At 36.6% G+C, this 72,089-nt stretch overlaps 1 protein-coding gene across 1 annotated transcript; it reads right to left on the bottom strand.

Annotated features, from left to right (window-relative positions):
* Window positions 1-53,893: 53,893 nt before the first annotated feature.
* On the bottom strand, window positions 53,894-60,103 carry LOC127074694 (cell division control protein 2 homolog 1). The gene is made up of 8 exons (NM_001426840.1): window positions 59,908-60,103; window positions 59,626-59,810; window positions 58,509-58,629; window positions 57,614-57,787; window positions 56,564-56,727; window positions 55,204-55,291; window positions 55,066-55,119; window positions 53,894-54,161 (listed from the first exon to the last, which is right to left on the bottom strand). Exons 1-8 carry the CDS (start codon window positions 59,914-59,916, stop codon window positions 54,072-54,074), a joined length of 885 nt encoding a protein of 294 aa, NP_001413769.1. The 5' UTR covers window positions 59,917-60,103; the 3' UTR covers window positions 53,894-54,071.
* Window positions 60,104-72,089: the final 11,986 nt, after the last annotated feature.

Below are 72,089 nucleotides of genomic sequence, written 5' to 3'. Positions count from 1 at the left end.
CAAACCATTATAGGTCACTTTGGACCAAATGCATTGAAAGGCAAAAAAGTCCAACTTCAAGTGCCCATAACTCCTTCATCAAGACTCCAAATGATGCAAAATTTAAGTCCATTTTTATTTTCTTGAAACGACCTACAACTTTGATGTTGGACGGTTTTCCATTTGAGGCTTGCATCATCAAAACAAAAGGGCTTGAAGTTGGACCAATTTGGCAAAATTCTCAAAGGCATGTTTTGCACTATGAACTTCATGGCCTGTTTTCATAAATTTCCACACTCCAAATGAGTTTTGGTCCAACATAACATTTGTTCCTTATGTCAAGAACTTTCCAACCATTACCCACATGCCCATGTCTCAATTTTTCAAGTGGCATTTTCGAAGAGGTGAAGTTTTAAGCTCAATTATGCATAACATGTTAGAATTCCATGCACAAGCTTATGCATTGCCAACTACACGTACATTTCAAGTTGTTTGGTCATCAGCATGCAAATGCAATTGAGTTTGGGCCTTCTACATGATAATGCAAGCCCATGCAAGGAAAATCCACTTGCCATGCACACGAGGAAACTCACTTGCTCAGCCAATTCCAGCTATAAATAGAGGTGCATACCTCCATCAAATCTCAACCTGAAGGCACCTGATATGCTACACAATTGAATCCCTAGCCATACCTAAAGGAACTAGTTCATTTCTCTCAAAAAAATTCAGATCTGAAATTCAATTGCATTTGGTTGAATTTTCAGATCTAAAGTTCCTAAATCTTCATCGTCCAGTCCATAGAAGTTCTGTTTGGCAAGAGGAAGCAAGGAAGGTAGCTAAAAACTTCACAATCCAAAGGTGTGCCTCAACTGGTTTTTTCTTCGAAACTCCCTACTCCTTGATCTATTTGCTTGGCTATTGTGTTGTCTGAAGTCCTCTCTATAGAGGCATCATTGCTGTATGCTCAATTTTCAAAATCAAGCAAGTTCATGATGAACACCATCAAGTTTCAACCTCTGATTTCTCTCACTATGGAGATCTAGAGTAGAAATAGATGGCACAGGGGTGATGTACATCACCCAGCTTTAATTTGGTACATGGATCGTGAGTTTTGGTTGAGTTTGGAGGACCTGCAACTCTGGCCGGAGCTTGTATGCTCGCCGGAGAAGACGGTGGCGCTGGCCACCGTCCACCATGCCAGATTTAATCTGGACCATTGGATGCATCTCCCACATTTTAATCTCAGCCATGCGTTTAGATTACTTGCTTTAATGCCAGGTGTGACGCGTTTGACTTAGACTCACCATGAGCGCGCATCTCACATCCGTCTGATCAGCCACGTCAATTAATGAGGCTTGATCAGACGCCTGTGGTTTTTCTGATTTTCTTAAATTCCATTTTATTTTCTTTTATTCCATTTATTTTCAAAATTTCATAACTTCTTCATTTTAATTCCAAAAAATATGGGACCAATTGCATTCTTCTCCATTTAAATTCTAGTTTCTAAAAATGATTTTTAATAGTTTTTAATATTCAAAAAAATACAAAAATATTTTCCTAACCTATTTGAATGATGATGGATCTATGAAAAATATTCTCATCAATTTATTAATTGATTTGAGATTTGTTTGAGATTTTAATTGAATTAGGTTATTTTTATTCATTTTTAATTGATTAAAAATAGTTTCTGACTTTTAAAAATGCTGAAATTTTTTGTCAAACTTTGTTTGACCTTGTTGAACTTAGGATAAATCACTTGGACTTTTAAAAGTTGATTTGAAGTGATTTTGAAGTTTGACCTTTCTTTAATATTTTCATTCAAGTTTATTTTGAATATTAAAAATGCCAAAAAATATTTTGTTCATTTCTTGACCTCCAATCTTCATCTCACTTCTGTTTTTGAATTTTTGACCATGATCCTCAATGTCATTGGTCAACACTTGTTGATTGGTACAGTCTTTTTCATCTAATGCACTTTATTCTTTCCATTTCCTTTTCCATTGTTCATCTCCTTCTTCTTCTTCTTTTTTCTTTTTGATCAATGAGTTGAAGGTTGATAAGTTAGCATTGATTAAGGAGACTTAATCTTCCTTGATTCAAATCTAATTCATCTTGATCCATTGATCAAGTGAATGGCTTTGCATTAAGGATAGGTTGTTTCCTAAACCATGCAAAGGACTTAAACCAATACAAGATCAATTCTCTTTTTTCTTTTGGCATGGCAAGTTGTTGGAACTTGGTTCACTAATCAAGACTTCTAAACTTGTGTTGTTACCTACATTATTATTGACCGGCCTCAGATAGTTGTGACTTCTACATAAGTCCAATTACGATTGCTTAACATAGCGCTAAATTTGCCTTATGGCACACTAACTACTAATATTAACTATTAACCATTAACATTTACTTTTTGCACTTTACTTTTATGCAATTTACTATTCTTGTACATATTCATTTGCTTTTTTCCTTTGCTCATTTGAGCACATGTTTATGTTAATGCAATTTGCCTTTTGCTCACTTGAGCACATAATTGTGTATATATTATTGTGCTTGTGCTTTTGTTTTGTTTGTTGTGAACCAAAATGCAAAGAAATGGACAAATGGACTTAGTTTCCAGGACTTTCCCTATGCAAATTGGAGTGAAAGGATCTTTAATGTGAAGATGGATTAGAAGGACCAAACCTCTAAACTCACTCTTGTCCATTCTTGATTTGATTCATAAGACTCTTTGATGTGTGTGTGCTTTTGTGCTAGGGGATCCTATGAGAGATCAAGTTGAAGAACCATTGCCATGTTCATCCAAAGTGAAAGATACAAGATGCATTGAGGATCTCTTAAGAGACTTGTTTGATTGTTGCTTGAGCTTACTATTATTTTGCTTGCATATTCCAAAGGATAGGAGCTACTTGGATCATCAATATGATCTCAAGAGAGGAACTCCATTTGTGGTCTTGTTTCTTATCCCATGTCTCTTGTATGATTAGGACTTTAGCCATTCTTCTTCTCCCCTCCACTCTAACCCTAGCCAAAAAAATTGTGCAAACATTTAACACTTGTTTTCAAAATTAGAAACCTAAGCCTTATGCTTTTGATTTTCAAACTTTCTTTTCATAACACTTATTTTGAATTGAACTTCTAAGCCAACTTTGACCATTTTGGTAAATACTTTTCATTGGTAAATATAACCCATTCAAATGCCTTTTTGTGGTTTCAATGGCCACTTTCTTAATCAAACTTTTCATAACCTTAGCTATTAGGTTTGAGTTATCCTTGAGGTAGATGTAATGCTCACCTATATCCTTAGTGATGGACAATGAGTCTTCCATGCTTATTATAGGGTTAACCCCTCACTAGCATGTCGAAGTTATCCTCACATGGTGGATTTGTGGTTTTAGGTTGAGTTTCCTCCCTTGGATAACAAAAGACCTTAAGGTTTTTGGATCAATCAATCCACTCACCCATTTTGAGATTTTTACCCCGAACTACGAGGTTTTGATCCTAATCTTTTTTTAAAGATGGTACGTAGGCAATGGGTTTATCCATTCAAACACAAAATGTAAATAACTTGTATATTCTCTTCTCATCTCTTCAATCATGTTTGCACAAACAAATTTTCACAAAATACCAACCATACAACAAATGTGAAAAGGGCTCCCTAGGAGTACCTAGGATGTTTTGGGTGCCTAAAACCTTCCCATTGCATAACCAACCCCCTTACCCAGATCTCTGACTTTTTTACTAGTTTTTGATTCGATAAAACTTTTAGGTTTTTGTTCGCTTTCTAACCATTCCTTTGGATAAATAGAAGTGCGGTGGCGACTCGACTTGTATGATTTACCTTAGATTTAGTCAATATCTCTAATGGTAACGAATACCCCGCTACAGAAGACTTATTTTATTATGAGATATCTAAAGATTCTCTTAATATTCAGCTATCATATATTACTGCCCAAGAATGTTTATTTTAGGAACTCTTGTTTCATTTCCAGATGTGCACTTGTTTCTTAAAAAAGGATGTTTAGACATTTTAAGGAAACATTAGATCAGATTTGATTTGATTCTGTAGAAGATTGTGCATAATGGATGTTGAAACATTTAAGGAAACATTTGATTTGATTCTGCAGAAGATTATGCATACGGGATTTCAAAACATTTAAAGAAACATTTGGTTTGATTCTGCAGAAGATTGTGCAGACTAGATATTGAAACATTTATGGAAATATTTGATTTGATTCTGCAGAAGATTGTGCAGACTGGATGTCGAATCATTTAAGGGGACATCAGATTTGATTCTGCATAATGAATGTCAAAATATTTAAGGAGACATCATATTATATTCTGTATAATGGATGTCAAAACATTTAAGGAGACATCAAATTTGATTTGATCAAATATTATTTAGAACATATGCCAAAACATTTAAGGAGATATCAGATTTTATTTGATTTGTTTTGGATATGCTGATTTTTTAGCCCGAAGCCCATGATATTCTGGGGCTATTTAAAGGGTGATTCTAAACCTAAGAAAAGCAAGAAGTTGTGCTAGAAATTGTTATGGTTAGGGTTTAGTTGTCATTGTTATTTGTGAGTCATTCTAGTATCTCTTTAATACTTGAATTGGATTGAATTTATTGAGTTGTAATTGTGAATCACTCATGAGCTTTTAAGCAAGAGTGAATTTTGTTTCATTGAAAGTGTGTCTTTTGTGCTTTGATTATTTTCAGTTGTTATCATTGTTGTATGATTAAAGGGAAGTGAGAGGTGTCTCATATCTAGAAGATTCTTAAATAGAAATTCAAGGTTAGTTATTAGGTGAAAAGTTTGTAAAACCAGAGAACACAAAGGGAATAACAAGTGTGATTAAACGAGTGAGACTCTCCATGGCAATAACAAAAGGGAATGGTGATAAAGGGTCGCCTTGGCGAAGCCCTTTCTCTACTTTAAAACCCTTTGTTGCACTACCATTAATAATATGGACATTGAGATAAAGAACACAGCGGTTTCCATCCAAGCTTTCCATTTAATCCCAAAACCAAACTGATCAAATATAAATCTAAGATAATTCCAACTTAGAAAATCATAAGCTCTTTGAAAATCCAATTTCAAAAGCAAACAATATTTATTCTCTCTCTCTTTGCAAATTCCAAAATTTCACTAACAACCAAAACTCCATCTGAAATGTTTCACCCCAGAACGAAAGTTGATTGCTGCCTGGAAATAAAATTACCCAACACTAATTTTAGTCCGCCCGCTAAGATCTTATAAAAACAGCTAACAAGGAAAATTGGTCTGTAGTTGCTAAGATGTTGAGGATGCAGAACTTTTGGAATGAACACAAGAAATAAAGAAGTTGTCTCCTTGGACAATCTTGCATAAGAATAAAAATATTTAACAAACATGAAAACATCTTCCTTGACAATCTCCCATCAACTTTTTAGGAATCCAAAGTTATAACCTTTCGTCCCGGGACTCTTGTTATTGTCGCAACTCTTCTAAGATTTGTTTCCATATCTCTAACTTTCCATTTTTCTTTTCTCAAATCTCCAACTAAGACTATATTATTTTCAAAATAATTCACAATGGCTCAATATCTTAATCTTAAATATTTTCAATCATCTCATCTAGAATATGTTTATTTGAAATCTAATTAGTCTCCCATATCGGTTGAGTTGTATATCAATATTCTGCGGGTTGCATATTTTAAGTTCATCCCATCTATTGCCGAGAATGTTAAGTATAACGCCTTTTATCTTGGAAATATTAAGCCTGTAAACTTTACTATTGAACCTGAAACACTTGTACCACTGATGACGAGCTGTCAGTGTATGTCATTTAGCAAGAAAATTGACTAAATCTGACAAGAAATAAGCAAGTTGGAGGCAAGAGAGTGAAAAAAGCTTGAAAAAACACTTTTAGGCGAAGAAAAACACTAAGTGAGAATATTGATGAAAATAAGAGAAAAAACACGCTACTTTGCTCTTGGAAAAATCGTGGTCGCGCTGCCCCAAAACTCGCCTGCGTTGAGCTCATCATTACTTAATGCGCTTGCATTGTCATATGGTGCGTCCGTGTCGCATCTTTTCCTGACACATTTTTCAGCAACTTTATAATGAAAAGGAGGGAAAAGAAGAGGGGTTCGATTCAAAAGAGTAAGAAGTGACGTTTATGGGCAATTTGGGAGCTTTTTGGAGGCCATTGAAACTATTAGAGAGCTTTTTCTTCAGTGATTTTTCATGTTCTTCGAATCTACACTTATGTTATTGAATTATTTCAACCTAAGTATCTAGATTCCTCGTAGGTTAGGTTTTAATGATGATGAACCTGTTTCTAGTTGATTGGAACATATGATTGGATGATGTTAATGTAATTAATTTGAATCTTTGTTATTATCAGTTATTGATTGCGTTCATTGTCTATTATTTGTTACGGAATATAATTTGATCTTGATAATAGTGACTACTGATCCTAGGACTATTTATCTGACATACTTTAACTCTTGAATTCGCTAATTGACTAGGGATAGTATAATTAGGTATTATGACTTATGGATTAAGGAGCTTTGTTGCCTAGTCTGATGTTACAATTGGTCTGAGGGGATCAAGGAATTGATGCTTAGGTTAGTGAGTTACATGCCAAGGGATTGGGTGTAGTGGTAGAGTTAATTTTTCGTGTAACTTTGCATTCACTACATGTCTATTAACATGTGTTTCATCAATCAAGTTGAAATAGGGAATTCTGACAATAAACCCTGACCGCTTTTATCATCATTGTTATAAACATGTATCTCTTTCGTTTTCGACCAAAACTATCTGCAACCCCCCCCCCCCCCCTTACTATTTGAGTTACATCACACAATGTACCTTATTTTTAAATTTGCAATCTTTACGGAGACGAATTTATTTTTATTACTTTGATAACAATACTAGTACACTTGCTAGTAAATTGTCCATCAAACACCATCAAGTTTGAAGAAGAACTAATGTGAAAAATAATAAAGACTCCAATGTTAAGAAGAAAAGAAAAATATGATAAGATTCAACAAGGTAATCAAGGATCATGGTGAGGGAGCTTCAGGTATGAAAAAAAGATTTTAGACTTAGATCTTGGGCTTGAACATATTTTATAAAAAATAATAAGCTTATAAACCTAAACTAAGAGTAATTATACGGAACTTTCTAGTATGTTGGTTCACATATAAAAGGTACAAGTAATCCAAGATCCCATTTGCTTAATTAATGTTTAAGAAAATCAAATGAGTTTTTCTTCTTTGCAATAGAATCATACCAGTTGTACCCCAAAATTTTCCCTCCCCCTTTTCTTCACATCTCTCTCTAACTGTTTGACTAGGGCTTTGATTGCATACATTATTAACTCATGCATAAGCATCATTCATCAACATGGATTTCAAGTGTTTGACTTGTAGGGCTTTGGTTTATTTGCACAATAACTGGAAACGTTTGGTTTGGGCTTACCCCAAGACACCAAGGCTTCCAAAACCCTAATCTCAGGTAACCTCAAGTGATGTTAGTGTGTCACACTCAGCATCTGGTACTTGGTTCGTCCGTTTTGCCCCGTTTGATGCTCGAGTATTGGTCATAATCTAAGTCCTTGGTCTCATAACTTCCATTCACTTTCATTCATTCACCGGGTCATTGTCATACCACTATTGCTTGGTCTTTGGGTTCCTATTTCCCGCTTCCATGTGTCAATTATAAATCTCGGGTTTGATTTATGGTCATATTCATGTATTAAGCCGAGTCGTTTTCGTTCAATTGGCCAATTTCTTTCATTTGTATCCCCAAAACATTCATTACAGACAAAAAAATGTGCAAAAAAGGTGTAACATTGCAAAAAACTCATTTTTGGAGGTTTTTGGCCCTATGAGTCGACTCGTGACTCGGCGCAAAACCCCCGGGTTCGAACAGGTCGACCCACCGGTCGACTCAATTCTGGGTAGCTTGAGTGAGTCGACTCACTCACCCTTTGCATCGACTCATGCCCTTTCTTTCTTTGAACCTAGTTCCCTCGGGTCGGAACAGGTCGACCTGTCGGTCGACTCAATTCTGGGAATCATGATTGAGTCGACTCATTCATGCCCTTGCATCGACTCATTGTCAATTTTTCTTTCAATCGTTTCTTCGCGGGTCCATACAGGTCGACTCACCGGTCGACTCAACCCTGGGAAAATCACTATTTGAGTCGACTCATTCCCTGTTCGAGTCGACTCACAGCTTGTTCTGCTGGATTTTGCACCACTGTTATGAGAATGGGACTTTTGGGATGAAACATGATCCCCCATCATTAAGGCTTGAAACCCAAGGCAATTATCATGCATGAACACAGGTAAAATCGTGAGCATCCGACGACACTTCAATGTGTGGTACTTCATCACCCTTCAACCAAATGCATTGTGAACATATCAAACCTGCAGCAAAACAAGTGCAGTAAAATCCACCAACACTTCAATTTTCACAATCATAACCAAAGCCAAAATCACATGACACAACACAACCAATGTTAACCTACAATTATAAGTCATGATAAGCTAATTGCATTCAGACTGTCACCTACAATAACCAGTCACTTCAACATATTTCCACTAAATTAACTAACTCAACTAACCTCCAACTCAGTGAGTTAACTACCTAAACTCACTAAGTTCATCCCAACTAACTCCAAACCTCTTCTAACTAACTCCAAGCCTATGTCTGAACCTCATTAATCTCAAGCCTCATCCCTATAAATTCTCATATTCACCGTCGTTTGAGTCTATTCACCATTCACTACTCTCTAGCTACACTCTTTGCAATCATCATCTTCAATTCTCTGCAACTTCTGAACCCTCTCCATCTCACACTCAAAGCTCAATTTCCCCAAAACTCCATTGAAGCTTCACAATGAAGCTTCAAGAAGAGTGAGCTAAACCTCATCCTACTACAGTTTTTATGAAGAAGATTCAGAAAACAAGAGGAAGATAAAGGCAATACTTCACCTTCTTGTACAAGTGATTTTTCGTCATCATCATCTTCTCTGATCAACACTCGTCAGAGCAATTCTCGACTTCGGAGGTAGGTCTTTCTTTCATTGCATTTCTGGTTGTTATACTGAACATCCCATCATGCTATCACAAACCCATATCATGAGGAGCACTGAATCTTGTTCATGGAGGAGTATTATACATCTGAATTTTTGGGGGTTCTTGAGGATTCGGTCGCATTAGTGGATTTAGGACAGAAATTGGAGAAGTTGGAGAGTGGATCCTTGTTCGGGAGAGGGAAACGAAGATGGAGGTGTCTCTGCTTTTCATTTTCGGTAGTCACCGCCGCCGGAAGCGATTTCCAATCTATTGCCGAGAATGTTGAGTATAACGCCTTTTATCTTGGAAATATTAAGCCTGTAAACTTTACTACTGAACCTGAAACACTTGTACCACTGATGACGAGTTGTCAGTGTATGTCATTTAGCAAGAAAATTGACTAAATCTGACAAGAAATAAGCAAGTTGGAGGCAAAAGAGTGAAAAAAAAGCTTGAAAAAAACACTTTTAGACGAAGAAAAACACTAAGTAAGAATATTGATGAAAATAAGAGAAAAAACACGCTACTTTGATTTTGGAAAAATTGTGGGCGTGCTGCCCCAAAACTCGCATTCGTTGAGTTCATCATTACTCAATGTGCCTGCATTATCATATGGTGCCTCCGCGTTGCATCTTTTCCTGACACACTTTTTGGCAACTTTATAATGAAAAGGAGGGGAAAGAAGAGGGGTTCGATTCAAAAGAGTAAGAAGTGACGTTTATGGGCAATTTGGGAGCTTTTTGGAGGCCATTGAAACTATTGGAGAGCTTTTTCTTCAGTGATTTTTCATGTTCTTCGAATCTACACTTATGTTATTGAATTATTTCAACCTAAGTAGCTAGATTCCTCTTAGGTTAGGTTTTAATGATGATGAACTTATTTCTAGTTGATTGGAACATATGGTCGGATGATGTTAATGTAATTAATTTGAATCTTTGTTATTATTCAGTTATTGATTGCGTTCATTGTCTATTGTTTATTACGGAATACAATTTGATCTTGATAATAGTGACTACTGACCCTAGGACTATTTATCTGACATACTTTAATTCTTGAATTCGCTAATTGACTAGGGATAGTATAATTAGGAATTATGACTTAGGGATTAAGGAGCTTTGTTGCCTAGTCTGATGTTACAATTGGTCTGAGGGGATCAAGGAATTGATGCTTAGGTTAGTGAGTTACATGCCAAGGGATTAAGTGTAGTGGTAGAGTTAATTTGTCATGTAACTTTGTATTCACTACATGTCTATTAACATGTGTTTCATCAATCAAGTTGAAATAGGGAATTCTGACAATAAACCCTGACCGCTTTTATCATCATTGTTATAAACACGTATCTCTTTCGTTTTTGACCAAAACTATCTGCAACCCCGTTCCTTTTTACTATTTGAGTTACATCACACAACGTACCTTATTTTTAAATTTGCAAAGATTGTGGAAGGAGAGGGGTTTTGATAATTATGAGTGTTGTGCAACCTAGATTTTCAATTCATTTTAGGATTACCGTTGGTAGAGATTGTTGGTATATTTTCATATATGACAAACATAAGGTAAGAAGTTTTTTTGATAAGGGATTACAAAGTGTTAGTCTATCTCATGATTGATAGACTTTTGTCTAAATTTTCAATTATCTTTGTTAGACTACACATTTCATTGATCAAGATTTGAAGATTCATAAAAGAGTAATTAAATTTTGTACAATTATAAATAAAAAAAAAATCAGTTAGTAGGAAAGTTGAAAAAGGTTGGGAGGGATAGTTAATAGATAAAGTTTTTACCATTGTCATTGACAATGCTAGTTTTAATGATGTTTATATCCCTTACTTGAAAGGAAAAATGGAGGATTTGAATTCATATTCATTAAAGGTGGAATAATTGCATGTAAGATGTTTTGCACACATTTTAAATATTATGATCAATGATATACTAGAGAAAATGCATTCTTCAATTAGTAAGATGAATAAAGAGTGCAGCTAGATATGTGTGTGCGTCTTTCAGTCGTATAGATAGGTTTAGATATTACATTAAAGAATCTAGAATAATAGGAAATTTATTGTTCAAATTTTTAGGGCTTATCTAGGTTGAACTTCACTTACTTAATGTTGGATAATGCAGTAAAGTTTCAAAAATCTTTTAAAGATAGAGTGAGATGTGTGTTGAGTTTTTTACTATTTAAAACAGGGTTCCCAATAATGAGGATCGAGAGAATGCAAAATACTTTGTCAAATTCGTTAAGAAAAGTTATATCATCGCTAATAAGGTGTCATGTTCATGTTGTAACATCTTATCGGTATTTCCATGAGCATGATTTGATATTGATTACATTTAAGAAATGGATAGGGAGGTGTGACAAAAATTATTTGTCGCATGGATGGATGAAATCATGAAAATTAAATATGATCAATATTGAAGAAATGTTAACTTGTTGACAAATGTATTATTTTGGAACTAAAAATGGAGTGAGGATCATAAGTGAAGGTGGATCTGAACTTCCAACATGATGGAGAGGGGGATGACTTGCAAGGTTATAACTTTTACACTCAAATCAGTATGTGAGGTAAAATAGTGAATTGAAATTGTTTTTGAAACCTGTTACCTGAATTTGGCGCATTACTTATATATAGTATAGAGAGGATAACAAACTCGTTATTTATTAAGAGTAAACTGCCGAGAGTCATTGGATGTGAATGCAGTTGAGATCTTGTATGATGATTGGGATGTGAGTCCTAATGTGATAGGAAGATTCTGAAAGGATTGCAATTCATTGATAGTGGTCGGTCGGGGTCTCTATGGTTGGCCAATAGTAGTTTCCCCTTAAGCATGTATCTCTACATAGCAAGTCAATGGTTTGTTGCTTTAGCCTTGTTTACCGACCACTCTTGTCTTTATGCCTGAAAGAGAAAATGGGGAATGTTACAGTTTCTGGGGGGTTCGTGCCTTTATTGCTCTATATCTCAAATGTCTTTTCGGAAGTACCATCATTATGAACCATGGGAATTGAAACACTTGATTATTATGTGTGGGTGACTTGACACGTTCGATAGGATTTACTCTATTTTGCATTCAAGAGTCAAAGTTCTTTCCCTTTGAGTCATTTTCCCAATTTAGCAATTATCATCCTTCTTGACATTTTGCTTCCCTAAATCTAAAAAACTTAGTGAATTGTGAATAAAAAAACATGTAAGAGTGCTTATAAACCCCAGAAGAATGTTCGATCTTCATGGGTGGATTTTGTCTACTTTTCCACCATTTTAATTTTTGCCAAAAATGGAAGTCTCGTTGGAGTATTTCTTGATGTTAACCCATTATATGATTGTGGTTGCTTAACTCCCTATAAGGATAAGAGGGTATACATTAATTATGTTGATTGTTTCATTCCCTATTATGAATGCACTTTCATGATTCATGGTCTTCGCTTACCATTCACTGCCTTTGAGATATAATTCTTGAAGCATTTTGCAATGGCTTTTTCACAACTCATTCCTACAAGTTAGGCATACATGAAGGTGTATCATTACTAGTGCAAATATATGAAAGGAAAGACTTATGTGACTCGTTTCTTTCATCTCTTTAAATGCTTTTGTAGCCCTGTGACTCAGACGTTGAGGAAAATATTAATTTCTTTGGATCTGACTGTGCGTGGCTTCAGGCCTCTTCTTGAGTTACAACCTATTGAAGATCAGTTCTTATAGTCACCCATATCCACCCGAAAGCTCATGCTACATTTTACGTTGTTATTAATAAAGTAAAGGGAAGATTCTTTGAGTTGTCTCCAAAGTACTAGGCTGAGATTCACTTTCTTATGGGGAACATCGTGTATATGTATAAAGAGAATGACCTCACTGCAGAAGATTTATACCAAAAGAAATGGTTGATGAGCCTCATCAGCGGAGGATTAGGTTACTTTGAGGGAGGAACCCCCACGAATGAGGTAGACCATAAATGCCTGCAATGCCTCATTGACGTTCAATTTCTGATGGAGGCCCGTTCCTGAGAAGATATGAAGGTTAGTTTTGGTAACTTATGGAGATTCCAGACTTCTTTGTATTTAATCTACTAGTTCATGACATATTTGTTTTGATAATAATTGTTTGTAGATTATATGAAGGATGAAGTACATGTTCAGCTTATAAATCAAGGAATATGGTTGGCATGAAGTGACATTGCTCTTACTACTGTTACGAGGTTGCATAGTGTGTCAGGTCTTCATGTTTGTTCGTTGCTGACGGGGTTGGGATCACATTCCTCCAGGGACTTCCAGACTCCTCCTTCAGAAGAGGATTACTCGTATCTGGCCAATTTGGTCGGGCCTACCTTGGAGGAAGAATTGGCAACTCTGGTTAGGTATAATCGGCATGCCTTTACTGCTTTGGTCCTTGGTGGAGTTAGTCCCTGGTAAGCTCTTTGTTATGATTAGCAATGTACTGAGAAGTAGTGGCTGGAAGAGAATGTTCACAATCAGAGGTTCCAATGGGATAAGTACATGTAGGAAATACATATAGCCTCTACTTATTTTATTGAGATAAAGGATGCTTTGGCCCCCCTTAATCTCCCTGGCTCTTTGGCCCGCCAGGTGACTCATCTGGTAAGGACTGTGGCAAGGAAGAACCAAGATCTAGTTGTTGCTCAAATGGGATTGGATTCTTTGTTCCTTGAGAATGCTTTTTTGAATCATAATCTAGTTGAATGTGTGACCACTAGTGTTGGGGAAGTGTCGCAATCTTTTGAGAATGCTTTGCAGCAAATGGAGCATTTTCACTGACCTCTACTTATCTTAAGGGAGCAGGTTCGGATAGATCAAATGCTCGGGGATGGATAGATTGTCTCTCTACTAGAGCAACCATGTTGGCTTCCATTTTTTCTTCTTTTTTTGTACTATATGTATAATATTGTTTGAATGAAAGAATATATGTGTATGTATTTCCTTATTTGAAATGAATGCTTTTTTTAATTACTTAAGGTGTAATTGTGTGATCCCGAGTGCAGAGCTCTGGATCTTGTACGAACTTACAAGGTCTTTCCTTGAAGTTTATTAGACGTCATTGGGGTTGTTCCCGATCAAGGTTTGGTTCCCCTCCCCCACCCCCACCCCCTCGCCCCCACCCCAAGTGAAAACCTGGTCCAAGGTAGACGTGTGGTCAACCTATCGTGGCCCCTGAAGTAACTATTTTCCATAGGGGTGGACTCTTATTTCCTGTGAAGATTTCATTGTTGTAGTCAGATGTGCAAAGCGTCTCCGACAACACCCCTGACTGTGTGGAATTTTTTATTATAGTCGCATATGCAAAGCATCTATGATAGCACCCCTGACTTCCGGTGTGTGTTTTGTGCTATAAGTATCTGATTGTTATAGTCGAACGTGCAAAGCATATTCGGCAGCACCCCATATTTTTTGTATCGGACCTCAATCCTATCAGCCATACCCTGGATTCATAGTCTCTATGCACAAACACAAAGAAATATATGTATTTGAAAATATTATATTTCATTTATAATTGCAAGATTCCCTTATACATAAGGAGAATGATTATATAATCACAACATTTAATACAAATGGATAATGAAACATAATCAGGAAGGCTACTCGCCACTTATTCATCTTGTTTTCCTCTATTGGTCTAGCCACTTCTTGGGGGACAGATGCCCATCCTGCGGAGTTGACTGGTGAGGGGAGCCACATTAATCTCCATGGCCACACATTCTCCTTGGTATTTTGGGAGTACTTGGTAGATTCTTTTTTCTCCTTCAAGATTGGCGTTGATGGTGATAAGCTCTCCTTGGAAATTATGATACTTAAGTTTGAGGTAGACCAAAGATGTTACAATGTCCAACATATTTGCGAAGGGTATTCCTAGAATGAAATTGTTAACTCTTCTACAAGGGACTACGAGGAATTGTGAATTGACTATCTGTATGTCCTTCTCATTGCCTACTAGTATTTCCAATTCAACGTAACCCCATAGACGGGTGGTCGACCCATTGAATGCCTTCAAGTACGGGCCTTCAAACTGAAGTAAGCTTCCTCTTTCGAGGTCCATCTTTTCAAAAAACTATGAATACATTACATCATAGAAGTTGTTATTGTCAATCAAGATTCAGGAAAAGTCGATTTTCTTGATATTCGCAGTAATCATCAAGGGGAAAATTTTAATGGGGATTCCTCATATCTTCTTAGAGTCTTGGAAACCCAACATTTGTAAGAATAAATCTAGTTTCTACAATATATCTCTAAGATTTTGATGATAACAAAGGATGAAACAAAAATGGTATCCTAACAAAATTTATCTAAGTATGCAGGACTCTAATCAAAATAGTCAGATGAATATCCATCAGATACAGATAGAAGTTATGAGATATCACTCAGAAGATACGCAAGCAGAAGCTCTGATTCTGATTAACGGAAACGTAAACTCAACAAGAGACATCAGACACTCTGAAGCGGAAGAACACACTCTATGATCTGAAGCCTTGAACTCTGAAGAAACCAATCAGAAGAAACTCTGATGACAGTCAGCAACAAGCATCTATATGAAGAAACACTTCCTGAATATAGATTCTGATGTTCGAACCCGCTGATTCAGAATACTTAGCTATGAATAATTTCACTTATGGAAAGAATCTAATTCTGGAAGAAATTTATGGTGCCCCAAAACTGCTTTGGAAAGAACACAGAGATTAATGACATTAATCATCCATCATTGCCAAAGATTCTGACACTCAACGGTCTTCTCATCACTCCTATATAAAGGATGGAATGCCTCACTAAGAAAACAACAAGAAACACACGAGAATACAACACTACTATCACATCCATCATTCATTCTCTTCCTCACACAAGTTGCTGCTCTAAAGTCTGAATAATTATTTTGCTTTTACCTTGTGTAATTTCTGCTTACCTAGAAGCACTAAGCATTACTGTAATTCTATTCATTTGTTGAAACTCTCCTCAAGTGACTTGTGAAGTTTGTATACTTGAGTGGGCTAAGAGATATTTATCCTCTTAGACGATCATTTGTGTAATCTTTCAAGATTAGTGGATTAAGTCCTTTTTGAAGGCAAAATCACCTTGGCCGGGTGGACTGGAATAGTTTTGAATTTCAAGCGAACCAATATAAAATTCAGTGTTGATGTTATTTTTTTTTTGCTTGTGTCTCATTTCAAAAAGTCTTTATTTTAGTTAAAAACAATTCAAACCCCCCTTTCTTGTTTTTCTCTACCTTCAATTGGTATCAGAGCTTCGGCTCTGTTACTAATTTTCTAATCAAACACTTAACAGTGTAGAGAGATCCAGTGTGAGAAAAACATTATGGCCAACACCAATGAAAGAGATAGTTATAATGCTAAACCTTCAACCTTTTATGGAGAAAACTTTGATTACTGGAAAGACAGAATCAAAAGTTTCTTTCTGGGTTATAATGTTGATCTATGGGACATAGTTACTATTGGCTACACACCTTCTGTATTTGATGCTGGTATTGCTATTGCCAGAAACAAGATGATAGATGATCAGAAGCGTGACTTCAAGAACCATCACAAATCCAGAACGATATTGATGAATGACATTTCCTGCAATGAGTATGAAAAGATCACCAACATAGAAACGGCTAAAGAAATACTTGACTCTCTAAGGATGACTCATGAAGGAAATTCACAATTCAAAGAGATTAAGGCTCTGGCTCTAATTCAGAAGTATGAAGCCTTCAAGATGGAGGACGATGAAGCTATAGAGGTAATGTTTTTTAGATTTCAAAATTTAATTGCAGGACTCAAGGTTTTGGACAAAGGCTACACAACTGCAGATCATGTCAAAAAGATTGTCAAAAGCCTACCAAAGAAGTGGAGACCCATGGTCACCATATTAAAATTGTCAAAGGATCTGAACAACATCAGCCTTGAAGAACTCATCAGCTCCCTCAGAAATCACGAGATAGAACTTGAGGAAGATGAGCCTCAAAAAAAGAACAAATTTGTAGCCCTGAAATCCAGATCTGAGAGACGTAAACCAGAAAGGAACAAAGCCATCAAAGCTGAAGAAGAAGACAATGACGAATCTGAAAAGGAAGACTTTGACGATGAAGAAGAGTTATCCCTTTTGACCAAAAGAGTAAATCAACTCTGGAGAAAAAGGAATAACAACTTCAGAAGACCAAGACCCAAGGGAGATCGCTCAGAATCAACTTCCAGAAGCAAATCACACAAAGAGGTAACATGCTATGAATGTAAGGAAACATGTCATTACATAAACTAATGCTCAAAGCTTAAGAAAGAAAGATCCATAAGAGAAAGTTTCAAGAAAAACTCCTTTAAAACCAAGAAGGGACTCATGGCCACCTGGGACGACACCGAATGTGATTCCTCTGAATCAGACTCAGAAGAATAGGCAAATGTTGCATTCATGGCTACCACTTCTGGAAACTCATCAGATGGAGAGTCTGGTCCTGAAGAGGTATTTTCTGACCTTTCTCGCTCTGACCTTGAATCATGCCTTTCTGAATCTTTAAACTCATATCAGAAACTTAAACAAAAATTTAAAGCACTAAAAAGGGTCCTTGAAGGAACCATCGAAGAATGTGATAAGCTTGAGATAACAGTTTCGGAATTAAAGAATGAGAATTTAACTCTGACAAAATAAAGAGACTCCATAAATAAACAATGTCTAAAACTTGAAGAAGCTTTATCTCAAGCCCCACAAACTTCCAACACAATGATATATAAATATGAAAAATCTTTTCAAAAGTTTCTGAAAAATGGGATAGAAAGAAGCAGAATGGCTTCCAAGATTTATAGAGTCAGTCAGAATAACCAAAGAGGAATAGGATATGATCCTCGTGAAGATAAATCTTCTACAGATGACAAACCCAAATCCCTATTTTATTATCACTACACACATGCACAAGTACAATGTTTTACTAATGCTAGAAAACCCAAAGTCTTAAGAAACTCTGGGAAAACTAATCACAAAGGACCCAAAAGATTATGGGTACCAAAGGATAAGATTGTTTATGTTGCAGATATCCTATGCAGCAGAGTTAAGACACCAGTCATGGTACCTGGACTCTAGATGCTCGCGACAGATGACGGGAAGAAAGCATATGTTCCAAAGCCTGGAACTTAAAGATGTTGGCTTCGTAGGGTTCGGAGGAAATTGGAAAGGAAGAATCAGAGGCTCCGGAACTATTGGTAATGGATCTCTTCCCTCTATATCTGGTGTTCTTGTTGAATGTAGGTTGGTATGTCGGGTTTTTGTTATCGTCTCCACAGGGATTGTGAGATATCGCCTCCGTTCGACAGTTGTTTTAATTCTTAACTCGCAGTAACAAGGGGGGTTTTGGTTTTAGTCAGGGTATCTTGCATAAAAGTGTAAGAAAGTGCGGTAAAAGTTTTCGTTTTTCTATTTGAGAAATATTGTCAAAGTTAGGGTTCGACGATCACTTTGCATGCATATGTTCGATCAACAAAACTCATAAACCCCTTTAGATGATAAACTATTTCACAAAGTCCTCCCAATGTGTTTATCTCTAACACACATTGTGGGTTTTCCCATTTTGATCCATTGTTTATCTCTAACACTATCTATCAAAATGACAACTTTTTGGTTCAACTTTATGGTGAACAAAATCATTCATTACTATCTCTAGCTAACAAACAAGATTGGATGAAAACCTAGGTAAAGAGTTGGTAAACATCTCTCGATCATAAACCTGTAAGAACAAAAATTGTTCTACAACAGATTCCATGATTTTGATGATAACAAAGGATGAAACCAAAAATGGCACCCTAACGAAAAGTTTCTAAGTGTGCAGGGTTCTAAGGAAAGAAGGAAGAGATCTGATGACATCATCAGATACAGAATCATATCAGATACAAATCAGCAGAATATCAGAAGCATCTGAAGTAGAAACACGCTCAAGAAGTTCTAACTCTGAGCAAAACAGCAGAATATCAGAAGCATCTGAAGAAGAAGTGCACTCTAGAAGTTCTGACTCTGAACAACGGTATATCATTCCAGAAGCTCTCAGCGTCATCTGAAGACATCATCAGAAGCTTCGAATCAACGCAGGAAGATTCCAAGATTCCCAGAGTCACGCAGACTTTGATAATGGATTTCCTAACACAGAAAGAGTAACGTTAACTTCAAATTCAAATGGAAAGGAACTATATTTGGAAAGAAGTTATTCGGGGAGACAAAGTTGTTTTGGCAAGAAACAACAGAAGTTATGGCATTAATTCCTATTCAAGACAAATTATCTGCCATCAATTTCAACGGTTCTTCACTCCTATATAAAGGACAGCAATCAACATTGAGAGGCGCGCAAGCATACACTGAAACATTCTCTCTCTCTCTCTCAATATTTCACAAAGCTTTTGCTTAGAACATGAAACACTTTTGTTCTTACTATTGTAATATTTGCTTATCTTAGAAGCACTCTAGATTACATAGTCTTTTATCTATTGTTTTATTTCCTCAAGTGACTCTGCGCAGTCTGTATACTTGAGAGGACTAAGAGATCCTTCTCTTAGACGTTGGTTGTAAACAATCTTTCAAGATTAGTGGATTAAGTCCTTGTTGAAGGCGAAATCACCTTGGCCGGGTGGACTGGAGTAGCTTTGTGTTATAAGCGAACCAGTATAAATTCCTTGTGTGGTCTTTATTTTGAAAAAGCGCTTATTTTCCAAAACAATTCAAACCCCCCTTTCTTGTTTTTCTCACCTTCAATTGGTATCAGAGCTTCGGCTCTGTTATTGATTTTCTAATCAAACACTTAACAGTGTAGAGAGATCCAGAACGAGAAAAACTATGGCCCACACAAATGAAAGAGACAGTTACAATGCTAAGCCTCCTGTTTTTGATGGAGAGAAATTCGACTACTGGAAAGATAGAATTGAAAGTTTCTTTCTGGGTTATGATGCTGACCTCTGGGACATTGTCACAGATGGATACACACCTCCAGTCTCAGAAAATGGAGTTGAAGTTCCCAGAAGTAAGATGTCAGAAGATCAGAAGCGTGTCTTCAAAAATCACCACAAGGCCAGAACCATACTTCTCAATGCTATATCTTACAACGAGTATGAAAAGATCACCAACAGAGAAACAGCCAAAGACATACTTGACTCTCTGAAGATGACTCATGAAGGAAACTCCCAAGTCAAAGAGACAAAGGCTCTGGCGCTTATCCAGAAATATGAAGCTTTCAAAATGGAAGATGACGAAGCCATAGAGGTAATGTTCTCTAGATTCCAAACTCTTATTGCAGGTCTCAAGGTTCTAGACAAAGGATACACAACTGCAGACCACGTCAAAAAGATAGTCAGAAGTTTGCCAAAGAAGTGGAGACCCATGGTCACTGCTCTGAAGCTGTCAAAGGATCTGAACAATATCAGTCTTGAAGAGCTTATCAGTTCCCTCAGAAGCCATGAGATAGAACTAGAGGAAGATGAGCCTCAGAAAAAGAACAAGTCTGTAGCATTAAAGTCCAGATCTGAAAGACGCAAATCTGACAAAACCAAAGCTTTCCAGGCAGAAACTGAAGATGCTGATGACTCTGAACCAGAAGATTCTGATGATGAAGAAGAATTGTCCCTCCTGACCAGAAGAGTTAAACAACTCTGGAAAAAGAGGAACAACAACTTCAGAAGACCAAGACCCAGAGGGGATCGATCAGAATCAACCTCAAAAGGTAAAACTAACAAAGATATTACTTGTTATGAATGTAAAGAAACAGGTCACGACAGGAATGAATGCCCCAAGCTAAAGAAAGATAATCCCAGAAAAGAAAGTTTCAAGAAAAATACCTTCAGGACAAAGAAAGGACTAATGGATATCTGGGATGATAGTGAATCTAGTTCATCAGAATCTGAATCTGATGAACAGGCCAATGTGGCATTTATGGCTACCACATCCAGAAGCAGCTCAGATGAAGAATCTGAAGAGGTATTTTCTGAACTCTCTCGATCTGATCTAGAATCATGCTTGTCAGAAACTCTTAGCTCATATCAGAAATTAAAACAAAAGTTTAAAAATATAAAAGGTTGTCTTGAAGCAAAATTTGAAGAATGTGGCAAACTTGAGATGACAATTCTAGCACGAGAAGATAAAATCAGATCTTTAACATTAGAAAGAGATGGAGCAAAAATAAAATGTTTAGAATTGGAAGAAGCGTTGTCTCAAGCACCACAAACTTCAAATACAATAATTTATAAATACGAAGAAGCCTTTCAAGAATTTCTGAAAAATGGGATAGGAAGGAGTGCTATGGCATCCATGATTTATGGAGTCAGTCAGAACAATAAAAAGGGAATTGGGTATGATCCTAAGGAAGATAAAACTTCTACTGGTGATCAACTTAAATCTCCATTTTCATATCACTATATGCACACACAAGAACAAAAATTTGAAAATGCTAGAAAACCCAAAGTTATAAGAAACTCTGGGAAAACTAATCAGAAAGGACCCAAGAGACTCTGGGTACCAAAAGATAAGATTGTTTATGTTGCAGATATCCTATGCAGCAAAGTTCAGACACCAGTCATGGTACCTGGACTCTGGATGCTCGCGACACATGAGGGAAGAAAGTCTATGTTCCAAAGCCTGGAACTTAAAGACGTTGGATTCGTAGGCTTCGGAGGAGATCAGAAAGGAAGGATCAGAGGCACCGGAACTATTGGTAATGGTACTCTTCCCTCTATATCTGATGTTCTTTACGTAGAAGGATTAATGCATAACTTGTTATCCATAAGTCAATTAAGTGATAACGGTTATGACGTGATCTTTAATCAAAAAACATGTAAAACCATAAATCAAAACAATGGTTCAGTCCTATTCACAGGCAAGAGGAAAAACAACATTTATAAAATCAATCTTTCTGATTTAAAAGAACAAAATGTTAAATGTCTGATGTCTGTTCACGAAGAGCAATGGGTGTGGCATAGACGCTTGGGCCACATTAGCATGAGGAAACTTTCTCAGCTAAATAAACTTGAGTTAGTCAGAGGCCTACCTAAACTGAAGTTCTCTTCAGATGCTCTATGTGAGGCATGTCAGAAAGGAAAATTTTCAAAAACACCTTTCAAAAAGAAAAATGTTGTTTCTACCTCTAAGCCTCTGGAACTTCTCCACATTGACTTATTTGGTCCTGTGAAAACAGCATCAGTCAATGGAAAGAAGTATGGACTAGTCATCGTTGATGATTACAGTCGTTGGACATGGGTGAAATTCCTAAAGCACAAGAGTGAGTCTCACTCTGTATTCACCAGTTTCTGCTCCAAAGTGCAAAAAGAATTTGACTCTAAGATTATCAGAGTCAGAAGTGATCATGGTGGGGAATTTGAAAATAAATCCTTTGAGGAATTATTTGACTCCAATGGAATATCCCATGATTTCTCCTGCCCTAGAACTCCACAACAAAATGGAGTTGTAGAGAGGAAGAATAGGACACTCCAAGAGATGGCCAGAACTATGATCAATGAAACTAATATGGCAAAGCACTTTTGGGCCGAAGCTGTAAATACAACATGTTACATTCAGAATAGAATCTCCATAAGACCTATTCTGGATAAGACTCCCTATGAACTGTGTAAAGGAAGGAAACCAAACATTTCATATTTTCATCCATTTGGATGTTCTTGCTTTATTTTAAACACTAAAGAACATCTGAACAAGTTTGATTCCAAAGCACAGAAAGGTATTATGTTAGGATACTCAGAACGCTCTAAAGGCTACAGAGTATACAACAGAGAAACCAAAATTGTGGAAGAATCAATTCATGTCAGATTTGACGATAAGCTTGACCCTGAAAAGTCAAAGCTAGTTGAAAATTTTGCAGATTTAGAAATCACTCTTGCAGGATCTGATAAAGCTCCAGAAGCAACTGTCACTCAGAACACTGAGGAAATTAAATCCCCAGAAATCCCAAAGAAAGTTAAAAGTCGTATCAACGTATCTGAAGGTTTGATTCTGGGCAACAAGGACGAACCTGTCAGAACCAGATCTACCTTCAGGACCTCTGAAGATACTCCTCTGGGACTAGTGTCTCTGATCGAGCCTACGTCCTGTGATGAAGCACTTCAAGATAACGACTGGGTTTCAGCCATGCAAGAAGAATTAGATCAATTCACAAAGAATGATGTCTGGGATCTTGTTCCAAAGCCCGGAGGCACTCACGTTATTGGAACCAGATGGGTATTCAGAAACAAGCTGAATGAGAAAGGAGAAGTCGTCAGAAACAAAGCTCGACTGGTAGCTCAAGGTTACAGTCAACAAGAAGGTATTGACTACAATGAAACCTTTGCTCCAGTCGCAAGGTTAGAATCTATTCGTCTTCTTGTATCTTTTGCTATAAACCACTCTATCAAATTATATCAAATGGATGTCAAGAGTGCATTCCTTAATGGTTATATATCAGAAGAAGTGTATGTCAACCAACCTCCAGGTTTTGAAAATCCAAATTTTCCAGAACATGTTTTTAAACTTAAAAAATCTTTATATGGACTTAAACAAGCTCCCAGAGCTTGGTATGAACGTTTAAGCAATTTTCTTCTGGAACACAATTTCATCAGAGGAAAAGTTGACTCCACACTCTTCTGTAAGAACCTTAACAATGATCTCAAGATATGCCAGATATACGTTGATGATATTATTTTTGGTTCAGCTAACGCATCTGTTTGTCAAGAATTCTCTGAGTTAATGCAGGCAGAATTTGAAATGAGCTTAATGCAAGAACTAAAGTTCTTTCTGGGAATTCAAATTAATCAAACTTCAGAAGTTACATACGTTCATCAAAGCAAATACATTAAAGATGTTCTGAAGAAATTTGACATGGCTGAATGCAACTCTGCAAAGACTCCCATGCATCCAACATGCATTCTGGAAAAGGAAGAAGTCAGTAAAAAGGTTTGTCAGAAGCTCTATCGTGGTATGATAGGCTCTCTTCTCTATCTGACTGCTACTCGACCTGATATTCTCTTCAGTGTCTGTCTTTGTGCCAGATTCCAATCAGATCCTAGAGAAACTCACTTAACAGCAGTTAAGAGAATTCTCAAATATCTGAAAGGAACTCCTAACCTGGGCCTGATGTATGAGAAAACATCAGAGTATAGACTTTCGGGTTACTGTGATGCAGATTATGTAGGAGATAGACTGGAACGAAAAAGCACATCTGGAAATTGCCAGCTCCTAGGAAACAATCTGATATCCTGGGCCAGCAAGAGACAGTCAACTATCGCTCTATCTACTGCAGAAGCAGAATACATCTCAGCATCACTGTGCACAACTCAGATGCTCTGGATGAAGAATCAGTTAGAAGATCTGCAAATCTTCGAGAGTAACATTCCTATCTTCTGTGATAATACTGCTGCCATTTGTTTAAGTAAGAATCTCATTCTACACTCCAGAGCTAAGCACATTGAAATAAAACATCATTTTATCAGAGACTATGTTCAGAAAGGGATAGTAACATTGAAGTTCATTGATACAGATCATCAATGGGCAGATATCTTTACTAAGCCCTTGGCTGAAGATAGATTTCTTTTTATCTTAGAAAATCTGAACATTCAAAATTGCCCTGAATAAATTGTGCCTCTGAGAATGTAAAATGAGACTCTGACGTAAACAAATGTACCTCTGCCTCTGACTCTGATACTTCTACCAAGTTAAGAAGATATCTGAGTTAGAAATCTCCAGGAATCAATCATTTGGTATTCCTGAAGATCAGATACATCAAACCACGTGGAGCACTTAGCGTCTAACCCTAGAACTTCTAGACAGCTGTCCAGAAGAAAATCAAAGGGCAAACGCTTAAGATCTCCTCGAGCAGTGTGCATACTGTTGGGATTAGACATTCATTAATGAGCCTTAATCATTTCTCCCCCAAGCGTGCTAACTTGATGTTTGTGCTAACGCTGAATTGTGTGTCGTTTTGCATGTGTTTTTGTTTAGGGTATTTAAACACTCCTCTCACATTTCACACACTTATCACTCTCACTCACTCTCAAACTTCTCTGAAGCAATTCTGCAAGCAGTTCATCTTCAACTCATCTTCATCAACTATGGATGCTCAACAACAACAAGTTTTCAACTTTTCACAACAAATGGAATCCAGCACTACTGCTCAAAGTTCAAGCATTCCCACTCCAACAGTTACAGGCGTATCCATTACTCCAGTGTACAAGGAACCCCATGTTCTTGATCGTGAGCCTCATATCAACCTGGCAACTCCCTTTGAGGGACTGGAAGTTTTATGTGAATCACTGGTAGACTTCAACAACATGAAGAGAAATGGAGTTGATCTTACTGAAGAACTCCGTCAACAAGGTTGGGAAAACTACTTCCAAAGGCTCTATGGCCCTGTTTACCCAAATCTCATCAAGGAATTCTGGAGATTTGCTGACGCTGATGATCATTTCATCGTCTCCTACGTATTGGGGGTCAAGATAGTGATCACTGAAAAATCAATTGCTTCATTACTGAATATGGAGAAAACTGGAGGAAGAAGGATCTATGACATCAACCCTAGATCAAGGTACATTGCCCAGGTAATCAATCCCACCATCTTCAAACTCAACACTGAAGGCAATCCATCAAAGAACAAAGAACTTCATCAAAACCTCAGAGTATGGCTCAAGATCATTCTGGGAACCATTCATCACCGCCCAGCATCGAACTCCTCTGACTACATCAATACATATTAGAAGTGTATTCTGTATTGCATTCACAAGGGTTTGAAGCTCTGCCTCCCAGCACTACTCTTCAGGTATCTCAGAGACTCTGTACGGGAGACCAGAAACAACATGAAACCCAGAACCTACATCCCTCTGGGAAGACTTCTGTCTGATGTTCTAATCGAAAATGGGCTTGTAGATCATCTGGAGAAGAACAAGCTTATGGAGGATCTGGCGATAGATACTGGAAAGCCTCTTAACTCCAGAAATCTGAAAAGCATGGGAATTCTGAAGGAGATTCGAGTCAAACCTACGCTGGACACCTCCTGGGACGCTTTAAAAGATCAGAGGAAGCTACCACATGGTCTTGCAAGGTTTTTCAAGAATGAACCCAAAGAAGCAATCCTTCACTATATGCAGCGTCTGAAGGATGAAGGAGTTGACATCTCTGACTTCAGACTGGAAGATTGTCTAGATTCAGAAGAAGACTTTGTCAAATTCAAAAGAGGTCCCTCTGAAAAGAAGTCTTCAAAGGCAAAGAAAGCAAGGCTAGGAGAAACTTCTGAAACAAGATCTCCAGCGCCTCTGCAAGTATCTACTGGTAAGTCTGCTCCCTCTATTCCCTCTGAACCTCCTATGGCTTCCTCTAATCCTCTCCCAGCACCTATATACACCACCTCTGAAACCCCACCTTCTACAACCAAAACCTCACAACCTATACATAAATTTAATCCTGCCCATACATCACTACCTCTATCCGAAGTTGAAGAACTCAATCAAACCACCTCTTCATCTTCAAACCCAGAATCACCCCCTACCTTATCCTCTCCTCTGACCCAGAACCTTCTGACCCCGCTTCTCCCACTTTAGTCCACCTTTACTCTCTAAACCAAAACTCACAACAACCACAACAACCTCCACCTGAACCTGAAGTCACTTCACCACCCCCAGAACAAACAACCAACGACCCTTCTGAAGCTCAACCCTCTGACATCACCCTCCAAAACACTTCCACTGAACCTGAACCTCTAACATTAAACTTAAACCCTCCAAACTCTCCACCCCAAACATCTGAACCCGAACCTGAACATTCCATGCCTACCCTTGAGGAAGCCATAATGTTGTTCGCAGGGGCTTCAGTACAGAAGGTCAAGTCTCTGACCATTAACTCTGGTATCAGTGATGATCCTGACTCTATAAGGACACACTGGAACAGAGTCATTGGCTGGATGACTTCTGAAGCTTTCAAACTGAAGCACATCTCTGAGCAAGTCAGAAACGACTTCATCAGAGATGCTGAGGCAAGACTACAGGAAAGACTTGCCAGAGAAGCTGAAGAAGAAGCAAGAAAACAAGAAGAAGAAAGAGCTCGACAAGCAGAAATCCAAAGGGCAAAGGAAGCTGAAGCCAAAGCTCTGGTCGATGCTGCTGTTGAAGCTGAAGCACAAGCTGCTGCTGAAGCTGAAGCGAAGGCCGCTGTTGAAGCACAGAATGCTCTGACTCAGGGGGAGTCCTCCACTGTTGTCCCTATGGTTCTCCAGACACTTGAAGAACTTAAGAAAGACCAGAAGGAACTCCGTGCCAGAATGGATAAACAGGATACCGTCAACGACAATATTCAGAACATGCTGGCTCAACTGCTTCAGAGGATGCCTCCTCCTCCCAACCCTTAGGCACTTAGGATCTTTTGCTTGTTGCTTTTCTTACCTTGTTTCTGATGTTTATTTGTTTTTTTCTTGCTTTTGTCTCTGTTGCTCTTCTATCTAAATATAATTTCTGTTTTGACTATTTCTGTTTAAGTCTTTTTGATTCTGACAAAAAGGGGGAGAAATCGAATATAGCTCTGATGAAATATATTGCCTAAAACCTTAAGCACTCTGCAACATACTATCTCTTAAAAATAAATTCATCTAACACTGGACTTAAGAAATTGCAGAAGGTATCAAGAAATCTCATTGCTTGGAAGCTCTGGTAAGAACTTCTGAACTCCCTAGCTCATCTCAGAGGAAGCCTCTGATCTGATATTTTTTTGTTTCATCTGCTATTTAAGTGTGTTTTGTCATCATCAAAAAGGGGGAGATTGTAAGAACAAAAATTGTTCTACAACAGATTCCATGGTTTTGATGATAACAAAGGATGAAACCAAAAATGGCACCCTAACGAAAAGTTTCTAAGTGTGCAGGGTTCTAAGGAAAGAAGGAAGAGATCTGATGACGTCATCAGATACAGAATCATATCAGATACAAATCAGCAGAATATCAGAAGCATCTGAAGTAGAAACACGCTCAAGAAGTTCTAACTCTGAGCAAAACAGCAGAATATCAGAAGCATCTGAAGAAGAAGTGCACTCTAGAAGTTCTGACTCTGAACAACGGTATATCATTCCAGAAGCTCTCAGCGTCATCTGAAGACATCATCAGAAGCTCCGAATCAACGCAGGAAGATTCCAAGATTCCCAGAGTCACGCAGACTTTGATAATGGATTTCCTAACACAGAAAGAGTAACGTTAACTTCAAATTCAAATGGAAAGGAACTATATTTGGAAAGAAGTTATTCGGGGAGACAAAGTTGTTTTGGAAAGAAACAACAGAAGTTATGGCATTAATTCCTATTCAAGACAAATTATCTGCCATCAATTTCAACGGTTCTTCACTCCTATATAAAGGACAGCAATCAACATTGAGAGGCGCGCAAGCATACACTGAAACATTCTCTCTCTCTCTCTCTCAATATTTCACAAAGCTTTTGCTTAGAACGTGAAACACTTTTGTTCTTACTATTGTAATATTTGCTTATCTTAGAAGCACTCTAGATTACATAGTCTTTTATCTATTGTTTTATTTCCTCAAGTGACTCTGCGCAGTCTGTATACTTGAGAGGACTAAGAGATCCTTTTCTTAGACGTTGGTTGTAAACAATCTTTCAAGATTAGTGGATTAAATCCTTGTTGAAGGCGAAATCACCTTGGTCGGGTGGACTGGAGTAGCTTTGTGTTATAAGTGAACCAGTATAAATTCCTTGTGTGGTCTTTATTTTGAAAAAGCGCTTATTTTCCAAAACAATTCAAACCCCCCTTTCTTGTTTTTCTCACCTTCAAAACCAACACAAAGAGTTATCAATAAAACAAAGTTTTCACCATATATTCATCATTAAAGAGTTTACAAATGAAGATCATCTCATATACACACAAAGCTTATGATCATCTACATCTAACCTTGACAAAATGAAGGACTTAGCTACTCATTTTCATGGTAGCTTGTACAATAAGTTTCGGTTGAAGGTTGATCAACATCCAAGTCGAAGAATCGAGATTGGATGGGAATCCACCTTCTTTTTGTAGAATAATGTTAAGAGATGAAGAAAAATGAAGAAAAAGTGTTTCTAGGTTACAAAAAGTGATCCCAAGACAATCTGAAAAATATCTAAGTTTCCAAAAAGTACATCTCCAAAAAGTGGCCCTTGCTACTTATAGTACTGTTGTCTGAGCTGTCATGCTCGCTAGGCGAGCAGAATGGTTCGCCTAGCGAGCCCCAAAATAGGCCACCAGAAGTGTCTGCGCCCAGAAAATATCTAAGTCCGGATTTCACATGTTCGTTAGGCGAAGCCCACGCTTCCACCTTCGCTCCAGCGAGTTTAGGTGGTTTTGCTACTGGAATTGTTCGCTGGGAGCTCGCTAGTGGCTCGCCTAGCGAGCAAGTGCTGGCTATGCTTTTGCCCAAGTCTGGGAGTGTTCGCTACCTCCTTCACTGGGTGCTCGCCTAGCGAGTTTGCTGACTTTGCTAGTGTAAAATTCTGGGGATGTTCACTGGAAGCTCGTTGGGTGCTCGCCTAGCGAGCACTTCGCCACAGCACTCGCCTAGCGAGCATGCTGATGAATGCTTCCTTTTCTTGGTCTCTTTGCCAACTTGCTTGTGCCTTCATTTTCTATTATTTCATGCCTAATTCCTGCACAATAACACACAAATTAAAGGTACCAAGATCGTTTATCATTGTATTGCAATTCATCTAAAGCAAAGGCGGTTTCGAACACTCTAGCAACAAAAAGGAGTGAAAGATGCCCACATTTGATAGCTCAAATAAGCACTTTTGGGCATCTAACAGTTCTCTACGTAGAAGGATTAATGCATAACTTGTTATCAATAAGCCAATTAAGTGATAACGGTTATGATATAATCTTCAATCAAAAAACATGTAAAGCAATTAATCAGAATAATGGAACAGTTCTTTTCACTGGCAAGAGGAAAAACAAAATTTACAAAATAAATCTTTCAGATCTAAAAGATCAAAATGTAAAATGTTTAATGTATGTACACGGAGAGCAATGGGTATGGCATAGACGCTTATGCCACATTAGCATGAGAAAAATCTCTCAGCTAAATAAACTTGAGTTAGTCAGAGGTCTACCTAAGCTGAAGTTTTCTTCAGATGCTCTGTATGAGGCATGTGAGAAAGGAAAATTTTCAAAAACTTATTTTAAAAAGAAAAATGTTATCTCCACCTCTAAGCCTCTGGAACTTCTTCACATTGACCTTTTTGGGCCTGTTAAGACAGCATCAGTCAATGGAAAGAAGTATGGACTGGTCATTGTTGATGATTTTAGTCGTTGGACATGGGTAAAATTTCTAAAGCACAAAAGTGAGACTCACTCTGTATTCACTAGTTTCTGTTCTAAAATGCAAAACGAATTTGACTCTAAAATCATCAGAGTCAGAAGTGATCATGATGGCGAATTAGAAAATAAATTCTTTGAAGAACTGTTTGATTCTAATGGAATATCCCATGATTTCTCCTTCCCTAGAACTCCACAACAAAATGGAGTTGTAGAGAGGAAGAATATGACACTCCAAGAAATGGCCAGAACCATGATCAATGAAACAAATGTGGCTAAGCACTTTTGGGCTGAAGCAGTAAATACAGTGTGTTATATTCAGAATAGAATCTCTGTGAGACCTATTCTGGAGGAGACTCCCTATGAACTGTGTAAGGGAAGAAAATCCAACATTTATTATTTCCATCCTTTTGGATGCTCATGTTTTATTCTTAATACTAAAGAACATCTGAACAAGTTTGATTCAAAAACACAAAAAGGCATTATGTTAGGATACTCTGAGCATTCTAAAGGCTACAGAGTATACAATACAGAAACCAAAATTGTGGAAGAATCAATACATGTTAGATTTGATGATAAGCTTGACCCTGAAAAGTCAAAGCTATTTGAGAAACTTGCAGATTTGGAGGTAACTCTTGCAGGTTCTGACGAAAAGACTAAAGCATCAGAAGAAGCTGAGAAACTCAGTCCATAAACAACTAAAATCTCAACTATCCAGAAAAGATCAAGAAATCATCCAAACATCTCTGAAGATTTGACTCTGGGAAACAAGGATGAACCTGTCAGAACAAGGTCAACATTCAAAGTATCTGAAGAAACTCCTCTAGGGTTAGTATCTTTGATTGAGCCTACTTCCTGTGATGAGGCACTTCAAGACAATGACTGGGTTCTAGCAATGAAAGAAGAACCGGATCAATTCTCAAAGAATGACGTTTGGGATCTTGTCCCAAAGCTTAAAGGAACTCATATCATTGGAACAAGATGGGTATTCAGAAACAAATTGAACGAAAAGGGAGAAGTAGTCGAAAACAAAGCACGACTGGTGGCACAAGGTTACAGTCAACAAGAAGGCATTGACTATAATGAAACCTTTGCTCCAGTCGCCAGGTTAGAATCCATTCGTTTACTTGTTCCATTTGTTGTAAATCACTCCATCAAATTATATCATATGGATGTCAAGAGCGCATTTCTTAATGGTTATATATCAGAAGAAGTGTATGTTCATCAACCCCCAGATTTTGAAAGCTCTAAATGTCCAGAACATGTTTTTAAACTGAAAAAATCACTGTATGGTCTAAAACAAGCTCCTAGAGCTTTGTATGAATGACTAAGCAACTTTCTTCTGGAACATGACTTGATTAGAGGAAACGTTGATTTTACACTCTTCTGTAAAAACATTAGAAATGATCTCATGATATGTCAGATATATGTTGATGATATAATTTTTGGTATAGTTAACCCCTATGTATGTTAAGAATTTTCTGAGCTAATGCAGGGAAAATTTGAAATGAGTTTGATGCAAGAACTAAAGTTCTTTCTGGGAATTCAAATCAATCAAGCTTTAGAAGCTACTTATGTATATCAAAGTAAATACATAAAAGACATTCTGAAGAAATTCGAAATGGCAGAATGCAAACCTGCAAAGACACCCATGCATCTTACATGCATTCTGGAGAAAGAAAAGGTTAGTCAAAAGGTTTGTCAGAAGCTCTATCATGGTATGATAGGCTCTCTCCTCTATCTGACGGCTACTCGTCCTGACATTCTTTGTAGTGTATATCTTTGTTCCAGATTCCAATCAGATCCAAGGGAATCTCATTTAACAATTGTTAAAAGAATCCTAAGGTATCTGAAAGGAACTCCTAACCTAGGCCTGATGTATGAGAAAACATCAGAGTATAGGCTTTCTAGATATTGTGATGCAAATTATGCAGGGGACAGAATGGAACGTAAAAGCACATATGGGAATTGTCAGTTCTTGGGCTAGCAAAAGACAGTCAACCATCGCTCTGTCTACTGCAGAAGCAGAATATATATCAGCTTCACTATGCACTACTCAGATGCTCTGGATGAAAAATCAACTAGAAGACCTTCATATTTTTGAGAGTAACGTTCCTATCTTCTGTGATAATATTGCTGCCATTTGTTTAAGTAAGAACCCTATCTTGCAATCCAGAGTTAAGCACATAGAAATAAAACATCACTTTATCAGAGACTATGTTCAAAAAGGGGTAATATCCTTAAAATTTATTGATACAGACCATCAATGGGTTGATACTTTTACTAAACCCCTCACTGAAGATAGATTCTCATTTATTCTGAAACATTTGAAAATTGAAAATTACCCAGAATAAACCAAATGTGCTTATCTGAAATAGCGAAATAAGGCTGTGAAATAACATCTGGTATCTGGGTCTGACTCTGATACTTCTACCAGTTACGAGTCATCTAAATCAGAAATCCTCAGGAACCAATCCCTTGATATTCCTGAAGATCAGATAGATCAACATGTGGGGTACCTTGCGTCTGACCTTGGATCTTCTAGACAGTTGTCTAGCAGAAATCAAGAGACAGACCTTTGAGATCTCCTCGAGAAGTGTGCTGATTTGGGGATTAGACTTATATCATGGGTTGTAATCATGTCTCCCCTAAGCATGTCAACTTGGTTAATGTGCCATCATTAATTTTCTAACTCCTTAACTGCTTCTAACGATGTCGTTTTGCATGCTCTCTATGTGTATTTATATTCTTCACAATTCACACTTTCACACTTTTACACTCACTGCCTACACAAACCCCATTCCTCTCTCAAGTTCATCAAATTTCATCATCTTCATCAAAGTTCTTCAAGTTCTTCATCTTATTCATCAAGTTCATCATGGACCCTCAACAACAATCCGTCTACAACTGCTCTCAGCAAATGGAAGCAACGGAACAAACTCCAATCTCTTCTCAACAAACAACTGCTACAACCGGTGTTGTCTCTACCCCAATCTACAAAGAACCACATATTCTGGACCGTGAACCTCATATTCACCTTGCCACTCCTTTTGACAAACTTGAAGTCCTGCATGAATCGCTGGTAGAATTTGACAACATGAAGCGCAATGGAATAGACCTCACTGAGGAACTGAGAATGCAAGGGTGGGAAACCTATTTCCAAAGACTCTATGGTCTCGTCTACACTTATCTAGTAAAGGAGTTATGGCGCTTCATAGACGTAGATGACCACTACATAGTCTCACATGTTCTGGGGGTCAAGATGGTCATCACTGAGAAGTCCATTGCCTCCCTTCTGAATATGGAGAAGACAGGAGGAAGAAGGATCTATAACATCAATCCTAGGCCAAAGTACATATCCCAGGAAATTACCTCAGCCATCTTTCAACAGAACATTGAAGGAAACTCCTCCAAAAACAAGGAACTTCACCAGAACCTCCGAGTCTGGCTGAAGATCATTCTGGGTACCATCCATCACCGCCCAGCCTCCAACTCTTATGACTACATCAACACGGATCAGAAGTGCATACTCTACTGCCTTCATAAAGGTCTAAAACTGAACTTGCCAGCGCTGCTCTTCAAATACCTCAGAGACTCTATCAAGGATACCAGAAATAACATGACGCCTAAAACCTACATCCCTCTAGAAAGACTTATCTCTGAAGTTCTGATCGAGAGTGGGTTGGTGGATCACCTGATCCATCACAATCTGATGGAGGATGTCACAGTTGACATTGGAAGACCTCTGAACGCTCGTAATCTGAAGAGCATGGGGGTGATTGAGCAAGTCAGGGTGAAACCCTCATTAGATACCTCCTGGGAAGCACTCAAGGATCAGAGGAAAATTCCAAATGGACTCTACCTCTTCTCCAAGATCGATCCTCCAGAGGTTGTGGCACGTTATTTGAAGGATCTCACAAGCCAATGAGTTGACATCTCAGAGTTCTCGGTGGATTGGCTGCCTGAGCATCCACCAAACTTCATGAAGAGGATGCAAGAGCCTCCTGAGAAGTCAAAGAAGGCCAAGAAGGAAAAACTGGGAGAAACTTATGCATTAATACCTCCAGTCCCTCTGATTGATTCACCAAGTAAGTCTCTGCCTCCTCCTTCTCGCTTTGTCAATTTAAAGCAACTTGCTTCTTCTCTTCCCCAAACCACTCTGATATATACTCAATCCGAAACCCCACCTTCTACCACTAAATCCTCTGATACTCCAACCTCTAACCCATAGTCACCTTCCTTTCAAAAATTCAACCTCTCCACTACAACCCTACCAGTTTCTATAGCTAAAATGCTTAATGAACCTATCTCACCAATCTCCTCAACACCTTTATCTCCACCCTACTACGTCTTATCATCAGACTCAGAACCTTTTGACCCTCAATCCCCCACACTAGCTCAGCTTCAGACACGTGCTCTTGCCTCTTAACCACAACCTGAACCAAAACTAACACTCCACCACCTGAACAACCAATTCCACCATCATCTGAACAACCACAAACACCACCATATGAACAACCACAAAATCCACCACCTGAACAACCAACACCACCACCCTCTGATACCCCCACCATACCATCCTCTAAAGACATCATCTTCCCTACCCCTCAGACTGCCACTGACACCACCCAAACACCGCCATCATCCCCATCCTCATCCCTAACTCTGAACCAGATTATACCTTCCCCACCTTAGAAGAAGTAATCGCTTTATTTGATGAGTCTTTAGTGGAGAAGATCAAGTCTCTATTTGTAAACTCCAGTATCAGTGATGATCCCTACGAAGTAAGGATTCACTGGAACAGAGTGATCAGATGGATGACCTCTGAAGCCTTCAAACTGAAAGGCCTCTCTGAAAAAGTCCGCAACAACTTCGTCAGAGATGCTGGAGTAAGGCTACAGGCTTTCCTGGTCAGAGAGGCTGAGGAAAAGGACAGAAGAGAAGCAGAAGAGAAAGCTCGCCTGGAAGAGGAGCAACGACTTAGAGAAGCTGAAGAGAATGTTACTGATGAAGTTGCTGCTGCTGCGACTACTGCTGAAGCTGGGGCAAAAGCAAAAGCTGAAGCTGAAGAAGCAACACGCATTGTTGCGGAAGAAGCTGCAAAGGCTAGCGATGATGCTCTGACTCAGGGGGAGCAATCTAACTCTGGCTTCGCCCCTCTGGTCCTGAAGATTCTGGAAGAACTGCAGAAGGATCAATAGATTGTGCAAGCAAGGTTGGATCAACAGGACTCCATCAACAACAACATTCAGAACTTGCTGACTCAATTGCTCCAAAGGATGCCTCCGACTCTAAACCCTTAGGCACTTAGGCTTCTTTTGTTGTTTTCTTTTTATGTTTTCCTTATGTTTTGTGCTCTCCTCTGCATTACTGCTTACCTGTACCTTTGTTTCTTATATATATATTTGAACACTGTTTCTTGCAATTATTTATCTCTTTTAGAGTTTGACAAAAAGGGGGAGAACTAATATAGCTCTGATGAAAATATATATAAGCCTCATGCTACACTGCGCACATTAATATCTTAATGACTTATGAGAACTAAAAGTTATGCAGGATAACAACTAAGGTACAAACTAGCTGTCACACAAGGAAATTCTGGTAAGAACTTCTGAGAAATCTGATGATCCATCTCAGGGGGAGTCATCCTTCATCTGAATCTAAGTTATTACTTTGATTATACCATTGTTTCATCGTCACTCTAGATTTTTTTGTCATCATCAAAAAGGGGGAGATTGTAAGAACAAATCTAGTTTCTACAATATATCTCTAAGATTTTGATTATAACAAAGGATGAAACAAAAATGGTACCCTAACAAAATTTATCTAAGTGTATAGGACTCTAATCAAAATAGTCAGATAAACATCCATCATATACAGATAAAATTTCTGAGATATCACTCAGAAGATACGCAAGCAGAAGCTCTGATTCTGATTAACGGAAGCGTAAACTCAACAAGAGACATCGGACACTCTGAAGCAAAAGAACACACTCTATGATCTGAAGCCTTGAGCTCTGAAGAAACCAATCAGAAGAAACTCTGATGACAGTCAGCAATAAGCATCTATCTGAAGAAACACTTACTGAATAGAGACTCTGATGTTCGAACCCGCTGATTCAGAATACTTAGCTATGAAGAATTTCACTTATGGAAAGAATCTAATTCAGGAAGAAATTTATGGCGCCCCAAAACTGCGTTGGAAAGAACAAGAGATTAATGACATTAATCATCCATCATTGCCAAAGATTCTGACACTCAACCGTCTTCTCATCACTTCTATATAAAGGATGGAACGCCTCACTAAGAAAACAACAAGAAACACACGAGAATACAACACTACTATCACATCCATCATTCATTCTCTTTCTCACACGAGCTGCTGCTCTAAAGTCTGAACAATTCTTTTGCTTTTACCTTGTGTAATTTCTGCTTACCTAGAAGCACTAAGCATTACTGTAATTCTATTCATTTGTTGAAACTTTCCTCAAGTGACTTGTGAAGTCTGTATACTTAAGAGGGATAAGAGATCTTTATCCTCTTAGACGATCGTTTGTGTAATCTTTCAAGATTAGTGGATTAAGTCTTTTTTGAAGGCGAGATCACCTTGGCCAGGTGGTCTGGAGTAGCTTTAAATTTCAAGCGAACCAATATAAAATTCAGTGTTGATATTATTTGTTTTTGCTTGTGTCTCATTTCAAAAAGTCTTTATTTTAGTTAAAAACAATTCAAACTCCCCTTTCTTGTTTTTCTCTACCTTCAACATTAACCCATTTAGAGGTCTTCACCGAGGTACCTCCGTCCTTTTTGTGGGCTTCCATCACCTTGATTATCTTCCTCTTCATAGTCCCCTTGGAGGTGATATTTGCATGAGGTGATTCTCCAATGATGGCAGTGATGAATAGGCACTTCCCTTTTGATGACAGTCTGTCATTGCATGAATGTAGTCGAAGAATCGGATCAAAAATAAGTGAAAGATGAGTTAAATGAAGAAGAAAGACCAAAGAATGAGGAAAAAATAGCTAAGTGTGAAGATTGTGGACTAAGTGAAAAGTTAGGTGAAAGGGGGAGCAAAAAAAAGTGCAGCTTTAGGAAAAATCACACGCACCATCGTGCAGCATTGCACATGCGATACGGCCATAAAAGATGCATCGTGCGCGATGCAAGTCATCATGTGTGCAATAGTCCCTTTTTGGGCTTTTTTTGATGCGGTTGATCCATTCTGAGCTCTTTTTAAGGGGAATTTTTGCACTTTGATGAGGGTTACAAAAATTGGAGAGCATCAAAGGATATTTTTAGGGCATTTGAAGCCATTTGAGGACATTACTTCAAGGAAATTCATATGTTATTTTCATTTATCAATTGTGGTATTGTAATTTGAATTATGAGTAGCTAAGCTCATCTATGCTAGGTTATGTGTGATGGACCTTTTTTAATATTATTGAGTAATATGTTGATTTGACTTTGTATGAAGTTTTTGATATATAATGTCATTCAATTGGTTATTGTTCTTAATGATTTTTATGTGAGATACTCTTTTAAATTGATTGTGGGCATATAGGGAATGTTGACCATTAGTCTATCTGTTGGACCTAGGGCAATTGTTGTACTTATGTTGGTTGAATAGGAATATGAGATCTCGAGTAGTGGCATAGGAAATTAACATTTTGTTCATCGTCTAACTCTTCTTACGCTAGTGGACTAGGGATAAAAAGCTCTGAGTAGTGGTTGTGAGTTATTTTGTGAGGGATCGGTTATAAGGGTTTTGTTAATTCATCGTGGGGTTATAGTGATAAGATCATTCATACAAGGCATCAAACACCAATAATAGAGAATTAGGGGATTCTAAACACAACCTGACTGTTTTCGTAATTATGTTTAAAACTCTTATTTACTTTTCACATTGCAACTCAAAACCCCCCCATAATTTAGTATTTTCTACGCATTGCATAATATTGTCTTGTTAAATAGAAGTCCATGTGGATTCGATCTTTTTTATTACTGCGACATTATTGGCACACTTGCCGAGAAGTCATCAATTTTTAGCATCGTTATTGGGGATTATTGATGATTTTAACAAGGCGGCGCTTGTGCAACGTTTAATTTTGTTTTTTTACTTTTATTTTTGGTTTCAATTGTAAATACTTCTTTGTAATTAGTTTTTTTTTCTTTCTAATTTTTTCTCTTTTTAGTTTTATTTTTGTTACTAAGGTATTCTTCTTTTTGTTTTGTATGCAAGGTCAAGACAATCATGCAAGAGGACATTTATGCTACCTTGGCAAAGTTTGAAGCTTATTCAAAGAAACTTGCAGCGAAAACTTTAATTCAACAAAATGCGACAAATTATTCAGAGCCATATCCTTACACTGATCATTCGTGGGAGGAGGATTCATCATCTCAGCTTGAAGAAACCTTGACTCAGTTTATAAAGATGACTCAACTTAATTTTGAGAAAATCAGAAGTCATCAAACTAATTTCCGGAAAATCAACAGGTTGCAAGAACCCTTGCAAAGGGATGTGGAAGCATCCTTCGAGAACTTAGTTATGAAACTTGGTCTAGTATCTAGCCAATTAGCATTAAAACTGAGCTCTAGTGGGGAGTTCGATGGGAAAATTTTAGATAGTCCCAGAGATAAGGAATATGAAAGAGAATTCAAACAGGAATGTGAGGTCGTCAATGAATGAGGAATTGAAAAAGAGAAATAAGAAGGAAAGTGCATATTATCTAATAAAGAAATAGAAGCAAGAATAGAAGAAGCGGATGTGAAAATTATATGTGGGAAAAGAACAAGAATGCAATATGAAAATTATATGGTTTTTGATGAAGCTTCAATTTCAATAATCAGTTTAGATGTAGATGTCCAACTACAAGATCTTCAACAAAAGAATAGTCATACACCTAGCAACAAGACTGATAAAAGAGGAGAAATAGATGAAGTATTGAATGAGATTTATGCCTTGTTCGATACTATCAAACTGAAGAGAATATGGAAGAAAAACCTTTAATTCTTGAGAGTGATGGAATTCCTACCAAACAAAAGGAAGAAGAAGGATGATGTGTTTTTCTTGTCATATATGCCACTCTAACACAAAAATTGAAAGGCCAGGCTTAGGACCTTAAAGAAGCACTGGATGGGAGGCAACCCATCGGTTTTAACCCGTTTTTTTGTTTTGCGGAATTTTCTTTATTTTTACTCAAGACCTTCTAAAAGAGGAATTAGCTACTCGAGCATAACCCTTACATGATGATCCATGATTTCTTTAATGAACAAGTTTGTAGTTGTATTTTTTTTCAGATTTGCAAGTTTAACACTTTAGCATTGAACAGATGATCCAAAATAAACTTGATCATCACAATAGAAACTAGCAACTTGAAGGTAAAGGATGAGAAAAGAATCAACGGACTTATACTCAGCATACAGATACCAAATCTAGTAAGATTTGAGCCAAATAAATTCCATTATTTACTTTTCTTTCTTTATGAGTGTATCCATGCATTATTACTTTATCTAGTTTGATCTATTTCTGATTAAGTTCATCTGGTTTGACTGACACACACTAAGGCAGTTTTTTTTATAACTTTGAGAATTTTTAAACCACCATGTAGTAATAAGTATATCCATTGCTAATTACTTTGAGATTTATCCTTTCTTTTTGTGACGTAGCCTAAAATTCTTAGCCATATGACTTGAAAGATCTTTTTTTTCACCCTCTCTTTAGAGTTAGGTAGAAGTATAGTTCCTCAAGTGTATAAAAAATATTAAGTTTGGGGTTGCTCTTGGAAGTGAACTAAGTTTTAAGTTTGGGGTTGGGGTACTAGAGAGTATTGGCCAAAATTTCAAATTTTCAAAAGTTATGAGGAAAAACAGAAGCGGAAAAAGACACTTCAAAAAAAAAAAGGAGAAAAGAAAAATAATGAAAGTAGAAGAAGGACCAAAAATCTCTAGTACCAACAAAAGGAATAAAGAGGTATGATGATAGAAGGAGAACTAGGCACCTAACTCTAAAGGTTTAAACCTACTTTTCCAAAATATCATACCCAAACATAAGCCAAGTTACAACCTAAAAAGACATATAATGTGTGCGTTGTGATTTTTGTGATGAACTATATTAGAACATGATCAAGCTAAGCATAATTAATTTGGCATGTTGATTGAGAGATAACCATATCCATTAAGTGAGTCAAAGTGATTTGAGAGACAAGTTGAGTACTCATCAATGTTGAGGATGTTTTTCGAATTCGTCGGATAGAAGTTGGAAGCTAGAATGATGGTCAGGTAAAAGAAATATTTAATATTTTAATGTTTAATTATTATTGTGATGATTTTTTTCTATTGAAATATGCAATTGTAGGTGAGTTACTTGAGGACAAGCAACGATTCAAGTTTGAGGTTGTGATGACAGTCTGTCATTGCATGAATTTAGTTGAAGAATTGGATCAAAACAAGTGAAAGATTATCTAAAATGAATAAGAAAGACCAAAGGATGAGGAAAAATAGTTAAGTGTGAAGATTATGGACTTAGTGAAAAGTTTGGTGAAAAAGGAGCAAAAAAGTACAACTTCGGGAAAAATCACATGCACCATCGTGCGCGTGATAGGGCCATAAAAGCTACATCACACGCATGATTAAAGTCATCACGCGCGCGATGGTCCCTTTTTTGGGCTTTTTTTGACGCGTCTGATACATTATGAGCTCCTTTTAAGGGGAAATTTTACACTTTGATAAGGGTTACAAAAATTGGAGAGCAAAGCACGATTTGGAGAGGATCAAAGGAGATTTTTAGGGAATTTGAAGCCATTCGAGGCCATTACTTCAAGGGAATTCATATGCTACTTTCATCTATCAATTATGGTATTGTAATTTGAATTATGAGTAGCTAAGCTCCTCTAGGTTAGGTTGTGTGGGATGAACCTTTTTCAATACTGTTGGGTAATATGTTGATTTGACTTTGTATGAACCTTTTGATCTATAATTCCATTCAATTGCTTATTGTTATTAATGATTTTTATGTGAGATACTCTTTTAAATTGATTGTGGACACATAGGAAATACTGACCATTAGTCTATGTGTTAGGCCTATAGTAATTATTTTACTTACACTTGTTGAATAGGAATAAGAGACCCTGAGAAGTGGCATAGGGAAACTAATGTTTTGTGCATCGCCAGACCTAGCTTATGCTAGCGGACTAGGGATAGAAACCTATGAGTAGTGGTTAATGAGTTATTTCGTGAGGGATCAGTTGTTAATTCACCGTGGGTATATAGTGATAAGATCATTCATACAAGGCATTAAACATCAACAATAGAGAATTAGGGGATTTTAAACACAACCAGATCGCTTTTATAATTATGTTTAAAACTCTTATTTACTTTTCGTATTGCAACTCGACCCCCCCCCCTAGTTTAGTATTTTCTACGCATTGCACAATATTATCTTGTTAAATAGCATTCCCTGTGGATTCGATCTTTTTTATTACTGTGACATTATCGGTACACTTGTCGAGAAGTCATCACCTTTGTTGACCTCTTTTCTCTCACCGTTGATCCCAGCATCTGCAGTCTTCGAGTGAAATTTACCTTTAGGCGATTCTTCCCTAACTCATTTTCCCTCTTTCACGTACTCGATTAATAGGCCCCTCTTGATCAATCCTTCAATGGCATCCTTCAGCTCGATGCAGACATCGATGTTATGGTCGTGACCTTTATGAAAATGGAAGTAATTTGACTTATCTATCTGAGATGTCTCTCTGATGGGATAAGGTGGTCAATTATACCTTTACGAAACTATGTGATAGAGCAGTCCTGATAGATGTTCTCTCGAGAAACAGATAGAAGAATGAACTTGTTGTATCGGCCCTGCATACTTTGATCAGACTCGTCCTTCTTCTAGTGGGACTCATTTCCTTTTGGGCGGCTGGTGTTAGTCTAGGAAGATGCGGGGTTGTCGAAACGTGTATTTACTTTCTCTTCCAGTATCATATAAGACTCAACTATTCTCAGCATCTCTTGAGTGGTTCTTACATTTTTCCTTCTTATCTGCGGCCTGAAGGTGTGGTCCCTCAAAATGCAATTTCGAAGATCCAGCACTTAAGGCCTTCTTCCCCCCCACCCCCCCTTGACTTCAAAGGTAACTTACATAAATTGTTCGATGTAAGACCGTAGGCTTTCCTTCTTCCCTTGGATAATTCTTCTCAAAGTGGCTTCATTCACCTGTCGTCGCTTCTGGGCACTAAAATGCATGGAGAACCACTCACAGAAATCGGTTGATGACTTAATGCTCCCATCGGGTAGACCATTGAACCATAATATGGCCATTCCGACCAGAGTCATGGAAAACAATTACGTTTGGATGATTCTTCAACATTGAAGTAGTTCAACCGCTCATTGGCGAGTTGTACGTGCTCGTCTAGATCTCCATTTCCATCATACTCCTCAAGCTTAGGCTACTTCTCTGTGGATTTTGGCATCTTGATTTCCAAAATCCTGGTGCACAATGGATGCCTCTATTGAATCCTCGACTGCCGATTTTCTTCATCGTGTAGGGAGGAGCATGACTTCCTCGATCTCCCTCGGTGCTTTAGGGAGGACTAGGATTCTTCTTGCTCCTCTGATTATGCTTAGATTGAGGAGATTAGTCTATTTTTTTCGTGGTCGTCTCTGGATCGGTAGTGTGAGCTCTCTGAGATATGGTCTCTTGAATGATCTTGCCTCAATGAGGCGCGTTGTGGATGCTTTCTTCAAGGCAAATTAAACTTTCTTCTATTACTTGTGAATGTTGCTACTTGAGGATGGTATACATGTTGATCATCATCTCGTTAGTGCCTTGGAGTCCAAGGCTAGCTCGCAATAACTGGAAGCCAGATAAGGCCTCAGGTTGTGAGATCGAAGGTGGAATCAGAGGAGCGATCAAAAGGGCTTAAATAGATCCAAATATCTAAGGAATATGGATCAGATCTGGATGTAACAGAACTTCTTCTCCATGATTCGCAATGTTTCGCTGAGAAGGCATAGATGATTGACTAATATCTACTTGAGTTGCGAAAACGGCGCTAGCTTCTTGCGCAACGTCAAAGCGAGTGGCTTTAGATCCATCCATTGCTGGAAAGCGTGGGAGTCATAGATCTAGAAATTCAGGAAAACAGAGTTGAAGCAATGCTAAATTAGATAAAATGGAACGGATCTTCGCGTTCGATTTTGAAGGCTCTTGGTTTGGTGACCTGAGAAGGTTACAAACAGATGAACTGAAGAGCCGTCATGGAATTGTGAAGAACGAGGGAATTAGAAGTTGATTCTCACATATTGTGTCATTGTTCCATTCTAGAATCATAAATGGAGTGAGGATAGGAAGTGATGGTGGATAAGAGCTTCTGGTGCAGTGGAGAGGGGACTAACCTGTAAGATTCTCACTCCAACGCTCAAGTTATTATGTGAAGAAGAAAAAAATTTAAATTGTTTTTGAACCTTGTTACCTGAATTTGATGTTATATATATATATATATATATATATATATATATATATATATATATATATATATATATATATATATATATATATTAGAGAGAATAATAAATTCACTATTTGTTAGGAGTAACATGCAGCGTTGAATGTTAATGTATTTGAAAACTTTTATAAACATTAAAATGAGGATCTTCATATGCTGTAAATTTTTTGAAAGAGATACAATTTATTTAGAGTAGTCGGTCGCGGTCGCTATGATCGGCCTAGATCAATATATATTTTGTTGTGGTACTTGATCTTAAACACAAATTCTGATTTGTTAATTGGGCGTTCAATAAATCTTATGCAAAGAAAGTTGATGGTTTTTTGTGTGATAAGATAATGATACTTTAAAGATATGTTTGATAAAAATAAGTTTTTCCGTAGTCAAAGTTAATCTGAAAAATTCCACCCAATTATATCAAGATAAGAAAGTTGTAGAATGTTTTGGAGAATAAATTGGATTTAGAATTTGAGGACATAAATCTTAGTGGAATGTGAATGTAAATGAAGTGGATATGTATTTTATGGAGGGTCTGGAGAAGAAAAGTGGTGGAAGGTGAACTGATAGCTCATTTTCAAGCCTTTTTCGTTAGTTATATTTATGTGATTTCTTTAAATTTAATCATAGTTTTATATTTGTTTAAATAAATTATTATTTTATTTAATAATAAGATTATACTGTTATTTTATAGATTAACTAAATTTTTTGTGTAATTTTGTTTTATTTAACACAATTATGAGCTTTTGTGAAAATGTTACACATAGTATATGGTGCGGTATTTGATCATTATCTAAAATTTCGTAAGTTTAATTGAAGTGAAATCATATATTTTACTCATGAGTAAGACAATTAAGACAATGTAAGACAATGTCTTAAATTCCATTCCATACGTTGTATGTGCATGTGGGTTATGTTAGTCCATTTCATCCCCAAGCTAGTTTAAGTTTAGAATTTGTTAAATTTTGAAATTATATTTATTGAAAAATAATTCTATTCCAACAAACTCAAATTTAACTTTGCTAAAAGCAATTTGCTTTCCAATAAAATCATATTGAATTTGCACGTCAAGAATTATTTTGAAAATGATTTGTTAATAGTACCAAGAATAATTTAGAATGTTTGACACATTTGAATAAGGGTAGGAGGTAAATTATTCTCTCCTTTAAAAAGGATGGAATGGATATACCTTTGGAGCACGAGTTTCTATCCCTCAAGTACCTGAGGGTCCCCATGGGAAAATGACAATTCATAAGGGAATTTTTTTTTTAAATATCCAGAATTTTAAAAAAAATTTCAAAATTAACCCATTTTTCAAAAAAATTACACAAATGGGCAAAATTTGCCCTAATTGTGTACATAGGCGCCACCCTAGTTGGCGCCTACCCTTAATGGGTAGGGCAAGTCGCCACTAGGGGTGGCGCCTATGCCCAATCCCTTTTTTTTTTTTTTTTTTTTTTTTTTTTTTTTTAAATGTTTTATTAATTTTTTTTTTTAGTTTTTTTTTTTTTAAATATTAGATATTTGATAAATATATTTTTTTTATAAATTATATTAATTTATATTAACACTTATATATAAATAAAATTATTACAAGATATATATATATATATTAATTTATATATATATTAATTTATATATATATATATATTAATTTAATTTATAAACAATTAATATTATACACATTTAATTAATATATATAAATATTTATTTACAAGATATATATATATATATATATATATATATATATATATATATATATATATATATATATATATATATATATATATATTAATTTATATATATATTAATTTAATTTATAAGTAAATAATATTATTTATAAATTTTTGGGAGAATTAGGGTTAGGTAGACTGGTGTACAACCCAGATCTTTTCCTATAAATAAAGTGTTATTTCCTTGCATTTTCTTCAACACTGTTTCCTACCACCTTCTGTATCAAGTTGAGTTCATGGCATCCCCAAGACCGTCGTCATGGCAGCGAACATCATCAAGGCGCCCGGATCCTGAACCAGTAATCTTAAAAAGGGATGGGCATGTTATTTTCTCGCCTTTGAAACCCCCAATGGAGATGAAATTTTGGAACATCCGTTCGTTGGACCAACTAAAAAGGTCCTTGATGTCTTGGTTAGAGGGAGATTACCAACCTGGTGAAGTCATCAGAAGGATTCAGAGGCTTAGAACAAGGTTCTCATTTGAAACTGGAGAAACGATACGCTGGTGGGTTGAAGTTGAAAGCGACATTGATTGCATCCAAATGATGCATGGATCAGACGACATAGTGTTAACTGTTGTAATTTCTTAGATTTTAATGGTTGTTTGTCATGTTGTTGTTGTATTTGTTATTGTTCTAGTACTTGTTCTTGTTTTAGTACTTGTTTTTGTTCCAGTATTTGTTTTTGTTTTAGTAATTGGTGTTGTAATGTTAGATGTTTGTGTTTGTTGTTCAAGTGTCATCTTCTATTTGGAATAAAAAGTAAACTTTAATTTAAAATGATTTTGGTACACAGATTTATGAAAGTGAAAACTAAGTTGTGGAACTAGATCCACGATATGGACATTTGTTCTTATTATGCCCTAGTTGTCTACATATGCTACACTTCCTCTGCATTTTCTCTGCGACGTCCATTTCAGTTCTAATGCGCCTGCTATTTGGGCGACCACTTTTATTCCGCCGCATCGATTCGTTGTGCCAAACAATTTCCCCGTCATACTCTGGCCAATACGCCTCCAATGCTACCACCGGAAAGGGATTGTCGTATACATTGAGCAATGTTGCAACTTTGTAGATTGGAGACACTAGCGATAATGCATCGAAGTGGCTGTGTGAACACGCTGCAATGACATGGGAACAAGGCATACGATACGCCTGAAATTGACCACAGTCGCACCAACGGTCTGGTATTAGGACCCTATACTCTTGTCTGGGCAGCCCTTGGTTGTGGTCAATTGTTTCCTTGACACTGAAAGTGTGGCCATGGCGGTCGAACTCCGTAACCCGATGGCTGCTGGCTTTGGCGGATTCCTGCCTCATAAACTTCATGCAGGCTTCACTATAAACCTGACTCGTCTGCAACACTTCATTCCAGCGCCTGCCCCTTGTTACGAACAACGTTGCCATCCGAAAATAGGTCGCACTCACCAATGCGGTTACCGGGAGGTTACGTATGCCCTTAAACACGCCGTTCATTGATTCCACAAGATTTGTTGTCATGTGGCCCCACCTCACCCCATCGTCGTACGATCTAGTCCACTTCGCTCTGTCGATATTATCAATCCACCTCCCTGCATCAGAATTTGCCAACACTATTTCCCGGCGATAGTATTGGAATCCAGGCTGGTTTAATGCGTACCCCGCGTTTATCAAATGTTGCTTCAAAAAGTTATCCTTGAACTCCCGCATAAAATTTTGTGCAATATGCCTGATGCAGTAGACATGGGTAGACGGGGGGTCATGCCAGCCATTTGCTGGATTATTGTATGCACTGTCTATTGAGGCGTGCCTGTCAGAAATAACGCAGATGCCAGCTTGTGGAGTCACGTGCGTTCGAAGATTCTTAAGGAAGAAACTCCAACCAGCTGCCGTTTCTCCTTCCACCAATGCAAAGGCTATTGGGAAAATATTTGAATTGCCATCTTGTGCGACCGCCATCAGTAACGATCCTTTGTATTTCCCATACAGCCAAGTTCCATCGACTTGAACAAGTGGTTTGCAGAATGTGAACCCGATGATGCATGGACGGAATGCCCAGAAAAGTCTATGGAAAATTCCATTACCTTCTAGACGAGTTCCGTCAGGGGATTGTGCAGGCAAGGTCTCCATTATAGTAACCGTCCCAGGTGAATACAATCGTAGTGCAGCCAGGTAGCGTGGTAGTTGTTTGTATGATTCCTCCCAGTTACCGTACACCAGTTCAATTGCCTTGGTTTTTGCTAACCAAGCCTTTCTGTATGACGGTGTATATTTGAAAACAGCCACACAATGGGAGATAATTGTTTTGACCTTCAGTGACGGGTCAGCCTCAACTAGAGGTAATATGGAATGGCAGATCATGTCATGGCTAAGTTTGCGATGATCCTGTGCCATGTTGGTGTTGACGCAAATGTGAGCTTGAGATATTGACCCTATCACCCACGCGTTATGCTTCTTCTTGTACGATGCCATCAACCTATATCCACACTCCGGATTTTTGCATTCAATAACGTATCTTTCCGGATTTGATTTGATAACATCGTAGTCAACACAATTTTTCAAGTGCCAGTTCTTTATTGCTAACAGACACTCTTCCTTGGTCCGAAATTGGTCACCCTTCTTTAAGTCCTCATCAGACCTCATATATGGGTTGTAGAACATATCTGATGAGGGCTCATCCTCGCCCAAGTTAAGTGTTGTGAAGTGCGCAGGAGGTGAGTAGCGTTGCGCTATAGGTATTTGAGGTTGGTCTTCGTCTTCAGAATGACGGTTCACCAAGTCATCAACCACGTCTTCAGCATCATCAACCACATCGTCTTCAACGTGGTGCTCAGCATCTTGTTCGTCATCAATCACAGGATCAATAACCTGTGATTGAATATTCTGAGTTGGTTGAGGTTGTTCCAACACAATGTACAACACTATGTAGTCGTAACCAGAGTACTCATGGTTACGAAGCATGTATTGTGTCTCCATGTCATTTTGAATCAATGACTTATAAAACTTGACAGAGTTGTTTTCTGAAAAAAAAGGTTGTTGATAAAAAATTTGGGACACGGGTTGTCTTAGTTTGGACTCAATCTTCCTTTTCAGATAAGAGAAGTCAGCTCCTCTATTTAGACAAAACCGAGTGCATTCGGTGTTTCTAAATAGGAAGCCAGACTTATCACATTCATAAGTCTCACCGTTGACGTGAGCTTTGACTTTGTATTGTGAAGAAGATGACATGTTTTGTGAAGACATTGTGAAGGTTTTGTGAAGGTTTTGTGAAGGTTTTGTGAAGGTTTTGTGAGGGTTTTGTGAAGGTTTTGTGAAGATATTTTCAAGGTTTTGTGAAGATTGCTGTGAAGATATTGTGAATACCTTTGCGAAAATGTGTGTGAATATTTATACTGCAAGAATCTTACTGAAGATTGCTGTGAAGATATGTGTGTGAAGATTGCTGTGAAGATATTGTGAATACCTCAGAGATTCCCACGCATGCCTTACACGTGTCACACCCTTGAATGCAACACTCCCACCTAGTCTGTACTAATGCATTCCAACCTATCCACCTAGCCTGAACATAGTCTCAGAGATTCCCATGCATGCCTGTTCCCCATCAAGTCTTCACCACCAAGTCTCAGAGATTCCCACGCATGCCTTACACGTGTCACACCCTTGAATGCAACACTCCCACCTAGTCTGTACTAATGCATTCCAACCTATCCACCTAGCCTGAACATAGTCTCAGAGATTCCCATGCATGCCTGTTCCCCATCAAGTCTTCACCACCAAGTCTCAGAGATTCCCACGCATGCCTTACACGTGTCACACCCTTGAATGCAACACTCCCACCTAGTCTGTACTAATGCATTCCAACCTATCCACCTAGCCTGAACATAGTCTCAGAGATTCCCATGCATGCCTGTTCCCCATCAAGTCTTCACCACCAAGTCTCAGAGATTCCCACGCATGCCTTACACGTGTCACACCCTTGAATGCAACACTCCCACCTAGTCTGTACTAATGCATTCCAACCTATCCCATGCAGGTGTTTTGGACTTTTTCTACTTTTATAACACATATACGCCAATTAGTATGGCGTAACTAAATGAAGTATTCAATTTAAGCATGCCAACACTGCCACGTAGTCTGCACCTATTCTGCAAGATTCCCACGCATGCCTCACACTTGTCACGTTTCTGCGTCATCAGATTCCACCAAGTCTTCCCCAAGACAAGACAACTCCCACCTAGTCTGCACCTAAGCATGCCAACACTGCCACGTAGTCTGCACCTATTCTGCAAGATTCCCACGCATGCCTCACACTTGTCACGTTTCTGCATCATCAGATTCCACCAAGTCTTCCCCAAGACAAGACAACTCCCACCTAGTCTGCACCTATGCATGCCAACACTGCCACGTAGTCTGCACCTATTCTGCAAGATTCCCACGCATGCCTCACACTTGTCACGTTTCTGCATCATCAGATTCCACCAATGCATGCCAACACTACCACGCATGCCTTACACTTGTCACATTTTTGCATATTCAGTTTACTTGAAAAAGAGTATAAATAGAGGGTCATTCTTGCAAGTTTTCATCTACCACTAACACTTTTATTCAGAGAACTCAGGCGAAACTTCTCATCCACCAAGCTTCTTCCTACATTGCAGTCATGTCGCTTCTTACCATGGGCCAAGAACACAGAGGAACTAGGGCAAACATTGCCTCATTCGTAAGTTTTTCTTGAACATTGCCTCTTTCGTATGTTTGTAGTTAGTTTTTTAAAAGTCCAATATAATAATTTTTTATATTGTTTGTTTTTAAAGGATCCCAAGAAATTTCGTCAACGTTCACACCCAATGCCTTATCCAGACCCATGGTGCGTACCTTACATAGAGCGTGCGGGTTTCGGTCATGTAATGCATGTCGTAAATGCCACCATTGATGCCAAATTCATTTTGGCTCTGTGTGAACGTTGGAGACCTGAGACACACACCTTTCACCTACCAACTGGTGAATGTACCGTCACATTAGAGGACGTGTACATGCTTTTAGGTCTTAGAATAGATGGTAAGCCTGTCACCGGAAATGTTCAACAGCCTAACCAAATATGTGTTGAAATGTTGGGGGTAGATCTGGTCGAGGGTGAGGGGTCTGCCAAAGCAAGGGGTCAGGGTATTAAATTATCTAGCCTACAATTGTACCACGACTCCATAACTTTGACTGAGGAATCCTCCGAACAAGAAAAAGTCATAAAAACCCGGGTTTACATTATGCTATTGTTTGGGAACTTGCTATTTCCCGAAGGGACGGGAAATAGCATAAATTTTATGTACTTGAGTTTGCTCGGGGACATTGATAGAATAAGCACATATAGTTGGGGTTCTGCAGTATTAGCATTCCTATATAGCTCTTTGTGTAAAAATGCACAAAATGAGAACTGTACATTTTCTGGATGTTCTTTTTTGCTTCAAACATGGGGGTGGTGGAGATTGCCGAGGCTAGCCCCAGAAAATCCTAATGACTACTCCTTCCCCTACGCAACTAGGTAAATTTATGATCTTATTTCATTTTGTATATTTATTCTATAAATATTTGTAACTAATATTATTTATCTTTTTTTGTTTAGGTTCATTACAACCGGACTGGATTACAGTCTTACCCCCAAAAATAAAATTATATTTTATCGTCAACTGTTGGATCGTCTCCGAGCACAGGATGTATTACCACTAAATCACTCAACTTCTAACTGATTTATTAATGTCATGCATTATCGATAAATAACATATTTACTTTTTTCTTTGCAGTTTATTTGGAGGCCATATTTGGGATTGGAACATCAACCAAACCCCGAAGATGCAGCTGTTTGGACAGCAAAAACGGCCATAATGCGGTTCACCACTGTGGAGATGCACCAAACTGACCGTGTCAAGCTTCAATTCGGAATGCATCAAGACATCCCAGGCCCCCCAATGTCCATGGAACCTTGGCATCTAAAAAAAGTCAGCCACCAGTGGTATGCCCAAAATTGGAAGGAATTTGCTAAGGAGTTTCGAAAAATGTGGAAAGACCGTGCCCACTATGTTCTACAATTTCCGGTGGCGCCCAACGAAATGAAGCCGACAAGGGAATATGTGGAATGGTATAGAGCAAATACCAATCCAGAAATGATTGTGTCTGACCCGTTCTATTTGGACGATCCCCGGATGCAACAACCATATTTCCAACAACAACAACCACCACAGTATTCCCAACAACAACAACCACCACCTTATTACCAACAACAACCACCACAACCATTTTACCAACAACAACCACCACCACCTTATTACCAACAACAACCACCACCACCATATTACCAACAACAACAACCACAACACATGTCCACCCCCCAACCAAATCAACAATACATACCACAAACTCAATCCCAATACCATGAAGACTACCAAAACAAACTCAACATTCCCACCACCATCAACAGTCCCAACACCTACCACAATATCAATCCCCCTACTTCCACCAATCCCAACAATTCCAACACGGCAATTTCCCAAGCTCTTCCAGTCCTCCACCTAGCCCCGACACGGGTATACAAGAGGACTACCAACAGGACTACTACACACCACAACAAACATTGCACTTTGGCCAACCCGATTCAACCCTAAACTACCAAAGACCACAATTCGAGGGCGCACCCAGCAGTAGTCAGTTTGTCCCACCGAGACAAAGCTTCGAGGGCGCAGAGGGGACCCGTCTTTCCTACAGCACTGAAGGGACTTCGACCGAACCACAACGGCAAGCGGCAAGGGGGCGCGTTAGGGCAAGGGGTGGTAATAGGGAAGCACCACCACCACGTGAACCGTCTAGGCGAGTAACTAGACCTCCCCCGTGCGGATCGTACAAGGGACCGCATCATATGTGATTAATCATATCTTTGTAATATTTGCCTTGTTTATTATTTAAATAAAAATATTTTCTGTTTATTATCTTTATATCTTTATCTTTATCTTTAAAAATATTGTCTATCATATCTTTATACATATATAAATTAATTTTTTTTCCAAAAATTTACAAATAATATTAATTACTTATAAATTATATTAATATATATATATATATATAAATTAATATATATATATAAATTAATATATATATATATATATATATATATAAATAAAAAAATTTAGACAAAATATATGTGTGAACATAAATTAATATACTTAATAAAAAACATAAATTTATAAATAAAAAAAAATTAAAAAAAAAAAAAAAACATTAAAAAAAACATTAAAAAAAAAAAAAAAAAAATGGATTTGGGCATAGGCGCCACCCCTAGTGGCGACTTGCCCTCCCCATTAAGGGTAGGCGCCAACTAGGGTGGCGCCTAAGGGTAAAAAATGGCCAATTTTGGCCATTTGTGTAATTATTTTGAAAAATTGGATATTTTTGAAATTTTTTTGAAATTTTTGGATATTTAAAAAAAAAATTCTTCATAAGGAGTATTATTTTTTCTATTCCAAAAGGTAAGTATCAACATACTGAAAATTGGATTTTAATCTTTTATATATTATTTTATATAATAGAGATATATCTCTAAATACACCATACTCCATCTAGAACTATTCTATTCACCATTGATAATATTCAGTTGATAACTAATATAAAGATGCATCTATAAAATCACCATTGTAGTATGTTTTCAATGGATTAAAGCGCCCTTATCTTAAGTTGATTGAGCCACACTTCTGAAAATGGATATTCAAAAATAAATAAAATAATATCCTTTCATATTTTTGTTCATGATCAAACACTATTATTCCATCAAAACACTTTAAACAAAACTTTCTTTCATTCTCAATCAACTTTTATTATTTTAATATTTTATCACATCAAAAGGAATTAAAGAAACTGCAGTTCATGATTAAAAAAAATATGTTTTTTCTTTCACATTAGTTGCATTAAACTAGTTTTTACTGTGTAAAATAAATAATGAGTCTGAAAATACATATCCAGATTAATTTTAATATAGACTCGGAGATTCATCTTCAAAAATATTTTTAGACAACATAGAATAACTCACTAAAAGCTCATATGATTTTGGGGATGTGTAATTTAGATGCGTCCAGGGATATATTTTTAAAATAATGTTTACCATGGTAAACTAACACCGTGACTGTAAAAAGTAACCTATCGGCCTCCAATGCAAATATGATTTTGAAATTTACTTTCCCATTGAAATAATAATTGTGCATTGGAAAAAGTTTACATCTTGAAATGTATAGGTTCTGCATGAAGCATGATCATAAATCAAGCAAATTGAACAGTTACCTGTATATTAGTATTCAGAATTGGAAAAAAAAAAGGTAAATATGCAAAATTATCATATCACACTGAGTTGAATCTGAAATATTTTAGGACAAAAAATTAAAATCTGACAGTATCCCAAGTCGTTGAAAATAACAAAAATAGCACACGCATTTCATGCAAAATCAAAATTCATAAATTCTGCACATATTGCTATAAACACCTTTACCATTAAGATGTGGCATTAGGGTACAAATTTAATGTCTTTGAAGTATTCATGTTCCACGGCGCTCCTTGCAGTGATTCTTTTGCTGGGGTCCAAGCAAAGCATGCTCTGAAATACAATAGATGAACATATACAATACGGTCAGCGCCATAGAAAAATAATAGAAATTCCTGACAAACTAAAATGCTTCAGTATCTAAAATCCAAAATGCAAACAATTCATGCAAATTGAGAAGGGAAAAAAAACTGATAGATGATTAAAAGTTAATACATGGGGATCTATTTCATTAGATAAATGAAATAGTGGAATACTCCACCAAACGGAGGATGCCTAAACAAGCTTGAAACCCAGAGGAGGGAACAAACAAATGTTCAAAAAAGACATAAGGCATTTAAGGACCGAACTAGCATTTCTGTTTAAGATTAATAACCAAAGAAATTTTCCCTCTGATTTCAATTGCTTTAACCTTACTAAAAGAATGATGGAAAACACTCAGCATTGAAACATTCTAACACAAGTGTTTTGTGCAAATGAAAATATAAATAAAAATTGCCATGTTTACGACCAAAAAAATAAACAAGAAAATTTAATGGCTGGAAATCTCGAGCACTGCCCATTATTTTTATTAAGAAATTATGTCATTTGTTATGATCCAGACACCTAATAGTAAGAATCCCATAGTTCCCCATAAATGATAATCTTTAACATCATTAAGTATCGTGTTTTCGAAGCTAGGATCAGAAACATAAAGAATGACTACCATCTAATTTTTATCTTTATATATTTGCTTCTAAATATATTTCTCTGGTTTTTTGATTTTTCAGCAAACTAGAAAGTGCTGTCTGATGATTAAAAACAAAATAAAATAAACTAGCTTTTGTTCTATCCCAATAATGCAGACTCAGACTGAGGGGCCTAAGAGACTGAAGTCGGGCGCAATGAGATATAAATTATTGCACTAATTGTTAATAATGGCAAAGAAAAAGAATATTGTATCACATGTTGCACTTACAGAAAGAAGATCAAGACCAGCTGGCTCAAGATTTGGAACCACGGCCGCTAGGTCCTGCAAAGTATGAGATAAGGTTGAATTATTATAGTAATAAAGATTACATCAATTCAAATGAAGGACAAACAGCAATTTGTTTACCTTAGCTGGCCACCTGGGAAATGTTGATTTAAAATCAGGCAATGAAGTTACTCCTGGCCATGTATCTTCGTTTGGTGTACCCAAGATTCTTCATATATAAAGAACAATACGTAAATATATAACTATGCAAATTTGATTATTTATTATATACATCCCTGTTAGAAAGTAAGGAATGTTTTCCTATGGTCCCATTCTTCAAATCTACTAACAGATGTTTATGTCAACTAGAATTTACAAATTCATGGCATGCTCCAGAAATTGTTAAATTAAAAAATCACCATTAAGAACTCCTTTGCTATCCATTTCAGCCAGTAAATAAGAGAGGCTAAACTAAAAAGTAGGGAAAATAGCAAAAGGAAGGAAATGCTATCTCAGAATTCAAATCTCACTGAAAAACACTTCCCTCACAACCATAACATCCTGAAACCAAAAAAATAAAAATAAAAAGTCTTGCTTTCTTCATTACCTCCCCAAAAGAAATTTATAAATGAACTGATTATAAAATTTAATAGAATTGCTGGTTTTCTACAAGTTCAAATACAATAATCATAGTGATTACAATCAAGACAAAGTTGTTCATATTTTTCTTTTAAAGCTGACCATGTTTATCATTTGAAACAAGATGTTTAGATTTCGTTTATTTTTCTTTTCTTTTTTTAAAGCTAATAATGTTTATCATCATTTGAATCAAAATGCGAGCACATCTGAAAGTCCAGTTACAATCAAGATAGTTGTTCATATTTCATTTCTTTTTCTTTTTCTTAAAGCTAATCATGTTTATCATTTAAAACATGATGCTTGCACATCTCAAAGTCCAGCCATAGTCACAATGAAAAGACACAGAAACTTAAACAAAAACAAAGCTAACCAATTTTGTAGTTAAATGTAGACTATAATGATTGATTGCAAAGGATGGCAAGAAATGTTGAAGAAATAACTATGAATGAAAGCTCGGCTTGAAGATTTCAAGAGTCAATGACAATTTTAGTTTGTGCAGGAACCATGCCATGACTACAATTTATACTAAAACTAGCACAACGGTCAAATTCTAAAGGGGACGAACATCCACCTCAGTAACTACTACACAAACCTTTTCCCACTAAGTCAGGTCAACTACATTGATCACGCAATACCATCATGGCATATTGTAAATCATATCGTACAATAAACCATTCATATTTTTTCATCATTTGCCTTGTCAAACTCAAGAGTCCACATAAACTCGTGAAATCTTTATAGACTTTACTTAATACAAAAATAATTAATTGATCACTATAAATGTTAATAAAAGATGCATTATCTGATGATAGATGATTAAATGATCTACCAAGTATAAACTTATGGAAATAAAGATATTCACCTGAATATTTTAAATAATTCGTCAATCTCGGAATCCCCGGGGAATAGAGGTCGTCGGTTTGACATCTCTGCAAATATACACCCCACTGACCAAACATCGACTGGGGTAGAATAATGACGAGATCCAAGCAATATTTCTGGAGCTCGGTACCATAGTGTAACTACCTACAAACAATCATCAATGACAGTGAAGCAGTATTAAATATGTTTACCATATTTAATAACACCTTTACGCAAGACTTTACATGTACTCCTAATACGCTCTTAGTTAATTTAATTGTTTCTATTCAAAATGATTATACATATGTTTTCTAGGTTAACCAAAGTTTGGGAAAGGGGAGGCTTCCCCGTGCCAAGGTTGAGACTTGTTAGAAGACTTAGTGAGGGCTTACAGTAGTACATACCCATGACCCTAGCAATAAAGGATCAAGGTGGCAGCCACCATTCTCATGGTACCCAGGGCACAACTCGAAATGGCAGAAACCAAGGGGGAAACACAGAGAAAGAGAGATGGATTCAACTGATGATATTAACCCGACACAAGAAAGTTTGAAAGTTGAAACCCCATTTCCTTGTTTGAAACCCCATTTCCACTCAAGTCTTTCCTCATCCATCTCCAGAGAAATGGCAACATCCCATCTCTAGAGACTTCGATTCTTTCTATTCTAACCTCTTGTTGTCCTCTATTTTTTACCTTTCATTTTCTCTTATTTTACATCTGAGTCCATCCTTTTTTTCTTCTTTTTTTCCTTTTTCTTATTCCATCCCTTTATCTACCCTAATTATCTATTCGATTTATTTGTGATTCTTGTTTCTTTTTGTTCTCTTATTCTGCCCTCTTATTTTCATGTGCTCACGTTTATCTCAGCCATTTTCTTCTCTTATACACTGTCCTCTTGGTTCAAGCAGTGATACTCTTTTGGTCATCTGACTACTCTCTAATAATAGCAAGAGGAGGACTATATTTTTCATTCATGTTTACACTCCTTTTTTTTTAGTTTGTTGATACTTGAATGAACGACTAGAAGCAAATATAAGGAAGCACACAAACCTCGTGTGTAAATGTTCTGACAGGAATGCCAAATGCCCTGGCCAATCCAAAATCTGCAAGCTTTAGAGAATTAGTACGGCGATCTATCAACAAATTTTGTGGTTTCAAGTCTCGGTGAAGAACTCTATGTGAATGACAGTAAGCAATTCCACAGAGCATTTGATAAAGGAACATCTGCAAACGGATCATTAAAGAATTCAAAATCCAAATTAACTGGCCAAGTTCACAAAAATTAGCAGCTCTACTTTTTAATCATATTGTATATCAATTATGAATGTGAAGAGGAAATACTTAAACAAGAAGTTAAGATACAAACAATGGGAAGGGAGGGACAGGATTGGCAGGTAAAAGCACATACATAACTAGATACACTTGGATAGTACATTAATGTAATGAGGCTGTTGAGCAAGCAATATGAAAGAGAACCATAACCATGGAAATAAGCAAGGGCTGCACTGATTTGAGTACAGTGTCTATATATAGCCATAAGCCATGCTACATCAACTTGAACGAACACAACAGAGCTCTATTTTATCATATCTACATGAAATAGTATTTGAACAACTTGATTTATAAACACAAGGGAGATCCAACCAAAATGCTATTGGTCAAACATAATCAAATAAACTTATAACCAAGAAACTGTAATCTATTAACCTCTGCAACTGTTATATATCTGCGATTTAACAAGCTAAACTGTAATCTACTAACCTCTGCAACTGTTATATATCTGCAATTCATCAATCACTCTTTTAGAATAAGAAAACCAGAAAATTTATTGCCAAATCAGATTCTTGACCACTCTTTTAGTATTAACTTGAGTAACAAAAGCATGAGTGACATCTTAAAAGAAACAAAGAGAGGGAGAGATAAAAAATTCACAGAAGCCACTCACTTTTACTTGTCGAGGATCTTTTACAAACTCGGGAGATGAATCCATATGCTTCTTCAGATCTAAGTCCAGATACTCGAAAACCAGATACAATCGCTTCTCACTGTGCACAACATCCTGCAACCTGTCATCCACACAAACAACCACCAAGCATATCTTGAGAAGGAAATGGCTACAGATTAAGATTAAGATTTAACAAAGTATCATAGTTGAAAGAAAATGATTCATTGAAAAAAAAACTACACAACACCACATAAGTATGCCTTCCGGAAAGCTTTTATAACAGATAAAGCTATACTCATGTCTCATAGTACATTAAATATAGGAATTTAGTAAGTTCAAGAGTAATACTCAATAATGAAATTGTTCACACAATTGATAATGCATCCTACAATCACCCCCAACTACATGAACAATAAAGAGCATAAAGCCATCCAACAAGTACTTAAGAAAGCTTTACCAATCGCTCGACCAGTTTGCCAAACATGAACATTCACTAAATGGAATCAAATTATCAAAAACAGTTGTTAGTTGATCCACACGTCCAACCCCACCAAGCCAGATAAGGATTGATTGCCAATATCAAACATCAACACAGGCACACAGAAAACAAACACATAACAACAAACAACACTAACCACACAACGGCAATAGCATTTTCAAGACCTAGAAAAACATAGAGAATATAATAAAAACTTCAAACAGAGCATAAAATCTACAAGAAACAATCCTCAAGACCTTATGAAGAACCATATCAAGCCACCTCCTGTCAATCATTGTTATGAAGCACGGACACTAGAAACACAACACCGACATTAACACGTCAAAACCGGTAATAATTAAAAAAAATGAATAAATTAATCATAATCACAAGTTTCATGTCGGTTTCGGACACTAACACTTACATGCATTTTTTCAGAGATTTCAGTGCTACAAAGCACTATAATGATAAGCATCAATACTTTTCCAGATCCAACTTAACATTAAACATCAAACTTAAAATTCTAAAAAAACAAAAACACCAATTAACAAAATAAAAAACCTCTTTAACTTTCCGAATCACATCATAAAATTAACTTAACATAGAAATAAACAGAAAGAGAGTTGTACTAATTTATACCTAACGATGTTCCTATGCTGCATTTCCTTAAGAAGAGAAATCTCACGAATAGCAGTACTAGGAACTCCTTCATCCTCCTGTTCAAGTCGAATTTTCTTCAAAGCTATAGTCTCATTGGTAACACGGTCACGAGCCTTATAAACCACACCGTAAGTTCCTTCACCAATTTTCTCAACCTTTTCATACTGTAAAATCGAAATTCACAAAAATCAAAATCAGGGAGAGTGTTGAAGCAAAAAGAAGTGAAAATCGAAACCTAAAAATCAGATGCATTGAATTTACTTGGTCCATAGCAAGCAAAAAGGAGTGAATCAAAAGCTATGCGATTGTGCTCTAGGTTGAAATTGAGTGAAGAAATTGAAGATCTGAGAAGAAAGTAAAACTCTCGCTCTTGTTTGTTCAGAGTCTTCTCAGTCTCTCTCACTTTTCTTCACGCTCTCTATTTGTTTCTTTTCTGTTTCTTTTCGTTTAATTTTCCCTCTATTTTTGTTTCATTTTTATTAATTTCTTTCTCTTTTTTAGTTTTATTTTTATTTTTTATTCTACTGAGAAGGATACCCATGTCAACAATGACAAGTCAGTTATTACCGCCAATGAATGTGATTTTTTCGGGGAGAAACTCGTGATGATACTTTAATGACCAATCGAAGATTAGGGTAAAAACAATCAACGGTTGTGGTTCATTTGATTCTAGCTATTTTCTTAAATAGAATTTTATTTATGGTTCGACACTTCTACTTCTAGGTGTTGTGTTGAGCTTGTGGGTAGGTTGGTTTCATATTGAATAATGAATCCAACTAACTCCAATATAGTTTTTGATTTGATTTTATAACTAATTTGTTAAATTTAAATCATAAATTACATATTATCTAAAGATAAATTTTTAAAGAAATGAGTTCATCAACGAATTTAGGTGTGACATATGTGGATTGTAGTGTTCTCATGCACACATAACTTAATAATTTCGCCTCTATAAAAATATTTTTAAGGATAAAAATTTATTAAATAAAGGTTTGAGTTTTTCCTCAATCTGTAATTTCTTTTCTTAGCTAATTTAGAATCTAATAGTCATATGTTTTGTTCTTGCTTGTCCTTTTAAAATGTGGTATGGGTTTAAAGGCATTATTAATCTAAACTTTAATTTATCTAACACGTCGTTGATGAAGTGTGCGTCGAAAGTTGATTTTTCTGTCATCAATAATCAATATCTTTAATTAGGGTCGGTCATCTGAGTGTGTAAGATGAGCCATTGTATAAGGCCTTAAATATTTGGGGACCTCGATAAAAAATCGGGTTCAATTAATTTATATATAATTTAGTTAAAGTATATACATATTTGCGAATTGAATAATTGATTTACATGATAGTTTAACGGATAGGTCTACATTTTGCAATATAAGGATTTTGAAATTTTGATTTTTATAATTTTAATTCTTTTATTCACAAAAAATATTATTATGAAGACTCGAACACACAATCATTGTGATAAAAAGTATTACTTTTCCGCTTCACTAAGAAGTAATTAATGTTTAAATGTTAAATTGCTCAATGTTTATTTATTAATGACCGATTCTTTTTTATAATTTTTATTATCATTTATTATTATAGGCCTTATTTTTAAAATAGTAATAGGGTCATTAAAATGTTTGGGTCGGCCTTATCTTTAATGTGGTTTGACACTTTAGAAATCAAGCAAGGTTTAACAATTAAAAAATAGGCTACAAACATGGTCATGGCAAATGTTTAACTCACTAGGAGTTCTACCAATTCGACCTATGTTGGCTCCATAATGGAATCCACCATTTTAAAGTCCTTCAAAATTCATATGACATTTTCCAAAAGTTTCGGAAATTTTGAAGTTTTGTGGTCTCCTTCTTGATTTGGTTGAATTTAATGTAATACGAATTATGTTGCCCTTAGCATCCCCGACCATGCAGAGTGTGAATGTATTTTTCAAAATCATGATGCAATTATCCTTGGTTGCTTTGTTTGAAAATATTGGCATCTCAGTTTCCCTCCATGTTAAGTTATTTGTCATAATAATTGCCATTGAAACTACATATCACATAAAATGGTTCCATCATTGGGTTGAAACGAATTCGAAATTACCCATTTTTGCCTTCTAATAGTCCAGCATTGTTCTTTGGTGACTAAGAAACAGATGGAACAATTATAATTTCCTCTATAAATCTATATCTTTTGTCATCTCGCATATTTATCGAGAAGGTCATTGTTACCTGAATAGTCACATTAGCATTGGTTTAGGGATTGAATCTCATTGTTGGTGGAATGATGTTCGTCCTATCATTTAGAAAGATTTTGTTAGAAATAGGTTAGGTTTAGTGATAACTTATTTACTGTGAGATATTTAATCTTTTTTTGCTTTAATTATTTAGTGAAGTTATGTTTAATTAGAGTTACCTATTTATATTTTTACATATTTAACTCATTTAGTACTGAGCACACTAAGTATTATTTCTTGTAGTTTTGATGTGTTTATTGATGTGCCAGAGTAACTTTGGTGAAAAATTTTGTCACGCTATAGATCTAAAGACCAATACTCAGCAGACTTAGAGTCAGAAAATACTAGTATAAGGTTTGAATAATAATGACAGGGCTGACGTGCCATAATTGAGACAAAAAATGTTAGGGTTGAGTTGTAAAGTTAAAAGGATAAGGATGAACTCTAGAAGACAAAGTTCTAAAAGGTTGGTTTTGCACGCTACCGCATGTCACCCAACAGTATTGAATACCTAATTTGAAATGTGTTGTCTCCCTCGTAAGTTGTGTACTATCATAGTACTAGTACTAGGAAACAATGGAAAATGTCATCTTTCTTAAATTGAAATTCGTCGAATAATCAAGAGACCCAAGACTCAAGTTTGGAGACAACACCAAAGTTGAGAAGTGTCTATAAAATGATTTATGTAGAAATGAGAAAATGGTTCAGAAATTTAGACAAAAAGAGTTAGTAACAAAGAAAAAAGGAAGAATCAGAGTCTGATGTGCCTCTCGTCCCATCACTTATGAATGAATATTGTACAATCAGGTGTGACACACAATGTCTTTTGTTGGTTGAAGATTGCAAGTGGTTGAAGTGTCACTCTTATGTTTAATATTTTTTTCTTTATTATTTAAAAATGTTGAACCTATGAACCTATTTTGTTGTATTTATTTTGCTTATCATGAGTTAAAACTCCTTGTGTTGGTCAATGAGAAAGTAATATTTTGTGTGTGGTGATATGAAGTTAGTGACTAATTTGTCATATGCTTGGCTCCTATATATTTATCTCTTTGACCGATCATCTTAGAAATAGATAATAACTTATTAGTGTTGAAGAATCTTTTAGTAAATGAAAATCATGACAAATATGAATTAAAAAACAAGTAAGAATACTTGATCACTTTAACTACTTTAAGGATAAAAAGCTAGAGCCATATGAGAAAGCAGGACTTATAAAAAATGTATAAATGTTAAATTCTTTTCGTTTAATTTTCCCTTAATTTTTGTTTCATTTTTATTAATTTTTTTTCTATTTTTTTCTATTTTTTAGTTTTTTTTAATTGTTTTATTCTACTGAATAAAGTCAGTTGTTGTGATATCCCATATTTTCTTAAATGCTTAATTAGTTGTCAGTTGAGACCAACTGAGTTCCTATATACTCTATCTATTATCAGTTGTAACAATTTAAGCTCATGTGTGCTATAAGTGTTATCAATTGGGACCAATAGAGTAACCAATGAACTCTAAAGAGATTGATTATTAATAAAAGGGACAGACCAATATTAATAAGTACAAGAGAGAACATTTTTGATAACATTAATAATTGGTCAATTGGTACTGGAAGATAAAATATCAATTGGAATATTTTATTACTACTTGATATTATATATATTATATATGTATTTTGTGTGGTGGGGATTGAAAAGAAGAAGAAGAGGATAATAAGAAGTAGAAAGAGTAGGTAGGAGACATAGAGATATTAGAAAGAAAGAAAGAAAGGGGAAGAGTAGAGAAAAGGAGAAGGGAAAAAGGAAGAAGAAAAGAGAAAGAGGAAGGAAGCCACCACCACCACCATCATCATGTCATCTTCATCATCATCACCACTTTCTACTCATGATTTTCACTATCTTCATTTGTTAGAGGTGAGTTCTTAGATAGATCTAGCCTCTGGGGGGAAATAATTTATGCTTTGGGAGTTAGGATTTGTGTGAATCCATGATGTATTTATTGTGTTCATACTTCCCTTGGTGCCTTGTTGTTATTGTTGTATGTTGTTTGTGATATTTCATGTTGCCATATGAATAGATGTTATGTTATGATGGATTAAGGTGTTGTTTCTGGTGCCTTGTAGTTATTGTTGTATGTTGTTTGTGATCTTTCATGTTTCCATATGAATAGATGTTATGTTATGATGGATTAAGGTGTTGTTTCTTGTATTCATGATGCTCATGTTGGTTGGGTTGTTGGAATGAATTTTTGAAGAAAATTGAAGAACCAATTGGTTTACTAAAATTTTATGAGAAATCTCCCATTTAATCGATTGATTCATTTGATCAATCAATTGACATGAAATAATTCTTTGATAAATTAAAATATGCCACCAATGAGGTTCAAACCCAAGACCTCCTTGGTATGGAACATGTCTTACCACTAGGCTAAGCTCTTATTGTTGAATATTTGTGCAAGGAACAAATGTTAATCTATATTCTTGATTAAGTTAGAGCGTTAAATTATTTGAGTGTTGTAACTCCGTTTTGGACGCGGACGGATGCGTTAGAAAGATAATGTAAAAGACTATTATTATTATACCATGTTATAGTATATTATGTGCTTTACAAATGCTATGAATTATATTATGATGAGAGTTAAACATTGTTGTTGTGTTGAATGTGAAATAACATGTTTTAAAACCTTATGAAGATGAGTGAGGAAACCTAGGAGAATAAATTGATTGATAATTTAGAAAGATAATCCAGGTTATGGAATGAGTATACGGTGATGCTTGGACGCAACAGTACCTAGGTGTGTATCATGGACAAGTATTCACTTGATAAATGAATCAATATGCTTTGTATGGAGCATGTGTGATTTTATATAATAAGAATGGATCATGTTATGATGCCATGAGAATTGATATGATATCATGAGATTTGTTGGATATTTTGGTGAGGAACTTTGGTTCCAAGAGTCCTATTTTGGTAAGGAGCGTTGCTCCAAAAGTCCTATTTGTTGTTGTGAATTAATCACGTATTCGAAATAGTTTTGGTGGTGCACATACCACTTCAAAGGCTTAGGTAAAGCGGTAAGTGGGGATGTGGCACCAATGATTCGTGCCTCAATTGGGTTTGAGCCCCAACCACGGAGGACGTGGGGGAAAGGTGGACATGTAAGTAGGTTAGAGTCTCATACGGTGAAAGATACCCTAAGTGGGTTAGAGTCCCATACGGGTGACAGTCGCTTAAAATGAGTTTGGAAGTCATAAAGGACGCGATATCCACCGCGAAAGTCAAATCATACGAGCATGCATGAACCAGGTCTGGCTTAGACGTAAGTCCGCATGGGGATTGATGTTTCGTGCATCCGAATAGTGATTCGTTGAGTGGATGCACTCAAGTGACATGTTTCCATACATTGCGAATATCCCTTAGATACTTAAGTCTTAGTTATCTTGTATGCATGATACATAAGTAACGAGAGATGAAGACTCGGGTTAGGATTTGATTAGAAAACCCTGTAAAGCCGAGTGGACCCATAGGATAGGAGAACTCACTGAGATTATTATCGCATCCTATTATTGTTGTTGTTTTTCAGGTATTCCTTGCAGTTTAAATTCAAGAGAAGTTATCTACTGATGTTTCAAGGGATGATGATTATCATGATCTTCCGTTGTGGAGTTTTGTGCAATTGAGATATTGTACATAGTTCTTAGATTTTTATTTTTAGGCCCCATTATATAACATGTCCCATTGATGTTTCTAGTTTTGCCATGTATTTATAATGATGTCATTAGGAACTTATGTTGTGTCAGTACCAATTAATCACACTTGTATGATATTATTCTAGATATATATCATACGGTTTGTTACAGTTGGTATCAGAGTAGGTCGATTCTCGACCTAGCCTTGAAACATCATAAGTAAATTTATTCTTGCCTCATGTGTGTGTTAACCAACATGATTCTTAATATCATTGTATGTAGTATTGGGCCTGATCAACCTAATGTTATGTGCGTGGTAGGTAGGATCATGGTTGAGCGACCACGAGGACTCCGAAGTATGGGTGGAACTCGTGCTTTGTGGGTAGGCTCAATCCAAGAGTTAGAAAGTAAGGAGAACCGGATAGCCTAGTTGAAGTTCCAGAGGAGTTATGATTCAGGTATTATGGAATTGAAGAGTAGTGTATCGTTCAAGCAATTTTGCAGTGTTAACGAAGTTGAGAAGTTGAGGAATTCTATCGGGAGAGTTTGTCAGAATTTTGAGGAATAAGTGAATTTGCTAGTGGAATAAGATATACCCACTGATATGGAATAAGTATTATAAGTAATTTCGTATGGTGAAGGAGAAAGGATGGTTATGTTGCATGTATGTCATAAGGTTTGGAAGTGAGGTAGTGTATCAGTGTTTTAGTTTCTAAGGCCACAAAAAGATTTTGGAAGAACGAGAGTACTTCGTGGAGTACATATTTGGAATGATACCTTGCAAGTGGTTGAGGACATGAGAGATAAGGATGTTTAGTTTTGTTGGGAGCCTAAGGTAGTGGTGAAGTCTAAAGAGAGGCTCGACGATATGGCTGCCTATTCCAAGTGAAACAGGTATATACCAAATGGAAGCTAGAAGATAAATCAAGTATATTTAGTCTTAGAAGGGAGATCATATTTGGGATAGCTCGTCAGAGGTTCAGTGTTTGTAAAAGACCATTATGGAATGTTGAGTTACCGAGGATCAGTTGAAAGGGATTTGTGTCAAAGAGAGAATAAGCATTATATAGCAACAAAAATTCTAGTATGATGAGTTGAAGGAGTTTTGTGTTGAGGAAAAGAATAAGTAATTTGGATTTAAGGAATTCTAGTATAATGGTTATGTAACTGGGGTTGAGAAAATTAGCATTGGAAGAGGATTGAACGCAGAGTGTGGAAGCAGTATGAATGTTACAACACAATTGTTGTAATGGGGTACATTTTAGATAAAGGCACAATGGGGTCATCAAGATTCATTAAGGCTAAGTTATGGGTGTGTAGTTTATGATTGTTCGCATCGAAGATTTCTAGAGTATGTATGGGAGTGGGGGAAGTCATACCTTGGTATTAAGAGAAGTATATGATAGCGGCATTATGATCACAAGTGTGGGTAATGGATTCCTTGTCTCGAGATGGATGCGAAGTAATACACATTTTATTGAGTAATGAGTCTTGTATTCTGAGAGGTTGAGTTGATGATAGACAACGAAAGACAAGCCAAGCTGGAGCATAGGGACTAAGAGTAGGATGTGAAATATGTTATGTTGTAAGAGCTTATAGGGAGACAATGAGGATTGTATGTGGCAAGTCATCTAGACAAGTAACCTCAGTATTATGAAGTGTGTAGTAGGTATTGGGTTAGAAGAAAAATTCCAGTCATAAGTGTGTGACAATGATAAGGTTCATCTTAAGTGCATTTTATTTGAATTGCAAGAGTAATAGTGGCTTAGTGGAAGTCTGGTTATTATTTATCTTCTTGAGGAGTGTTTGGTTGGTTGATCATGGAGTATAAACATTCACACCGTGTTGGAGCTAAGGGTGTCTTAAATCATGGAGTTACAAGTCACCACAAGTCAGATTGGTAGTTTTGAAATTGGGATTTCATAAGGTGTAGTGCGTAGTTAGTCATCTATATAGATATCATAGAAGTCATATGTTTGGGGAACCAACCTAGTGAGCCATATTCAATGTGAGTAACTCTTGGGAGTATCACTACTACGGATAATGAGAACCATAAGGAGTGACGTTGGAAGAGACTTACTAAGTGATGATCTGGAAGAGATTAGTTCAGTATATTGTATGCGTTAGTAAGGTGTAAATTGGTTAGTCAAAATATGAAATTCAATAAATTCTTGGATTCATGACTTCGGATGAGGACCCCCAAGAGAGTAGTATTTTTGTATACAATGGTACTCTACCCTATTGGAAGGATTCATGAGTTATACTTCCGAAGAGGAACGAGGATCAGATATTCCTGAAGTTAATCATGTAACTCAAGTTGTATATTAGTAAGAGTGTGAGCTAAGATTATTGAAGATGGATCAGGATGTTAATATGAAGGGTTCTACATAAGAAGTACAATGTTATTCCCGAAGGTGCGAAGCATTGTGTGACTCTGAGGCTAGTATGGAAACTCACAGTTACAGTCTAGTTGCTTAAGGTTTCTTGGAATTGGCGTCTCATTAATGACTTGAAGTTCCTTAATGATGTTATTTTATTATTGGTTGAGGTCCTGCGTCGGCAGAAACCTTGCATGAATCGTGACCCTATAAGAGGATTTGATATGGAATATAGTAACAAGAATTGGATACTGTCAAACTAATTTGGATAAGTTCATTTGAGCACAAGATAAATCCGAATGTCATACACCTTTATGGTTGTAGTCGCGTGGCTCTTGTATATATACATCTTATGGAGGATGTTGGTCATATCTTAAACTTTTGTGTGTCAGCAAGAAATATATTCTACTAATGGATATCAGTGAGGTCCTAGTACTGTTTTGGGTGGTGGGCACTCTGGAGGATAGGCGTGATCTTCTATGTAGCCTGTTAGCTAACCAGTGGTGCTTAGGAATCTTAGGTGTTCCACTATTGGAATCAAAGTCTCACAATGGAAGGCGATGGAAGAAAGGGCTCAATCAAGATTATGAGGATCGAAAAGATAGTTACTCATAAGAATGGGAGTAAGATAATCTCGTGCTAATGGTGCTATATTATTATAGTAGTATGGGAGAAGTGAAACAAGAGGAGTAGAGGCTTGCAACCTACAATATCAGATCAAGTGAAGTTGATGAGATTATCGTTAGATGGATTACAAGTTTGTCACATTTGTTAAAGGAATAATAAGAGAAGAGTAGTAAATATTGTGTGTGGTCAAGGAATCAATAAATTTTCTTATGAAGAATTAATGAGTATTGATTACCCAAGTCAATATAAGATGTCGTAATTATGTTTTGTGTAACTTAGTGCAAGGAAGGGAAGTCGTGGCTTCCGGGAGGAAAGTGACCAACTGATGTAGAGCGGTATATCAGATGAATTAAATGGGAGCAAGTTTAAACATTAATCCAATATCAGAATGAGAATAAGGTTAAGACCATGAAGTATTGAGAGTTCACACATGAAAGAAGTTTGCCAAGGAGGATAAGTTGGAAGAATGAGTATGTCAGAGGTTTGAAATCGAAGAGAAGTCAAGTGTTGGTCTAAGACGTTAATTGAAAGAATTGTTTGTTTGTTGAGTGAAGGAAATTCAGTTCATTCAAGGTTTCTACCGACATAGGACCTCAACCAATAATAAAATAACATCATTAAGGAGCTTCAAGTCATTAACGATACGCTATAAGAGAATTTGATATGGACTATAGTAATAATAACTGGATACTATCAAACTAATTTGGATAAGTTCATTTGAGCACAGGATAAATATGAATGTCATACACCCTTATGGTTGTAGTCGCATGGCTCCTGTATATATACATCTTATGGAGGATGTTGTTCATATCTTAAACCTTTGTGTGTCAGCAAGAAATTTATTCTACTAATGGATATCAGTGAGGTCCTAGTATTGTTTTGGGTGGTGGGCACTCTGGAGGATAGACGTGATCTCCTATGTAGCCTGTTAGATAACTAGTGGTGCTTAGGAATCCCAGGTGTTCCACTATTGGAATCAGAGTCTCACAATTGAAGGTGATGGAAGAAAGGGCTCAATCAAGATTATGAGGATCGGGAAGATAGTTACTCATAAGAATGGGAGTAAAACAATCTCGTGCTAATGGTGCTATCTTATTGGAGTAGTACGAGAGAAGTGAAACAGTATGAGTAAAGGCTTGTAACCTACAATATCAGATCAAGTGAAGTTAATGAGATTATCGTTAGATGGATTACAAGTTTGTCACATTTGTTGAAGGAATAATAAGAGACGAGTAGTATATATTGTGTGTGGTCAAGGAATCAATAAATGTTTTTATGAAGAATTAATGAGTATTGATTACCCAAATTAATATAAGATGTCGTAATTATGTTTTGTGTAACATAGTGCAAGGAAGGGAAGTCGCGGCTTCCGGAAGGAAAGTGACCAACTGATGTAGAGCGGTATATCAGATGAATTAAGTGGGAGCAAGTTTAAATGTTAATCCAATATCAGAATGAGAATAAGGTTAAGACCATGAAGTATTGAGAGTTCACACAAGAAAGAAGTTTGCCAAGGAGGATAAGTTGGAAGAATGAGTATGTCAGAGGTTTGAAATCGAAGAGAAGTCAAGGGTTGGTCTAAGACGTTAATGCAAGAATTGTTTGTTTGTTGAGTGGAGGAAATTAAGGGGAGAATGTAATATCCCATATTCCCTTAAATGCTCATTTAGTTGTCAGTTGAGACCAATTGAGTTCCTATGTACTCTATCTATTATCAGTTATAACAATTTAAGCTCATGTGTGCTCTAAGTGTTATCAATTGGGACTAATAGAGTAACCAGTGAACTCCGAAGAGATAATTATTAATAAAAGGGACATATCAATATTAATAAGTACAAGAGAATACATTTTTGATAACATTAATAATTGGTCAATTGGTACTGGAAGATAAAATATCAATTGGGATATTTTATTACTACTTGATATTATATATATTATATATGTATTTTGTGTGGTGGGGATTGAAAAGAAGAACAAGAGGATAAGAAGAAGTAGAAAGAGTAGGTATGAGAGATAGAGATATCAGAAAGAAAGAAATAAAGGGGAAGAGTAAAGAAGAGGAGAAGGGAGAAAGGAAGAAGAAAAGAGAAAGAGGAAGGAAGCCACCACCACCACCATCATGTCATCTTCATCATCACCACTTTCTACTCATGATCTTCACCATCTTCATGTGTTAGAGGTTAGTTCATATATAGATTTAGCCTTTGGGGGGAAATAATCTAAGCTTTGGGAGTTAGGATTTGTGTGAATCCATGATGTATTTGTTGTGTTCATATGTAATATCCCATATTCCCTTAAATACTCAATTAGTTGTCAGTTGAGACCAATTTAGTTCCCATGTACTCTATCTATTATCAGTTGTAACAATTTAAGCTCATATGTGCTCTAAGTGTTATCAATTGGGACCAATAGAGTAACGAGTGAATTCCGAATAGATTAGTTATTAATAAAAGGGTCATACCAATGTTAATAAGTACAAGAGAATATATTTTTGATAACATTAATAATTGGTCAATTGATACTGGAAGATAAAATATCAATTGGGATATTTTATTACTACTTATTATTATATTTATTTTATATGTATTTTGTGTGGTGGGGATTGAAAAGAAGAAGAAGAGGATAAGAAGAAGTAGAAAGAGTAGGTAGGAGAGATAGATATGTCAGAAAGAAAGAAATAAAGGGGAAGAGTAGAGAAGAGGAGAAGGGAGAAAGGAAGAAGAAAAGAGAAAGAGGAAGGAAGCCATCACCACCACCATCATGTCATCTTCATCATCACCACTTTCTACTCATGATCTTCACCATCTTCATGTGTTAGAGGTTAGTTCTTATATAGATTTAGCCTTTAGGGGGAAATAATCTATGCTTTGGGAGTTAGGATTTGTGTGAATCCATGATGTATTTGTTGTGTTCATACTTCCCTTGGTGTCATGTTGTTGTTGTATGTTGTTTGTGATCTTTCATGTTGCCATATGAATAGATGTTATGTTATGATGGATTAAGATGTATGGTAAGGGTTGGAATAAATGGAGTTAATTGATTCATTTGATCAATCAATTAAATTCTTTGATAAATTAAAAAATGCCACCATTAAGGTTCAATCCTGCGACTTCCTTGATATGGAACATGTCTTACCACTAGGATAAGCTCTTATTATTGAATATTTGTGCAAGGAACAAATGTTAACCTATATTCTTGATCAAGTTAGATTGTTAAATTATTTGAGTGTTGTAACTCCGTTTTGGACGCGAACGGATGCGTTAGAAAGATAATGTAAAAGATTATTATTATTATACCATGTTATAGTATATTATGTGCTTTTCAAATGCTATGAATTATATTATGATGAAAGTTAAACATTGTTGTTGTGTTGAATGTGAAATAACATGTTTTAAAACCTTATGAAGATGAGTGATGCAAGCTAGGAGAATAAATTGATTGATAATTTAGAAAGATAATCTAGGTTATGGAAATGAGTATATGGTGATGCTTGGAAGCAACGGTACCTAGGTGTGTATCGTGGATAAGTGTTCACTTG

This window comes from Lathyrus oleraceus, chromosome 1 (genome assembly GCF_024323335.1).
Source record: "Lathyrus oleraceus cultivar Zhongwan6 chromosome 1, CAAS_Psat_ZW6_1.0, whole genome shotgun sequence".
NCBI classification, from domain to species: Eukaryota; Viridiplantae; Streptophyta; class Magnoliopsida; order Fabales; family Fabaceae; genus Lathyrus; species Lathyrus oleraceus.
This window is presented reverse-complemented; position numbering and strand designations above follow the sequence as displayed.

Excerpts from the sequence above, each read along its gene's own strand:
- LOC127074694 (NM_001426840.1), bottom strand. Across the intron at positions 57,788-58,508 it reads AAGATCCTCGACAAGTAAAA|ATGTTCCTTTATCAAATGCT; the intron begins GTGAGTGGCTTC and ends ATCCGTTTGCAG. Across the intron at positions 55,292-56,563 it reads GAATTATTTAAAATATTCAG|AATCTTGGGTACACCAAACG; the intron begins GTGAATATCTTT and ends TTATATATGAAG.